The sequence below is a fragment of the Budorcas taxicolor genome, chromosome 17 (genome assembly GCF_023091745.1).
Source record: "Budorcas taxicolor isolate Tak-1 chromosome 17, Takin1.1, whole genome shotgun sequence".
In the NCBI taxonomy this organism is placed as follows: Eukaryota; Metazoa; Chordata; class Mammalia; order Artiodactyla; family Bovidae; genus Budorcas; species Budorcas taxicolor.
In genome coordinates this window covers 49,796,286-49,868,374 of record NC_068926.1, presented here as the reverse complement: position 1 = coordinate 49,868,374, position 72,089 = coordinate 49,796,286, and the positions used below count along the sequence as shown (strand labels likewise).

The 72,089-nt window shown below is 41.2% G+C and overlaps 1 pseudogene; it reads right to left on the bottom strand.

Annotated features, from left to right (window-relative positions):
* Nucleotides 1-19,174: 19,174 nt before the first annotated feature.
* On the bottom strand, nt 19,175-55,199 carry LOC128062095 (40S ribosomal protein S14-like; annotated as a pseudogene).
* Between the last annotated feature and the right edge of the window lie 16,890 nt (nt 55,200-72,089).

The window sequence follows — 72,089 nt, the reverse complement described above, 5'->3', positions numbered from 1 at the left end:
CAAGATAGTAAACCAAGGCTCTACGGCTCCCACTATCTGGTCAGTAGAGAACTCAAGTATCACCTATAGATTTGGGGGTTTCTCTTGGTTATCCTTGGTCCCTGTGTTTTCTCATAAATGTGACTGTGTACAGTCTACAGTGGGAGGGAAAGGGACAAGGCGTGTCTGCACGCTAAGACCCCGGCCCAGGGGCATCAAAATCATCCAACTGTACTTAAAATTGGTGCATGTTATTGTATATAAATTACACTCTCCAAAGATGACTTATTAAAAAGCAGAGACATTACTTGACCAACAAAGGTCCATCTACTCAAAGTTATGTTTTTTCCAGTGGTCATGTATGGTTGTGAGAGTTGGACCATAAAGAAAGCTGAGCACAGAAGAATTGATGCTTTTAAACTGCGGTGTTGGAGAAGACTATTGAGAGTCCCTTGGACTGCAAGGAGATCCAACCAGTCCATCCTAAAGGAAATCAACCCTGAATATGCATTGGAAGGACTGATGCTGAAGCTGAAACTTCAATACTTTGGCCACCTGGTGTGAAGAACTGACTCATTTGAAAAGACCCTGATGCTGGGAAAGATTGAAGGCAGGAGGAGAAGGGAACAACAGAGGATAAGATGGTTGGATGGCATCCTGGACTCGATGGACATGAGTTTGAGTAAGCTCTGGGAGTTAGTGATGGACAGGGAAGCCTGGCGTGCTGCAGTCCCTGGGATTGCAAATAGTTGGACGTGACCGAGTGACTGAACTGAACTAACTGAAAATGATTTAAAGCAGGTAATGAAGGGGGACTTCCCTGTTGGTCCAGGGGAGAAGAATCCACATGCCATAACTCAGACCCTACTTAGCCAAATAAATAAATAACTACTTTTTAAAAAACTTAAAAATAAAGCAGATAATGGAGAAAACACATAAAGATTTTTTCTTGGCAACTAAGACATGAAACAAGCTCCAAGTTACACAAAACATCTTTTCTACACTGGGTAGCATTCTTTCTAGCTTTTTATAAATGTGTAAGGAGTCTGTCCTGAGGATCATTTTGTTAGTTGAAAACTCCCAAGCTTCTCTCCCCAAACCTAGAGCTGTATGCAGTTGCCCAAATATATTTACTAATTTTGGAACTTCATGGTTCCTCCTCAGAGATGCACATTATTTACTTCATCTGAAGCCCAGAAGCATCCAAGGAAAACAAGATCATCTTTCCTCCAGTCTCTAGCAGCAAGAAGGGGGAAGGAAAATCAATACGTCTGATCATCTTTCTTCTCCACACAGAGCAAATAGGTTGGGGTGGGTCGTTACTCATCTCTGCTGGTGGAAATTGGGCTCTTAAGTATTGGAGAAGCAGAAAGCAAATTTGGAAAACAAAATGTGTCCTTAACTTCATGGCTGAACAGCATGCTGAGGGATCTTTAATTGCATACACCATGGTTCTAAGATCCGTGACACATTCCAAGATGATACTGGGTCTGCGGTTTCTAGGTTGTTACTCCTTCGAAAAATCAATTATGAAAATTACAGCCTATCAATTTCCCCACACATAAGTATCTTCAGGTGGACTCTTGAGAACAACTAGGAATAAAATATGGGAAGACCTAGTTCTCAGCGTAGCTGGACGCCAGTTAAACAATGCAGAGGGTCCAAAGGGAGGCATTATTTTCATATTGCTTTGTTTTGTTGTTTGCTTTTTCTAGATCAAGGGTTAACATGTCTTTTTTTCTGTAAAGGATCAAATAGTAAATCACTGTGCAGATCAAAAAGGCAAAATCAAGAACATTATATAAGGATTTCTATATCCATTTAAAATGAAAAAACATTTTTAGCAGGTGGACTTTGCAGGACAAGGGGCAGCCCACAGGCCATAGTTGCTGACCTGGTTTTAGATGGTCCCTAAAGTCCCAATCTACCCTGACCATGGACTCTGGTGGTTCAGTGGCAAGAATCTGCTTTGCAATGCAGGGAATGTGGGTTCAATTCCTGACTGGGGAGCTAAGATCCCCACATGCTGTTGCTGCTGCTGCTGCTAAGTCGCTTCAGTCATGTCCGACTCTGTGCGACCCCATAGATGGCAGCCCACCAGGCTCCCCCATCCCTGGGATTCTCAAGGCAAGAATACTGGAGTGGGTTGCCATTGCCTTCTCCAATGCATGAAAGTGAAAATTGAAGGTGAAGTCGCTCAGTCGTGTCCGACTCTTTGCAACCCCATGGACTGCAGCCCACCAGGCTCCTCCATCCATGGGATTTTCCAGGCAAGACTACTGGAGTGGGTGCCATTGCCCCACATGCTAAGGAGCAGCTAATCCCATGCACCATGACCAGAGCGTCTGCAGGCCACAACAAAGATCCTGCTCGGTACAAGGAAGACTCGATATGGCCAAAGACAGAAATGCCTTTAAAAAAAAAAGAAAATGTATGTGGCTTGCTCCAGGCTACCTACAGCTAATTAAAGCAGTTGAACTAACTCAAGTTCCCTGTGATTTTCCCCAATATGCAGAGTTCATTAGATGTCTCTTGGTGCTATAACAAAGTAACACACACTTAGCAGTTTAAAAAAACAAATTCATTCTCTTACAGTTCTGGAAATCAGAAATTGAAAGGGGGCATTTTGTGGGTGAAATCAAGGTGTTGGAAAGGCTAGTTTCTCTCCAAGGCTCCAGGGAAGATTCTGTTTCTTACGTTTTCCAGCTTTTAGAGCCCCCCGATTTCCTTGGCTGATGGTGCCTTCCTCTGTCTCAAGAATAAGTACTGCAGCATTTCGAATCCCTCTGTGACATTGACCCCTCTTCTGTTTCCTCTTTCACTGTTAAGTGTAACAGAGGAGAGCAGACCCGGCTCCATGTTGGATCTACTCCTTTAGCTCTGATCCTTGTGCCCTGTGGTTTGTGCTGAGTCACGTTGGCTCTGCAACTTTTGCCTGTTCTTGTTGTTCAGTTGCTAAGACATGTCGATTCTTTGTGATCCCATGGACTGCCAGGCTTCCCTGTCCTTCACTATCTCCTGGAGTTTGCTCCAACTCATGTCCATTGAGTCAATGATTCCCTCCAACCATCTCATCCTCTGTCATCCCCTTCTCCTGCCCTCAATCTTTCCCAGCATCAGGGTCTTTTCCACTGAGTCAGCTCTTCACATCAGGTGACCAAAGTATTGGAGCTTCAGCTTCAGCATCAGTCCTTCCAATGAATATTAAAGATTGATTTTCCTTAGGTTTGATCTCCTTGTAGTCCAAGGGACTCTCAAGGGTCTTCTCCAGCACCACAGTTCAAAGCATCAGTTCTTGGCACTGAGTCTTCTTTATGGTCCAACTCTCACATCCGTACATGACAACTGGAAAAACCTTGGCTTTGACTATACAGACCCTTGTTGGCAAAGTGATATCTCTGCTTTTTAATACCTTTTGCCTAGAGCCTGATATACACAGGAAAGCCCAGTGCATATTTGTGGATGACGTGGCAAAAATACATTAGAAGCAATTTTCAAAGCTAGCAAACACTGCTCACATTTTGCCTTCATGTTTTCCATCTTAAGATGAGAATGGTAAGCAAACCACTTTGCTACTGGAAGTTCAAATAATCTGCCAGTGTTATGATTCTGGAGCATTACTGAGCTTAAAGCTTTGTGTTTATTTATGTGATAGGGAATCCTCTCACAGCCCATTCAAAATTCCAGGTACAATAGAGCCTGGAAATGAACAGTTTGACACTAGTAAGACATTCTCACAGAATGAAATAAGATTCAGTTTTTAAGAAGACATATTAATACACTGTTTTACTTCTGTATGCAAATCCCCCTAGAAAAGTGATGAGAAGGCGTGTTCTCGTGATCAATGAGACAAGCTGATAGGCCAGGAGGGATGAGAGGCTTAAATCCAGGGAAAAACTAAGAGCCATTGTTTCAATATCAACCCAATTTCCCCATATCCTGGCTACCAGGACCCTTCTCTCTCCACCTGATGTTTACATGTGTGGTTGATGTTATATGAGGAATTCATTACATGTACCTCATGTCAGACTGTCTAGGGCAGAAACCATTAAAAATGAGCTCCTTTGTTTTAAAATTCGACACTCGGAAAGCTGATTTCCAAGTAAATAATGGTGTTTTTATGACCAGGGAGAATTTGTTTTCCTCTTGCCATCTTATTCAAGGCAAAATCCCTGTTCACTAATGTTCATTTTTCTGAATTTGACCCCAGTGTCTCAATTGCAAAACATTCCACTGGCAAATCAAGAAACCACAGCATGGTTTGCAGAACAAGAAAGAAAGATTCATGCTATTGTCAGAAAATAACCAAGTTAGGGACTTCCCTGGCAGTCCAGTGGTTAAGACTCCATGCTTCCAATGCAGGGGGAATAAGTTCGAACCCTAGCTGGGCCCTAGTTGGGGAACTATTAATAAGATTTCACATGCTGTGTGGCATGGCCCAAAAACAATTGACCCGTTAGCGGTCTGTGCTAACTTAGGTGCCACTGGACCCTGGATTCTTAACTCTGCTACAGCAACAAAACTCTTGTCTTTCCTAGAGCCCCTCCCCACTTTTAGATATAGTAACCAGTCAGTTATTGTTGCAATTACCAAAGATTCAGCTCAATTTCCTTCTCTAAGACATTGTTTATTTTTGTTGTCCAATCTCCTTTTCATAGATATCACCCTTTCTTTTTTTAATCCCTGCTCTATCCTGGGCACTTGTTTTTCCTAGAAATACATAACACTTTCCAGCTAACTTTTATTTACAGATCTGTCTCCTAACAAACCCATTAAATTCTAATCAGTGAGGTAATGAACCCTTTGCAAATTAAGTTGGTTAGTAAGGCAATGATTTGGAGGAGCTAACAGGATGAATGGGAGTTTGTCTGAGATGAATCCTTCTCGTGTTCTGGAACTTGCCCCCAAACAAGCTATCAAAACATAAACAGGAGGAAAGGCACAAATGCACAGAGAACTGGAGGATAGTTTGAAAGCCACTGATGAATTTTCATCTCTCTGTGCAGTATATAAAAATGTCACCTAAAAGTATAGTGAGAGAGACATCCTTGTCAAGATAAAGCCTTTCAGCACAGTTAAGACCAGGGGGAGCATATTGAAATGTCACCACTAGTAAAGATGGAGCTTGCCAGTTCTGCAAAAAAAAAAAGTTTCCTCTAATGCCATAGGAAGTGCTACATTTAATCTCCATTCTAGTCTACATTTTAAAATAAATATTTTTTTTTAGGATAGGCTTTGGTTTATAGGAAAATTGTGCAGAAAATACAGCAAGTTTCCATATACTCCTTCTCCCCTACATGCCTTCTGCTAATAAAGTTTATTTATTCCTTGTGTCACGTGGGCTCTGTCACTGTGGTGCATGGATTCTCTGGTTGTAGCGCACAGGTTTAGTTGCTTTGTGGCCTGTGGGATCTTAGTTACTTGACTAGGTATTAAACCCTCATCCCCTGCATTAGGAGGCTGATTCTTAACCACTGGACCACCAGGGAAGTCCTTTCCTCTACTCTTCGTGTGATGCATTTCTCACAATAGATGGACTCATATCAATGCAGTTTTGTTCACTATAGTCCATAGTTTACATTTGGGTTCACTGTTCGTGTTGTAGATTTCTGTGGTTTTGACAAGTGCATAATACCCTGTATCCACCATTAGCAGTTCAGTTCAGTTCAGTTCAGTTTAGTCGTTCAGTTGTGTCCGACTCTTTGCGACCCCATGAATCGCAGCACGCCAGGCCTCCCTGTCCATCACCAACTCCCGGAGTTCACTCAAACTCACCTCCATTGAGTCCGTGATGCCATCCAGCCATCTCATCCTGGGTTGTCCCCTTCTCCTCCTGCCCCCAATCTCTCCCAGCATCAGAGTCTTTTCCAATGAGTCAACTCTTCGCATGAGGTAGCCAAAGTATTGGAGTTTCAGCTTTAGCATCATTCCTTCCAAAGAAATCCCAGGGCTGATCTCCTTCAGAATGGACTGGTTGGATCTCCTTGCAGTCCAAGGGACCCTCAAGAGTCTTCTCCAACATCACAGTTCAAACGCATCAATTCTTCGGCGCTCAGCCTTCTTCACAGTCCAACTCTCACATCCATACATGAACACAGGGAAAACCATGGCCTTGACTAGACGGACCTTAGTCGGCAAAGTAATGTTCCTGGTTTTGTAGATGCTATCTAGGTTGGTCATAACTTTTCTTCCAATGAGGAAGTGTCTTTTAATTTCATGGCTGCAATCACCATCTGCAGTGATTTTGGAGCCCCAAAAAATAAAGTCTGACACTGTTTCCACTGTTTCCCCATCTATTTCCCATGAAGTGATGGGACCAGATGCCATGATCTTCATTTTCTGAATGTTGAGCTTTAAGCCAACTTTTTCGCTCTCCTCTTTCACTTTCATCAAGAGGCTTTTTAGCTCCTCTTCACTTTCTGCCATAAGGGTGGTGTCATCTGCACATCTGAGGTGATTGATATTTCTCCCGGCAATCTTGATTCCAGCTTGTGTTTCTTCCAGTCCAGCATTTCTCATGATGTACTCTGCATATAAGTTAAATAAGCAGGGTGACAATATACAGCCTTGACATACTTCTTTTCTTATTTGGAACCAGTCTGTTTTTCCATGTCCAGTTCTAACTTGCTTCCTGACCTGCTTACAGATTTCTCAAGAGGCAGGTCAGGTGGTCTGGTATTCCCATCTCTTTCAGAATTTTCCACAGTTTATTGTGATCCATGTAGTCAAAGGCTTTGGCATAGTCAATAGAGCAGAATAGTGTCAAGCATATAGGCTGCACTGCCCACAGATTCCTCTTGCTCTCCTGTTTATCATCCTCCCCTCAACTCCTGGCCACCACTGAACTACTTCTTGTCTCCATTGCGTCGCTTTCCCCAGAATGACATAGATTGGGACTCATACTGTATGCAGCCTTTCAGACTGTCTTCTTTCATATATTATACATAACAACCTAAGGTCCCTCTATGTCTCACCGTATCTCTGGAACACTTTTCTTTTTAAATCCCTATTCCAGTCTATGGGCTTTTCCCCCAGTTTTATTGAGAAATAGTTGACATCTGTCACTGTATGAGTTTAAGGCATATGATGTGATGACTTGACTCACATATACTGTGAAATGATTGGGTTTCCCTTGTGGTTTAGCTGGTAAAGAATCCTCCTGCAATGCGGGAGCCCTGGGTTCAGTCCCTGGGTTGGGAAAATCCCCTGGAGAGGGGAAAAGTTACCCACTGTGGTATTCTGGCCTGGAGAATTCCACAAACTGTATAGTGCATGAGGTTGCAATTATTGCAATAGTTTTTTAATGAAAAATGTATTTTTATGTAATAAATACATGATTATTGAAATAGTATATCTATTTTTAAATGAAAAATGTATTTTTTTTTTTTAATGAAAATGATGTTATCTTGTCATTTATTTGTTGGGGAGCACTCTTCCATGAGTCTCTAAGTGGTCACAATGGATTGTTGGCATTCAGTAAGAGTTGAAACCAACATTTTATGTATGCATGTGAATGGATATTTATTTATTGAAACCAACATCTTTAATGAAGTAGAATAGAACAGAACAAAATAGAATAGAACAGAAAGAAGAAAATATTGAAGGTCATTGCATTTGACAAAGAAATTACAGATTTGTAAAATTTTATTTGTGTTGTACATGTGTGTGTGTGGGCATGGGTAGTGAGATGTGAAATATATTTCTCACTACAGTTGTCAGTGTATCTGCGGAGAGCTGGTTCCAGGAATCCACTCTGTGGATCACAAACACCATGGATGCTGGAGTCCATATATAAAATAGCACAGTGTTTGCACATAACCTGTCCATATTCTCCCTAAATCATCTTCAGGTTACTTATAACACCTGAAAGGGAAAGTGAAAATGTTAGCCACTAAGTCATGTCCAACTCTTTGCGACCTCATGGACTGTAGTCCACCAGGCTCCTCTGTCCATAGAATTCTCCAGGCAAGAACACTGGAGAGGCTTTCTATTCCCTTCTCCAGGGGATCTTCCCGACCCAGGGATGGAACCCGGGGATCTCCCACAATGCAAGCAGATTCTTTACCCTCTGAGCCACCAGGGAAGCCCTTATAATACCTGATACAATGTAAATGGAATGGCAACCTCAAGTTTTGCTTTCTGGAACTTGCTGGGGTTTTTTCTCAGATCTTTTTGATCCGCGGTTGGTTGAATCCACAGATTCGTAAGCTGCAGATATGAATATGGAGGGATGACTGTATGTATTTTTCACTGAGTTGTATGTAGTGAAAAATCAGATCACTGGGACTTCCCTAGCAGTTCAGTATTAGGATTCTGCGCTTCCACTGCAGGGGTCCTGAGTTCCATCCTTGGTCAGGGTACTAGGATCCCGCATGCTGCAATGCAGCAAAAAAAAAAAAAAAAAAAGAAAAGAAGAAGTAATAAAAAGTAGCAATATAAATAATAGTAATAAATAGTCATAAAAGTACTAAACAAAATAATCTTGAACTCATCAGAAACAACTCAAAAACAATCAGATTACTAAGTTTTGGTGGACTCTATTATACAGTGCAGTAAAGTAGAATAGGTGATGATATTATGACTTTCATAATTTTCTTATATAGTAGCCATTTATCTACATGGCCATTAAAAAAACCTTTTTTTTATGGGATAGTGAGAAAATACTTATAATTGTTAAACATGTCATATGTAAATATGTATATTATGGGTAGTTCTGATGTAAAGGATGTGTAACACACCATTTACAATGAATAATAGAAATAGGATGTTATTTATTGTAAATTCCATAGAGCTAATTGATATCCAGACGATGTTTGGTTGATTTTTGTGATCTTGTGTCTCAGTAGATAGAACACAGTTGCACTTCAATCATGATTTGACTGATGGCACCGCCTCTCGCTCTGTTCTTCCCATTAAGCTTGTTGTCACTGTATCTGATATGTAATCCACTTGAAATGATTTTTCACCCTCACTAGATCTAGACTCATTAGCTTGAAACCTCTTTCAGCTTCAGCACTGCTCATTGCAATAGTGGTAACTATCTCTTTCACAGGGGATTAGAACATTGCTTAGTTTTAAATTCTTTGATAATGGTTATATTTACAACAAGCTCACAAAATGCTTGGCAATCAGCTCTTGCAAGGCGGTGTGATCTGGCTTTCAGCACATCACTCTTACCAACCTTTTCAGTTGCCTTTATTTTGAAATATGGGAAGGCTTAGGTGTAAAAATGGCTGTGAGTTTTTTTTATTACCCCCATTAATTTGTGAAGGAGCTTGCATAATCCTCTTTGTTTATATATAAATCATCCCTGTTTCCTGCCTGGCTTTGCATTGTCTGGGTAAGAGAGAGTTAGATGCTGCACACTAATTATTCATAAATAAGCACAGATTAGTTGGTGCCCAGAAAATGCTTTTTCTATTAGATTCATTGAAAGTATCACTGGGTGATTGGAGAACTCAGCAAATGACTTTGAACAAGCACTTCTCACAGTGAATGGTGATTACTGAAAAGCAAATCACGCAATAAATTCCATCACTGACATTGTGATTGGAAAAGTCGCTAACCTGAGAGGTTCCCACTTCAGATTTTAGAAATAGAAAACTGCAATTTCCTGAAGCCAGATTGTCCCAGGTCCAATCCCAGACATGTTACTTACTTATTTATTTGCTAGACTTCAGGCAAATTACTATCTATTTTAGTTTTCTCTTCTGTATAATGGGTATAGTAAGAATAATTCCCAAGTATTTATAACAATGACATGAAGTAACCAATATATGTGTAAGTTCCAGCTGTAATTGTCATCGTGTTACTGAGTTCAAGCTCTGACCTTGTTTCATATTTTCTCTTGAAAACATCTGCCAGTTAACCCAGAGCACAAAATGCCTCATGCTGATCTTCGCCCTGAATTCTTTTCACAGTTTGTTGTAGGTTGATGACTGAAAGTGGCTAATGACTTGAAACTTGTCCAACTGAATGAAGGCCAACATCCTTTATTTTACAATCCCTTCTCTTTTGGTCTTAATTTCAAACAAGGCTTGAGAGGCATTTCAGGACCCACTTGTCCTATGGTGCTAGAAAAAATGCTCATTTCCAGGTCAGATGAGAATTTTGTGGGTGGGCCACTCAATAGCTGTGCTCAACTCTTTGTGACCCTATGGACTTTAGCTCACCAGATTTCTTCTGTCCATGGAATTTCCCAGGCAACAATATTGGAGCAGGTTGACATTTTCTCCTCCAGGGGACCTTCCCAATCCAGGGTTTGAACCCATATCTCCTGCATTGGCAGGCAGACTCTTAACCACTGAGCAATGGGGGAAGAGACATTACTGGACTAGGCCTCTGTTAACAGTAAGCAAATGCCTCCAGACCATCTATCTTACTGGTCTTTTATGATATTGGAAACTGTTGCCTCTTATTGCTTCTTCCCACTGTAATTGTACAACTGTAAATTATATATTTACAGTTACAGTATTGCAGTCATTGATCTCATAGAACTATATTATTGGTCAACCATTCCATGTTGCAAAGTCATTATTATTTTTATCAGAGGCTCAGTGAAACATTTGGTAATACTAGAAGCAATAATCTCATAAAATAGGCAGAATACAAGTAATATAGCTGGTTACATTAATAAGGTCATAAGTAAGTATAGGTGTGGCCCAGTATGTTCCCAGGTCGTAGGACCAGTCTGTTCTGCACCAATCTTTATCTTTAAGGGAAATGATATATTGGTATTGTGCATAAATCTCACCAAAGTACAAGGCGAGTGATGGGTCATTATGAACCTTTACAGGATTGAGAAAGGAATCTTATCCTCCAATCAGTTACATGGCTGATACCAGAAGGAGAAAAATTGACCTTTATTGTTGGGCAGGTATTTCTGCCATTAGGAAGGTCTGGTTAATGCAGAAGTCAGGTGTGCACTGGAGGAGAGGGAAGAGGCCAAATTAGGCAAAGAGAACTTTTTGTTTAATTTCTTTTTCTTGCCTCTGATGAATTTTATTTTCATCAAAACAAAACAGTGAATTGCCTACATGACTGACTAATGAAAATTGGCACTCGGCTCAAAGATTATTCTTTTTTAAATGTTTTATTATTTTTATTGAAGTATAATTGAGTTACAATGCTGGTAACTGCTGTTGTACAACAAAGTGATTAGGTTATACATATATACACATTATTTTTTAAACATGCTTTTCCGTAATGGTTCCTTATAGGATTGTTTTTAATTGGAGGATAATTGCTTTACAATTTGTGTTAGTTTCCGTTGTACAACATGAGTCAGCTATAAGTGTACATTTATCACCACCCTCTAGAGCCTCTTCTCACCATCCCACCCCTCTAGGTGTCCACAGAGCACCAAAGTCACCTCCTGTGCTACACAGCAGCTTTCCACTAGCTACTTATTTTATATCAAAGATTATTCTTTCATGTGTCTCTTGCAGTTTGTAATCTTTTGACTGAGATGCACATATGTGTATTTCAATGACCATAACATAGAACTATGTGGATCAAAGGTAGGATAAACAAGGTATACTTTCACTTGGGTATACATTTCATCTGCTATCCTACTGGGGTTTCATACCACTGACCACTGATTCTTATGATGTTTACATCATATACTCTTTAAAAACATGCTACATAAAATCAGCTCCAATGTCGTAGAAAGTTTTCAAGTGAAGATACCAGTGGCACAGTTAGACTTGCCAATTTCAGACAATTTCATTCAATATCAGAATTTTGTAACACATGACAGCATTTATGGCCCTTGCTTGCCTGTCTTCTCATTTTAAAATAAGGATAAAGAATCTATCTCTCAGGATTCTCTTCACAATTTAATGAAATAATTCCACGTTTGTGTGTACACATACATGTAAGCATTCAACACATTTTATTCACTTGTTGACATTACCTCCATTATTCCTAAAATTAGGGAGAGTAGGGTGCCAGCTGCTGCTTGGCAACTGCTACTCAGATTGATCACCTTTGAAACACTTTTAAAAACAAGTTGGATAAAAAGGAACAAGATTGAGTCATTTTTGAGATGTGAATGGACCTAGAGTCTGTCATACAGAGTGAGGTAAGTCAGAAAGAGAAAAACAAATATCGTATATTAATGGATGTATGTGGAATCTAGGAAAGTGGTATAGACGAACTTATTTGCAGGGCAGGAATAGAGATACAGATGAAGAGAACGGACGAGTGGACACAGGGGAGGGAGAGGAGGTGGGGTGAACTGGGAGATTAGGACTGACACATATACACTACCATGTGCAAAGTAGACAGCTAGTGGGAAGCTGCTGTATAGCACAGAGAGCTCAGCTCCAGGCTCTGTGGTGACCTAACAGGTGGGAAGGGTGGGAGGGGAAGGTGAGGATGGGAAGGCGTTCCAACAGGGAGGAGATATATGAAAACATATGGCCGATTCACTTCTTTGTACAGCAGAAACTAACACGACATTGTAAAGCAATTATCCTCCAGTTAGAAAAAAAACACACTGGTTTTTATATATATATATATATATAAAATGAAGCAATCAACCATCGAGTTTAACTTTGGGCAGATTTACAGTATGTTTTTAAATCTTGAAACTGCATATTTATGAAAAAGCTGTGGCTCTTTTTCCTCTTTTACCATTTACCATAGTAATTCTTTTGAAAAGTCAAGCAGTAGGTGAGGCTCCCATTGTGCCTCAGTTCTGTTGAGGGAGATAAATGAGATCAGGAGGATATTGAGAATGGATGTTCTTTAAAGTGCCTTCAGCCAGTGCCAATCATGGCTAAATGAGGAAAGAAAAATCAGTGTGATCATGCTTAAACCCTGCTACTCTGCCTTTCTGCTTCTCCACACTTCTGTACATGTGCACATATGTATATACATATATGGATGTATTTGCATACATACTTGTGTACATATCTATGTATACACACAAACACGGATATTGTCACTTGAAATGTAGAGAATAATCAAGTTCAGCAGAAACACAATGGAAGTGAATAGCTATAAAATGGTATCTTTTCTAACATGTTCAAAGGCTGAAAATGTAGTCATGAGTTTAAATGAAAAAAAGACACCTCCGTTTTGGAGACTTTACAAGAAGCACATAGCACATGTAAATCAGAGTATATCTGAATAAAGGATCAAAGAGAATGCTGGACTCAGGAAGGAGGGGATATATGTATACTTATGGCTTATGGCTGATTCACATTGTCTGGGAGAAACTGATACAATACTGTAAAGCTATTATCCTCCAATTAAAAAAAAATTTTTTAAGAGAACACTGGAAAGTAGCAGAAGGACCATTGCACAGGGTGATGTTGTAGGCTGGTGGGAGGAAGAGCTCTTGAACTGGCTGTGTTAAATCATATTTAAACTGAGATGACTGATTTTCCAATCAGTCTGTCCAAGCCCTGGTAGTAATATGGGGGCCTTTGCAGAGCCCAGGACACAAGCCAATGGGATTTGCATGGGTATTTTAGTAAAATATATGGAGATAACCATAATGGTTGACTGATGTGAGTCTTTTTTGGCAAATCCTACTACAAATGGACTATCTTCCTTTTTTGATCTCTTGGGGAGAGATCTGGAGATTCAGTCCCTGAAATAATATATTTTCACTCTTAGCTAAAGTGACTTTTGTGTTCTTTAACTCTATGAAAATTCACATAGAGTTTCTATGTTCTGGAAAGTTGCTTTTGTTATTTAGTCGCTAAGTTGTATCCAACTCTTTTGTGACCCCAGTCAAGAATACCAGAGTGGGTTGTAAAACAGAGAAATCTGAGCCTTTGGGAATTCACCACTTGTAAGTAGAGGCAGAATGGTATAATGTGTGTGTGTGTTAGTTGTTCAGTCATGTTCCACTCTTTGGGACCCCATGGACTGAAGTAGAACAGGCTCCTCTGTCCATGGGATTCTCTAGGCAAGAATACTGAAGTGGGTAGCCATTCCCTTCTCCAGGGGATCTTCCCAACCCAGGGATCGAACCTGGGTCTCCTACATTGCAGGCAGATTCTTTACCATCTGAACCACTAGGAAAGCCCAGTATGATGTTTGTTATGCATTTTACCTCTGAAGCTACTTGTAAAATTTCTTCTCTGTCCCCCTTGGCACAGCTCAGGTGTAACAGGAAGCAGCCACCAGCAGAGACACTGAATTTCAAGTACATTTTATGTGGAATGTCAAATACTGCTGAATCAAGAAGGGCTAAATCCATTGCATCTGAATTACTCTCTCGGGATAGTTCAAGAGTACCTTGAGGTACCAGAAATAATATTGGGCTGCAAGTTAGGGGACCAGTGGAGTGAGTTTCTAGTCTGGTCAGTTCAGCTTGCTGGACCTCAGTTTCCCTGTATATGATGTGAGAGGTCTCCTATTTAGTACTGAAACTATATTATTAAGTTCTAAAATCGAAAAAGGCAAGTCCAGGTGTGATACAGACTTCACACAAAGTTAGAGTCAGAGCAGTGGGGGAAAAAACATCATTGAATTTGCTTACTTTTGTGTGATGGCATCAAGCCTAGGCAGTTCTTTCAAACCAGTAGCAATGATGTCTTCAGAGAATTCCAAGCTTCATCTTTATAGCCTCTTATCCAAAAAAGGGAGAAAAATATATTTTAAAAAGTCATCTTTGTCAGTCCCAAATATACACTGTTGATGCTATGAATAAAATAGATAAGTAATGAGAATCTACTGTATAGCGCAGGGAACTCAACTCAGTCCTCTGCATGCATGCTAAGTCGCTTCAGTCATATCTAACTCATTGGAACCCTCTGGACTATAACCTGCCAGGCTCCTTTGTTCATGGGATCTTCCAGGCAAGAACACTGGAGTGGATTGCCATGCCCTCCTCCAGGGGATCTTCCTGACCCAGGAATCCAAGCTGCGTCTCTTATATCTCCCGCATTGGCAGGTGATTTCTTTACCACTAGTACCACTGAGTGCGAGTCCCACTCAGCACTCTGCAGTGACCTAATGCATATAGCTGATTCACTTTGCTGTACAGCAGAAACTAATACAACATTGTTAAGCAACTATACTCCAATAAAATTAATTTTAAAAAGAAACAAAAAAAATTTTTCAAATCATCTTAAGTTCAAAGAGTCCTGTGCAGATCACCATAACTGATATCTTTAGAGCTTATGATCCAACAGGAAAGCTACAATAATCCTTAAAAGAAATAATAAATATAGTACTATAGGTATCAAAAGACCCCATATTGTTAAGATGACAATTTTCCTCAAATTGTTCTATACATTCAGGGAGATGCAGTCACAGTCCTGGAAGGCTTTTGCAGGCTGAGTGTGGTGGCAGGATTCAAGACACCCCTATGATTGTGTCCTCCAGGTATCCATGCCACTGTGTGTCTTCTCTTGAGTGTGGACTAGAGTCTGTGATAGAGAAACATCATATTGCTTATATGTGTGTGTGCACGCACGTGTGCTCAGTTGCGTCCAACTCTTTTTCAAACCCATGGACTATAGCCCGCCAGGCTCCTCTGTCCATGGGATTCTCCAGGCAAGAATACTGGAGGGACCTGCAGCTCAATTCCAGAAAAATAAACGACCCAATCAAAAAAATGGGCCAAAGAACTAAATAGACATTTCTCCAAAGAAGACACACAGATGGCTAATAAACACATGAAAAGATGCTCAGCATCACTCATTATCAGAGAAATGCAAATCAAAACCACAATGAGGTACCATTTCACACCAGTCAAAGTGGCCGTGATCCAAAAGTCTACAAGCAATAAATGCTGGAGAGGGTGTGGAGAAAAGGGAACCCTCTTACACTGTTGGTGGGAATGCAAACTAGTACAGCCACTATGGAGAACAAAAAACTGGAAATAGAACTGCCTTATGACCCAGCAATCTCACTGCTGGGCATGCACATGGAGGAAACCAGAATTGAAAGAAACATGTGTACCCCAATGTTCATCGCAGCACTGTTTATAATAGCCAGAACATGGAAGCAACCTAGATGTCCATCAGCTGATGAATGGATAAGAAAGCTGTGGTACATATACACAATGGAGTATTACTCACCCATTAAAAAGAATACATTTGAATCAGTCCTAATGAGGTGGATGAAACTGGAGCCTATTATACAGAGTGAAGTAAGCCAGAAAGAAAAACACCAATACAGTATACTAACACATATATATGGAATTTAGAAAGATGGTAACGATAACCCTGTATACCAGACAGCAAAAGAGGCACAGATGTATAGAACAGTCTTTTGGACTCTGTGGGAGAGGGAGAGGGTGGGATAATTTGGGAGAACGGCATTGAAACATGTATAATATATAAGAAACGAATCACCAGTCTAGGTTCGAGGCAGGATATAGGATGCTTGGGGCTGGTGCACTGGGATGACCCAGAGAGATGGTATGGGGAGGGAGGTGGGAGGGGGGTTCAGGATTGGGAACATGTGTACACCCGTGGCGGATTCATATTGATGTATGCCAAAACCAATACAGTATTGTAAAGTAAAATAAAGTATTAAAAAAAAAGAAAAGAATCCTGGAGTGAGTTACAGTTTCCTTCTCCAGGGGATCTTCTAGAGCCAGGGAATCTTCCAGAGCCAGGGATTGTACCTGCATCTGTCCCTCTCCTGCACTGGTAGGCGGATTCTTTACCACTGCACCACCTGGGAAGCCCATATTGCTTACAAGTAAAATCTAAAAAGAAATGATACAAATGAACTTATTTACAAAGCAGAAAAAGACTCCTGGACTTAGAGAATGAATTTATAGTTACCCTGGGGAAGGGCAGGGAGAAGGGATAGTTATGGAGTTTGGGATCTCCATGTACCCACCGCTATATTTTAAATGGATGTGAAGTCCCAGAGTTACCAGATAAAACCATTTCTCCAAGAGACGTGGAGTTGAACGTGAAATCTCTCAAATTCAACCTGATCCAACTCTATTTTGCTTTTTAACAAGGCTCGGATTAACACTGAAGGGGCGCAGCCGATGAGAAAGAGGCCCTTCGAGAAAGGACTGCCTGCAGAGATCAGTTTAGAACCTCCAGATTCAGACGTCTGGTTTGGGATTTACGCTCCCAGGGGATAGTTTCGGACGAGTTGTCTGGAGGCTGTGAGCATAGCGGGGTGGGCCCAGGGGCTGTGTGTTCTCAGTGGTTACCTCCTACCTTAAGGTCATAGGGATCGGCTCTTGCTACTTATGGGCTTCCTTCATGTCTGAGCCCAGAGGCGTGGAAGAATGAACTTCTATAACTGATCATAAGGCACAGAGCACAAAGCCTCCCCGCATACTAAAGGCATTATCGGTTGAAGGCAGATGGATGTCTTTCCACCCTCTCCGAACGTCTGAGCTTTGCGGGGAATTTAAACCTCAGTTTTGAATTACAAATTTAATAATCCCAGTGATGGGAAAAGTAAGTTTAAGTACCTAAGTTTCTCCTGGGCTAGATGCAGGGAAAGCTTCCTTGCCTATGGGTGGACATAGTTCTTATTGACCGAATATTTGGCAAGTGCAACTGAGGTCCATACTCAGATGAGGCCCGTATGCAAATAAGGTCCATATGCAAATAAGCTCCAAGCGTCTGATGCCGCCCCTGTAAGAGGCCTCTGATCTTCAGCTTGTCTGACATTTAACCTTTTAACTCCTCTCTTGTAATACTACACAGAACCATGGGCATGTATTTTAGCATTACAATGAAAATAAAATCAAGTATGACTTGAAAATCTATTGATTTTTTTCCCCCTATGGACAGAAATAAAATAATGTAGTGTTCTTTTTTTTTTTTTTTAGTTCAAGGAACTATGGTTCTGTGCCAGTTCTAATTGAATGTCTAAAGAAGAAAAATGGAAAAAAAAAATAAGAAAAATGATTCTGTGAATCTCAGTGGAAGACTGAGTCCAGTTGAAAGTCAGAGTCTCTTTTCAGGGGCCAAAACCCATTAACAAATACTCACAAAAAGAAGAAAAGGTCAGTGAATTGTTTTTTTAACTTGAAATAAACTACATGTTTTTGATGTGGAATGAGAATGTGTTGTATTGTTGCTATGTTATTATTAATCTTGTTTCATTTTACTTTTTAAATAAATCAAGCATTCGGCTTTAGTCCATGAAGGCAGGTACCAAAACCATTTGATAAGCCCAAGCCTTCATGGGAAACAGATGGGGAGACAGTGGAAACAGTGGCAGACTTTATTTCTTTGGGGGGGCTCCAAAATCACTGCAGATGGTGACTGCAGCCATGAAATTAAAAGATGCTTACTCCTTGGAAGAAAAGTTATGACCAACCTAAATAGCATATTGAAAAGCAGAGACATTGCTTTGCCAACAAAGGTCCATCTAGTCAAGGCTATGGTTTTTCCTGTGGTCATGTATGGATGTGAGAGTTGGACTGTGAAGAAGGCTGAGCACCGAAGAATTGATGCATTTGAACTGTGGTGTTGGAAAAGACTCTTGAGAGTCCCTTGGACTGCAAGGAGATCCAACTAGTACATTCTGAAGGAGATCAGCCCTGGGATTTCTTTGGAAGGAATGATGCTGAAGCTGAAACTCCAGTACTTTGGCCACCTCATGCGAAGAGTTGATTCATTGGAAAAGACTCTGACGCTGGGAGGGATTGGGGGCAGGAGGAGAAGAGGACAACCGAGGATGAGCTGGCTGGATGGCATCACTGACTCGATGGATGTGAGTCTGAGTGAACTCTGGGAGTTGGTGATGGACAGGGAAGCCTGGCGTGCTGAGATTCATGGGGTCGCAAAGAGTCGGACATGACTAAGTGACTGAACTGAACTGAAATAATGCACATTGCCCTGAAGAATGCTGGGGATGTAGCTGGTTACCAAACTCACTTAATGTCACACTGTGGTGCATGGCACCTCTTAGCTTATGTTCTACGGCAGCAGTGCCCAACCTTTTTGGCACCAGGGACAAGTTTTACAGAAGATAATTTTTCCATGGAAGACAGTGGGATAGGGGATGAGGGAGGGCATGGGGGGATGGTTTCAGGATGGTTCAAGTGCATTACATTTATTGTGCACTTTATTTCTATTATTATTACATCAGCTCCATCTCAGATCACCAGGCCTTAGACCCCAGAGGTTGGGGGCCCCTGTTCTAGGATCCAAGAGTCATGGATACCTGAATGTCCTAACATTCTTAAACCCACAGTGGGATGCTCACAAATTTGAAGATGCCCAAGATTTAGAAAATACAGGAATTACGGAAGTATATTACTCCTCCGCCCAAGTCTTGGATACATCTCCTTCAGTTCCTGGGTTTCCTCTCCATTAGTTAGATCAGACCAATGCCAGCACAGATCAGCCAGCACAGATGAGTGTGGCTTCGTGTTTGGTGGTGCTAGGCAAGGCACAAAATTACATTAACTCACTTAGAGACAAATTATTTCCATTTCAGTTCTCTTTAGGTTTTGGTCCCATTATGAGGAGAGACTATTGGGTACTAGCCGGGTGTTATGCTTTTTAATCTCCGTATTTGGCAGAGACCCAACTTCAGGCTTGGAATCTTTTCTATGTGAAAATCCCACAAGTACTTTATATTATTAATTTTTTTGTATTTTACTCTTATCTTCTGTATCCATCAGAATTCCATCAGAGAAGCATAACTAAAATGAGTATTGTAGAAAAGAATTTATTATAGGAATGAGAGGTTATACCATTGTTTCCATCAGGGAAACATTGGCTGTCCTTGTCCCCAAGGAGGCTTTTTTTTTTTTTTTTTTTGCTGTGCTGAATCTTTTTGTGGCATTCAGGCTGTTAGTTGCAGCATGTGGGATCTAGTTCCCTGAACAAGAATGGAACCTGGGCCTCCTGCACTGAAAGTGTGCAGTCTTAACCCCTGGACCATCAGGCAAGTCCCCCTCCAGAAGACATTTTTGTTTGTAGTACCGACATTTAACATCTCATGGGTAGAGGCCTGGGATGCTACTGAACATCCTACCTTGTCTAGGACAGAGAGATCACTACAACAAAGATTATCTGGTCTCAAATGTCAATAGTACCAATGTCAGATGAACAACGCCTAGAAGAATTGTGGGAGAAGCTGACAGAGTATGGAAACTCTATAGAGGGTTGTGACTCCAGACTAGGGGAAAAGCAGTTTTCACTTATAGTGTACTATAAAGTTCTTTTTGCAAACAAATAAAAATCAAATTAAACAAATGGGTACATCCAAAGGCCAAGACTAAGAGAAGGAAGATGTGGTACTCAAACAATGGCAAAAATTGGAAAATCATGCATAATTAACATGCTTGTGAAACATTAAAAGTAATTCTAATATTTCTCCGTTTTACTTTAACATTGTCTTTCTGAGGCTGACAGGCCAACATTGCCTGAGCAATATCCATTCATCTTGTGTGTCATAGTAACAATGCTATGATAAGTCCAGGTAGCTATAAGCAAAGGTTAAAGTAGACTAGTTTTCACAATCTGACTATTTTTGGACAGTGAGATTTAAGTGGAAACTACTGAGTAGATTTTCCATGAAAACTCCTTAAAAGAATGCTGACTCAGTTTGGCATTTAGCCTTTTATAGTCTTCCCATTTCCTGGAATGCTGACGCAATGACTGGTGCAACAGAAGCCTGTAATCACCATGAAACAAATTTGAGGATGAAATCAAATGACAAAGATGGCAAAGTGGAAAGATAGAATGAGCCTAAAAGATATTGGCAATGAGAATTCCCCTGCACTAGCCCTGGACTACCCACTATGGAATCTTCTGTTAGAAAAGAGGAAAAAAAAGTCTGTCTTGTTTAAGCCTAAGTTTATTTATGCATAAACTGTTTACCATTATTGAATCTCCACCTTTTAGCTTCACCTTCAAACTCCATTTCCAGTAAATAATATTAACTTTAGTTTTCCCTTTTTCTCTCACAGTTTAGTGAGAAGAACTATTTATTTATATTTTATTTTTTTTTACATCAAAGCAATTTATTAACAAAAAGCAATAATTTGAAGAGTCCTGTTCACAGACGGTGACCACGACAGCCCCCTTCCTGTGGGTGCTGTCGGAGAGGATGGGGGTGACATCCTCAATCTGCCCAATCTTCATCCCTGAGCGGGCGAGGGCTCTGAGCGCTGACTGGGCCCCTGGTCCAGGAGTCTTGGTCCTATTTCCTCCTGTGGCCTGGAGTTTATGCAGAGGGCAGTAATGCCCAGCTCCTTGCCTCTCTGGTCTACATCCTGGGCAGCCAGCATGGCAGCGTGTGGAGAGGACTCATCTCGGTCAGCCTTCACCTTCATCCCACCAGTTACGTGGCAGATGGTTTCCTTGCCAGAGAGACCAGTGACATGCATGAAAGTGTCATTGAAGGCTGCAAAGATGTGGCACACACCAAATACATTTTCTCCTTCAGCCACCTGAGGGCTGAGGCTGATGACCTGTTCCTTTTTTTCTTTCCCCTTGCGAGGTGCCTTCTCTGCACGTCTTTTCCAGACTCCGCCACCAGAAAGAGAGGCAGAACTATTTATTGCAGAAAACCCCTGACAACTTCCTTTTGCTCTTCCAATTGCTCAACAAAAAGGACTTGTCACCTTAAAAAAATGGTAGAACTTATTCATTGTCTGTCTCTAAACTTTATGACAATCTGAACCTCAACTCTGTATCTGCTCTTGTAACAAAGCTGGTTCCTCCTTCCCCGGGTGCAGACTCTTTCCCCATATCCTCGGCTTTAGCTCCTCTCTGAAGTACCTAGATAATAGTATCTGATGCATGTTTCTGGAGTTTTTCTACAGATGCTAGAACCCTCATCCAAGGAAGATGTTAACTACTTGAGGACCATAGCCCCTAGGCCTACTGGAGCCTAAGGTTTAATAATATTAACCCGTGTGACATCGTTTCCTTACCTCAACATCAATTTATCAGAGAATGGTGCACAAACTGATCACATAGCTTGTGAACCCTGTTCTTCACCTGGCCGTTAAAAGTGCTTTGCTGAAACCCACTGGGGAGTTCAGCCTTTTTGAGAACTAGCTGCCCAGGGCTCTGCTTGGCACCTGTAATGAATGCTGTACTTTCCTTCACGACAACCCCATGTCAGTAGATCAGCTTCATTGTATGTGGGCAAGTGGACTCAAGTTTGGTTCAGCAACACTGTCATTTAATGGGGAAAAGAATCGGTGGTTTTGCATACCACTAAGCATCTAAATCAGTGGTTCTCAGCTAGGGGCTGACAAGCTGGTCTCCTTGGGAAAAGCTGGTAACTCAAAGACATTTTTGGTGACCATGCAGGGCTTGGAGTAGAGGGTGGACTCCAGGGATTCTGACAGCATCTTACAATGTAGAGGACAGCCCCCAGGAAAGAACCATCTGGCCCAGAATCAAGCACTTATGTTGGGGAACTCTTATTTAAGCAAGTCGTTTAGTTAAAGAGATTTTCACTTGAGGGAGGCATGATCATGTGAAAATAAGGAAGCCACTCTTTCTCTAAGAGATGTAAACTATTTTTAAAACATGTTCTTGTCAGTGGTTGTTGCTGCTCCAAATCCCAGCATTGCTGTCTTGGAGATAGCAAGAGACAAATTCCCAAGACCACATCTCTGTTTATTTCCAGCGAGAAACGTGGAATATTCCTCTCTGCAGATAGTTTAAACTCCCAGCACCTTCTTGGCAGCAAGAATTAACAGTGGGTGAATGACTTGTACAAGGACTTGTAATCAAAAGCTCCGAATTACTGGGTAGACAGTGTTGAGATTGGATTTTAAAGATTAGTCTGGGTAATAAGGAGGGTTCAATAATTGACAGCTTTCACTAATGGCTCTAAATTGCAAATCAATGTTCTTTGTTCTCTGCTTCCATAAATGTACGTATGAAGGAGAAAAAAAAAATCCATTCATAGTCCTTGAAAAATTCTGCAAAAACCTAACTCAACTCTTAAGAAACCAAACCTTGGTATGACGAATACCAGATAATTTCAGAAAATGTATATATGCCTGCCAAATATTAATAGTTCTTCCACCATAGTTGGTGAAACAATGCCAATTCGCCAAAGTGAAAGGCAACTATCAGTTTTAGTTCCCTAAATTTTCTACTAGAGTGAAAAAATGAAAGAATGATTCTGAGTCTTTTCATTATAATAGCTTAATACGACACTCATGAATTTTTAAGAACTTTTTACTTTATTGAAATATAGCTGATTAACAATGTTGTGATAGTTTCAAGTGAACCATGAAGGAACTCAGCCATACATATACATGTCTCTGTTCTACCCCCAACTCCCCTCCTATCCAGGCTACCACATAATGTTGAACAGAGTTCCCTGTGCTATAGAGTAGGTCCTTACTGGTTATTTAAATACAGCAGTGTGTATATGTCCATCCCAAACCAACCATCCCTTCCCCCACCCTTCCCCCAACGCTCACGGATTATTTAACCATATTCTCAGAGACCTACTGTGGGGGGACAGACCCACCATTGTGAATATCCATGAACTTAACCCACAGAGGCCGTATAAGGAAAAGCTTGACCACAACTACCCTGAGTTTAGAAGGACTCCCGATGATTCCCCTAGAGCATGAGCAGGTGGGAGGCCCGTAGGATCTAGTCTGAGACCACCCTTCATGGCATTTTGTTCTACCTCCCTCAAAATGGAGCAGTCTACAGCCAAATCCTCAGGAACAGGGTGGCAGTCACCTGGCCCTTTTAGGTAAAGCTTGTCGGGAGCTACCTCCTGTGTCTGTTGGTCCTTTCTCCATCTATGAGAGTGATACACCATCTGAACCTAAACACAGCTTGTTGTCTTTTAAAAATATTTCCTTATTTCTTTGGCTCCACCGGGTCTTAGTTGTAGCTCACCGGATCTTTAGCTGCAGCTTCAGGGATCTAGTTCCTGGGCCAGGGATTGAACACTGGCCCCTCTGCATTGGGAGCACAGAGCCTTAGCCACGGGACCAGCAGGGAAGTCCCCGTTGTGTCTATCACTGCACTCTGTCTGGCCTTCACTTTGACTTTGCCTTGCATGGTGCGCTGACATCCCAGGCCCACAGTGAGGAAGAGCCCATCTAGGACAATGGGGATTTAGTTATCCAACGAAGCAGGAAAAGAGATTAGGATGCTGACCTGAAATAGCTCCTTCTCGTAGTAAATCAAATGCCAGTACTACCCAGGGAAGACAATGCAAGGAAATGGGATTATTATCTGTAAGTAGGAACAGTGGACACCATGTTGAACTAAAGATATATGCTCCTTCTGAAAGGGGGCTGTACCAAGCTCCAGGGAATTGTTGCCGTGCAGAAATGGGAGCCTGAAATTACTGCATGTTCTGATCATTCTGCATGCATGTTAAGTCGCTTCAGATGGCTTAAGTTTGGAAAAGTTTGGGACTCTTTGCAGCCCTATGAACTGTTGCCCACCAGACTGCTCTGTCCATGGGATTCTCCAGGCAAGAATACTGGAGTGGGTTGCCATGCCCTCCTCCAGGGGATCTTCCCAACCCAGGGATCAAACCAGCATCTCTTATGTCTCCTGCATTGGCAGGCAGTTCTTTACCACTAGCACCCCCTCTACCCACATATAATGCACACCTGACTCTATATGGCCAACCATTTTATACAAGAATATTCTTTCTGATCTGGTTTCACCTGCAGAACTAAGTTCAGTTGCTAGGTCTATTTTGTTGTTGTTGTTCAGTCACTCAGTCGTGTCCAACTCTTTGCGACCCCATGCAGCACGCCAGACTTCCCTGTCCATCACCGTCTCCTGGAGTTTGCTCAAAATCATGCCCATTGAGTCAGTGATGTGACCCTATCATCTCATTCTCATTCTGTTGGACTAGGCATATAGCTTTCCTATATATGTGAAAGAAGGCTGGCTTTTATACATTTAGGTGATTACAAATGTAAAAACAGTGAAGTAACAGAAATTTGAATTAAGACTGCCGTAAGCAAGATGGAAATTGGTCTCTTCACATAATAGAGTAAAAGGAATGAAATAATGCCTTTTGTAGCAACTTGGATGGACCTACAGATTGACATCTGAGTAAAGTAAGTCAGAAGGAAAAAGAGAAGTAGTGTATGACCTTCCTTATATATAGAATCTAAAAAGAAATGAAACAAATGAACTTAGTTACAAAACAGAAACAGACTCACAGACTTAGAGAATGAACTTACGGTTAACCAGGGGTAGGGTGGGGAAGGAAAGAGGGAAGGGATAGTTAGGGAGTTCGGGATCGACATGGACACATGCTATATTTTAAATGGATAACCAAGAAGGACCTACTGTATGGCACAGAGAACTCTGCTTATTGTTACGTGGCAGCCTAGATGGGAGGGGAATTTGGGGGAGAATGGATACATGTATATATGTGGCTCAGTCCCTTTGCTGTTCACCCGCAACTCTCACAACACTGTTAATCGGCTATACTCCAATATAAGATAAAAAGCTTTAAATAGGGGGAAAAAGGAAACTGATCTTTTCACATCATAGTGAGTCTGGTGTACAATAGTCAAAGGTCTCGGAGGCCAGTTGGTTCAGGGACAAAAGGCTTCAGCCAAGGTAATTAAGCAAGAAAATAAAAATGTCAGGTGTCCAGGTTAAAAAGGAAAATGGTGTCATTCAAGCATACACAGTCAGAGGTAAAGAACCTTAGAACCATCTCCTTCTTACTCTGCACTGGGAAAAGGCAATGGATGAGCCCAGGACACAGAGCTTGAAAAGAGAAGGCAAATCAAGAGAGAGCAAAGATTGTGCAGCTGGAATTATATATTTAAAACCTTCTCAGGGACTTCCCTGGTGGCTCAGATGGTAAAGCATCTGCCTACAATGTGGGAGACCCAGGTTCAATCCCTGGGTTGGGAAGATCCTCTGGAGAAGAAAATGGCACCCCACTCCAGTACTCTTGCCTGGAAAATCCCACGGACAGAGGAGCCTGGTAGGCTGCAGTCCATAGGGTCACAAAGAGTCGGACACGACTGAGTGACTTCACTTTCACTTTCAGGACTTCCTTTATGGCCCAGCGGTTAAGAATCTGCTTTACAATGCAGAGGACGTGGGTTCCATCCGTGGTTGAAGAACTAAGATCCCATGTGCCATGGGGCAACTAAGTCTGCATGCCACAACTAGAGAAAATTTGCACACCGCAACTAAGACCCAGTGCAGACAGATAAATAAACAAGAAAACCTGCTCAGAAAGTAAAGCCCAGGCCCAGACACAGAGCTTCACTGGTGAATTCCAAATATTTCAGAAGGATTAATACTAACTCTCCACAAAGTCTTTCCCAAAATTTAAAGAGAAGGCAACATTTCTCTGTTTATTTTGAGGCCCAGTATTACCCGATACCACAGTCCTACAAACACCACACCAGGAAAGAAAACTACAGACCAACATCTCATCAGTATAGATGCAAAAATCCTCAACGAAGTACTAGTGAGCTAATCCAGTGACATATGGAAAAAAAATATGTACCATGGCCAACTGGGATTTATCTCAGCCATAGAAGTCATTTTAACATCTGGAAACTAATTAATGTAGTACACTCTACCAACAGAATAAAGGTCAGTGACCACATGATTATCTCAATAGACTCAGAAAATACTTTGTGAAATTTAATACTCTATCATGATAAAAAGCTTAACAAAATAAAGATGTAAGAGAGTTTCCTCGAAACGGAAAATATCATCTACAAACATTCCACAGTTCACATCAAACTCAACAGTACTGAATGTTTCTTCTTAATCATGAAAGACACAGATGTTCCCTCCTACAACTCCCTTTCAACACTGTTCTGGAGGTTTTAGCCAAGGCAATTAGGCAAGAAAATAAAAATGTAAGGTATCCAGATTTAAAAGGAAGGCATTAAACTGTGCTATTTGCAGATGGCATGATTTTCTATTGATAAACTGCTTAGAAACTCATTTTAAAAAACCTTTTAGAACTAATGAAAGAGTTCAGTAACGCAGCAGGCTTGCAGGAGATAAGATGAATATATAAAAAATTGGTTGTATTCCTATACACTAGGAATGAATAATACAAATTAAATCAAGCAAACAATTCAATCTGCACAAGCTTCATAAGGAAAAAAAATACTTAAGAAAAATGTAACAAAAGAAGTACAAAACTTGTACTCTGAAAGCTATATAACAGTGTTGAAAGAAATTAATTTTCTAGCTTGGGCATATAGTCAAGAAAATAAAACACAAGACATCAACATTGGAAGGGAAAAAGTAAAACTATACCTAATGTATACCTATAAGGTAGGTGTTGTAATATTATACACAGAAAATCCTAGGAAATTCACATTAAAGCTATTAGAAATAGTAAATTAATTCAGCAAGTTTCCAAATTAGCTGTATTTCTAGACAGTAGCAATGAGTAAACTGAGAATAAAATTACCAAATAAAAAAACTAAAATGGCAGTAAAAAAATGAAGTAAAAATATATTTTAACAAAAGGTACAAACTTAAACACAAAACTAAAAATGGTTGAAAGAAACGAAGGATGATTTAAATGAATAGAAAGATATCCCACATTTCTGGATCAAAAGACTTATACTATTAAGATGATAATACTCCCAATTTGATCTAAATTTAAACAGAACCCTTGTAAAAAATTAAGCTGACTTCTTGGTGGAAAATGACAAACTGATTATAAGATTCAGATGGAAACACAAGGAACCCAAAATAGCCAATCTCGAAAACAGGAAAACAATTGGAGGGAGGACTCACATCTCTCAATTTCAAGACTTAATACAAAACAGCAGAATAAAAACAAGGGATCAGCTTACAGAAAAATGGAATAGAAGACTGATAATAGCACATATTGATGAGCAATTGGTAAAATTTCAACGCCAGTTCACCACTGACAGGAATGCAAAGTGGTACAGCTGCTTCGGAAAACAGCTTGGCAATTCTGCAAAATAGTAAGTATCGTGTTATAACTAGCGTTTTGCTGTAGGTTTTCACTTTCGTCTCAGGTTCAAAGGATTTGTTAACAATTAAGCCACTCACTCTATACAAATAAATGATACCGATATTTATTAGAGAATTATCTAGCTTATTTTCAATATACTAATTTTAAAAGAAAGGAGAAATAGAAACAGCAGAGAACACGTCACCAAACTAGGTTTTGACCAACATCCAGACTCAGATAGTGCTGGGAAGTCCCACGTCTGAGCACATCTGGAGTCCCAGCTGGGAAAAGGTCCCAGGCAGGGCATCCGATCTGTAGGTGAGACTTCAAAGATTGCAGTTCAGGTTCTGCTTGTAATCCCAGGACTCAAACTGATATCATCATCAGTCTGTGAGCAAATTGCAGCCCTGGTTTCATGTTAATGCTGCTTGTTTTGTCATGTAAAATTTGGACTGCTGTTAAGCCTGGGACTTGGTTGGCCAGTGCCCCTTCAGGGGCTCAACAATTTCAAGATTTGTCCCTTAACTTATCTATGGTGCCACAAATCTTGCCCTCACAGCAGGCGCTCGGTATTCTCACAGTCAGGGCAGTGTCCAGGCAGCTTACAAGCAAGGTCAGAGGCCTGCTCTGCTTTGCCTCTGAAGCCTAAACAAGACTATTTATTTAATTTCCCTAACACCTAGCATGTACCCAGAAGGGCAATGAAGACATGCATCCACACAAAGACTTGGGCATTAATGCTTATAACAGTATTATTCAGTTCAGTTCAGTCACTCAGTTGTGTCTGACTCTTTGCAACCCCATGGATGGCAGCATGCCAGGTTTCCCCGTCCATCATCAACTCCAACAGTATTATTAATAATAGCCAAAAAATGGAAACAACTCTAATATCCACCAGTGATGAGAAGATCATGAAAACACCATGGAATAATATTCAGCCATTAAAAGGAATGAAGTATGTGCTACGTCATGAATGAAACAAAAATATTATGTCAAGTGAAATAAGCTATTCACAGATATTCACATATTGTATGATTTCCTTCGTGTAAGCTGTCTAGAATAGGAAAATCTATAGTCAAAATGTAGCTTAAAGATCGCCTAGAAGCTTGTGGAGTTGAGGGTGATGGGGCTTGACTTTTTTAAAATTAATTTATTTTTTTATTGAAGAATAATTGCTTTGCAGAATTTTGTTGTTTTCTGTCAAACCTCAACATAAATCAGCTATAGACATACATACATTTATCCTCTCCCTTTTGAACCTCCTTTTCATCTCCCTCCCCATCCCACCCCTCTAGGTTGATACAGAGCTCCTGTTTGAGTTTCCTGAGTCATACATAATAGGAATGGCTTTCTTTCTGACTTAATGAAAATATGGTTGTGAAACTCCGTGAATATCTTTAAAAAATGAATGAATTTTACACTTGAAATGGGTGAATTGCATGACATGGGTACAGTATTTCATGGCAAATAAAAGCTACCATTGTATCTGGCTAAGCAGTTGCAATGTTAAAAAATGATCAAATAATGATTCAGGAGGCATTTTATTAAACCCGATTTATTCTGTGCATGTTAATGCTTTTGTCTTACATTTACAGTGTAAATTATGTTATCAAAGATGACACAAAAATCTTCTGTGGTTTTGATCCTAGGGTATTTTTTGAGTTCACCATCATCCTGACCTTCCTTACTATCAATGAGGAAATGCTGATATTTTTCAGAGAAAAAAATGATATGCAAGGACACTTTTTGAAACAGGTGATGAGGAGGTGGCCTATTTATTGTTTTTGTGGGTTCAATTCACTGGGTGAAAGCTGGAGCAAAGGCATTTGAATGAAATGCTTTGCAAACCAAAATTGGAAAAAAAAAATCAGCATCGCTGTTCAACATTGTTGAACTGACTAAACCATGATTACTTTTCTGAAAATAAAAATCTTTGCGTGAATACAAAAAATAATGGTAATTAGGATTGAGAAGAGCAAGAACTGAATTAAAAATGCTCATCTTTTATTAATCACATACATTTTTCATCAGGAGACTATTTTTACTAGCTCAGGCTAATATGGAAAGCATTATTTTACGAAATTGTGAGAACAATTGGCCCATGACAATTTAATGCTGTTTTCCAAAACTCTTGTTCTGCAGGAGCTCAGATAAGCCAAGTTCACATGGGTGTTTTCTCTTTAGTATTTTTTAAAATCAATTAATTTATTCATTTATTTGTGTCTTTGCTGAGTCTTGGTTGCTGCGTGTGGACTTTTCTCTGGTTGTGGCCAGTAGGGGCTACTCTTCATTGTGGTGCATGGGAGCGGCTTCTCTTCATTGCAGCGGCTTCTCTTGTTGTGGAGCATGGTCTTAAGGTGTATGGGCTTCAACAGCTGTGGCCCACAGGCTTAGCTGCCTCGCATCCTGTGGAATCTTCCCAGGGATCAAACCCATGTCTTCTGCATTGGCAGGTGGATTCTTAACCACTGGACCACTAGCGAAGTCCCTGGGTGTTTTCTTAATTTCTTAAGCATAGACTATTTGTTGAAGCACCTGCCACAAGCCAGTAATTGCTGTGTCGTCATGGTGTGTTACTATTAAATAGCTCCCATGTAAGAATCCCTAATTCCCACTAGGATGCTCTGAGTAGAAAGAGAACAAAAAGCCATGACATGGGGCTTGACCATAGGACTTCCTGAAGTGTATCCCTTCAACATGTAAGCTCATCTTCTGAGCTAAATTACGTTAAAAAAATGCTTCTCCTTCTCCAGTGCCTGCAGATTAGAGGGGCAATAGTAAATGCTTGGGCTTCCCTGGTGGCTCAGAGGTTAAAGCATCTGCCTGGAATGTGGGAGACCTGGGTTCAATCCCTGGGTTGGGAAGATCTCCTGGAGAAGGAAATGGCAACTCACTCCAGTATTCTTGCCTGGAGAATCCCATGGAGGGAGGAGCCTGGTAGGCTGAAGTCCATGGGGTCGCAAAGAGTCAGACACAACTGAGCAACTTCACTACTACTACTAGTAAATGCTTAGTGGACTGGAATATTTTAATTATTCTTGATCTGTACACTGCATGAGACTTCACAGACACAGAACAACCAAGAAATAAAGCAATTTGCACAAGCTTGGCGATACTGCAAGGGAGCCACAGGTGAGAAACTTCAGCTTTCACTTATCAGATCCTAATGTTCATCCTCTTTCCACTGTACCCCATGCACTTGTGTTGATAGACGGAACGTGGAGTTTCTAGTAGCCACAGAGAAGGATACTAAGGAAAGGCATGCTTTGGGGAGAGTTTTTATTGAGAAAACATAGAGAATTAAGTTATGGTGCTTAGTGAAAGAGAGGTATAGGCTTCCCTGGCAGCTCAGATGGTAAAGAATCTACTTGCAATGGAGGAGACCTTGGTTTGATCCGTGGGTTGGGAAGATCCCCTGGAGAAAGAAATAGCTACCCACTCCAGTATTCTTGCCTGGAGAATTCCATGGACAGAGGAGCTAGGCAGACTGCTGTTCATGAGGTTGCAGAGTCAGACACTACTGAACAACTAACACTTTCATTTTTATGGTAAGATTATGTTTTCAGCTCTGGGTAACATAAATCCCTATTACAGTGTATAAACATATAAGGAACTTAGGTTTCTGTGTAATAAGAAGCCTGAAAACGGGCAGTTTATAGATGATGTGGCTGGTCATGTTACCATCAAGACTCCAGATCCATCCTTCATTTTTTCCCCGAATTCAGCAGGTGACTCCTGCCACGTGGTCACAAAATGACTGCTGTATGTTCATCCTTTACATCTATATTCCAGGGAGAGAAATAGGGATGGTGCCAACAGACATCGTCTCACAAGTCTTTGCTTTTTATTTGAATAGGTTTGCTTTCTCTAAAAAATTTCAAGTATGTGACCTTTGTTCAAACTGGGTCACATGACACCTACTTACAAGAGAGCACAGAAAGTATTTTTGCTTTCCAGTCTCTAGTAAAGAAAGACACAGAAGGTGCAGGATGGCTGTAAGGTGGTCAACTCAGAGTGTTTATCACTGAACTGAGTCCTCCCAGGACCCTGAAAAAGTGAACAAAAATTTTAATCTCTGCTTTCAGTGAATTTGATTTAATCTTATCTTAGACATGAGCATGAATACTGATGAAACTCAATTTTGACAATTTCTTTATAAACGTTCCATTAATAAGAAGCAATGTGATTGTTTGGGGAGATACACATCCATTAAAATGAGCGTGTGGAGGAGATGACAGTCAGAAGACAGAGCTGAAGAATCATTGTAAAATGTGAATTTGCTGCCCAAAAAGAAAAAGCAAAATGAACTGTCGGCATTAATTACTAGGTATGAAGCACTTCAGCTCCACTCGATAATAAATTAATAACATCTAGAGAGCTAGTACAGATAATAGTGGGATGATGGTGATTTGCCTTCCAAGGGAGACCTGGGTGTGTTACAGCATTTAAAAGAAATCTGTCTTCCAAGAGACACCATCATTCACTTGGACTTGATGGAGTGCTTCTTCCAAGTGAACTCTTTATTTTACAATCAGATGGTAACATCTACACTTTTGTTTTTGAAGGTCAACAATCTATCTTTGTTTTCTGGAGGTATTTTTGTGCTCTGCAGAATGGCGTAAAGGGATGATCTTTAAGAGAGGGTGAGGACCAACAGCAAATGAATAGTGAAGTTCTGGAAAAGCAACAGATGTACGCTTAAAGAAGATTTTGACTCAAAGTGACAGCAAATCAAGGTCTTCTGAAGCTTGAAGTGGCACGTTTCCCATGCTCACATGTTCCTTTGAATTTTCTGTTACTGTTGCCTTCATCTTTCCTGGTCAGTGAGAGAAGGGCATTTGTATTGAAAGAAAAATGGAACTCTAGAACATGTTAAGATCATAAGAATGTGTGGTACTGATGGCAACTGAAAAACAATTGAATAAGCTCTTTCTTAGGCTTGGAACATTCTTCTTGGGCTTCAGTTAGTGTCTCCCTCTTGCCATTCAGGTCTCCATTCAAATGTCACTTCCTCAGGGAAGTCTTCCCACCCAGCACACCACCACTCCCAAGTGACCATATTTATGTCTTTCCTAAACTTTTCACAGTTTGTTCTTAGTTTGTTAACATCCTTGTTCATCTGTTTAGTTTGTCTCTTCCACTAGTTTCCCAATGATTTGGAAGCACAAACCATGCTCATGTATTATTTTAAAATATGCTTTTACTTGTTTTCAATTTCTTTCATTGGTGTTTTATAGTGTTCGGAGTACAGGTCTTTTGCCTTCTTAGGTTTCTTCCTAGGTATCTTATTCTTTTTTAAAAAACTTTGTAAATAAACTGATCATCAGATGTTAAATATATAAACAAGCAGATGTGATTTGTGAACTGAACAAAGGCTTTTGACACTTGGAATAAACACTTGATGGGTAGGCTGGATTCTCTGCCCTTAAAGAAAAGAGCCATAGCTGGTTTGAATATAATGTTTAATGTGAGATACAGTGGATTAGGAGAGTTGGTACAAAGCTAAGAGATTCAATTCTAGCCAGTGAGTTAACAGCCTAGACACTTGGACAAAAAAAATGGCCAATTGCCCTGAGTCCTCTAAAGCCCTTTGCACAGCACCAGCTAGAGGCTCCACACCAAGACTGACATTGACTACCTAAAGGCTTTAATAGCATCTACTGTTCCCCAGAGGGCTTCCCTGGTGGCTCAGACAGTGAAGTACTCGCCTGCAATGCAGGAGACCCAGCGTTCAATCCCTGGGTGGGAGGATCCCCTGGAGAAAGGAATGGCAACCCGCTCCAGTATATTTTTGCCTGAAGAATCCCATGGACAGAGGAGCCTGGTGGGCTGCAGTCCATGCGGTCACAAAGAGTCGGACACAACTGAGCGACTAATACACGCATACTGTTCCCAGAGTGAAATCAAGACACTAACTGGCCTTAGGCCACATAGCAGGTATAGTTTTCAGGACAGGCTTGAGGAAAGTGGGCATAGAACTGGACTCAGGGTTTGGTTGCTGCACATTTGCTGGATGCAGCGTTCTGTTCCTTTGGATGTGATGGTAAATAGGACTGTTTCCTTAATTTCTCTTTCGGATACTCTCTAGGACTTCGATAGGCATCAGCTTACAGGCAAATCCTGTATTGGGTTTTGTTCTAAGTGTGTCTAACTCCTAGACTGGCACAATCTAAAATCTTACTGGGGCTGTGAATGCCTATTCCTGAGTGAGAAGCAAGGGGTGGTAGGCATAGGAAAGCATTCGAACTGGGGTGAACTTGAGGTCCTTGTTCTCAGAGCCAGCTGATTTTTACCACCTAGGAATTCAGGCCAGGAGTAAGCAAATCTAATATAGGCAGAGAGGACTGAAATACATTGTTTACCTAATAACCCACTCTTTAAAAAAAAAAGGGAGGTAATTAAGATCAAATTTAAGAGAGCACCTGAAGTTTATCTGAAAATTGCTAGTTCTCAATCTCTGACCTCCATATTTTTACTCTTTCAAAAGCCAGTTTCTTTTTTTAAAGATTTTTGGTGTAAACCATTTTAAAAGTCTTAAGTGAATTTGTTACAATATTGTTTCCGTTGTATGTTTTGTTTTTTTGCCTCCAAATCATGCGGGGTTTTACTTCCCCGACCAGGGATCGAATCCACACTCCCTGCATTGGAAGGTGAAGTCTTAACCATTGGATCACCAGGGGAGTACCCTAAAGGTGCTTTTAGAAACTGTGCTATCATTAGATTAAAGTTCCCCTTCCATCACACAAAGTTGATATATAATGGTCCCAACATACTTTGTACTCAACTTTTAAAAATATTTATATGGCTAGACTTAGTTATATGGGGAAATTCAATTTCTATCAGAAAGCACATTTTGTGTTAGAAAATTAAGTAAATCCAGTGCGAGAAATCAGAGCTACAATATGTACCATGTAAAAGAATTATGCATGTGTTTAAATCTGTCCTGCTCATTCAGCCAATAACATTGTAAAATGCTATTTTGCATTCATGGTTACAATCAGATGGGGTGTGAAGGGTTTTCTGGAAAGTTTTGTATAAAATTACTTATTTGGCATATTTAATTTTAATATTGCAAATAGTGTGCTGCTTTTAAAGAGCCTGTACCTAAATGAAGCTGGCTTAAAGAAAAAGAATTTGAAAACTAGGCTTGCCTGCTTCCTTGAGACAGATGTTATTGCAACACGTATCTGAACTTAATTATACATAGACATCTTCTTTGATGGTTAAGTCGCCGGCATTTTTATTATGTTAATGAGAATTAAGGATGGCTGAATAATCTTCACTATCACAAACAGATTTGTAAATCATGGTCTTAGAATTTTTTTTTTTTTTCCCCACAGTGGAAACTCTTGCATTTCTTGTATAATTCCTAATTTTTTTAAAAGTTGCTTCATGGGTCAAAGTAAACAAGCAGGGATGTAGTTTAGAGAGTGAAATCCTTTCTGCTATAGAATGCAGTGGAATAAATTGCTTGGTAATTACACCTTCTTTTATTATTTTTTGTTTGTTTCTTTATTTTTTGGCCATGCAGTTTGGCATGTGGGTCCTTAGTTCCCCCACCAAGGATGGAACCTGCCCCCATGCATTGGAAGCCTGGCGCCTCAACCATGGACCACCAGGGAAGTCTGGTCATTATATTTTCAGCTAATTATTTTCTATTTAAAAATCTTAATCTCTTCAGGTTGAGCTTTTCTTCCTTTTTAAAACTTTTTAATTAGAGGATAATTCCCTAACAATATTGTGATGGTTTTTGTCATACATCCACTTGAATCGCCATAGGTATACATATATCCCCTCCCTCTTGAATCCCCCTCCCACCTCCCTTCCCAGTTGACTGTTGCCACCTACGAATTCAGGCCAGGAGTAAGCAAATCTAATGGAAGCAGAGAGGACTGAAATACATTATTTACCTGAAATCCCATTCTCAAAAAAATTTAAAAAAAAATAAGGGAAGTAATTAAGATCGAATTTAAGAGAGCACCTAAAGTTTATCTGAAAATTGCCAGTTTTCAGTCTCTGACCTCCATATTTTTACTTTTTCAAAAGCCAGTTTCTTTTTTAAAGAAACCCCTCCAGGCTGTCACAGAGCGCTGGCTTTGGGTTCCCTCTGTCATACATCAAACTCCCACGGGCTATCTATTTTCCATATGGTAATGTATGCTTCTATGCTCTTCTCTCAAATCATCCCACCCTCTCCTTCTCTCTCTGTGTCGACAAGTCCGTTCTTCATGTCTACGTCTCCTTTGCCACCCTGCAAATGGGATCATTAGACCCATCTTTCTAGATTCCATATATGTGTTAATATATGATATTTGTCTTTCTCTTTCTAACTTCACTCTGTATAATAGGCTCTAGGTTCATCCACCTCATTAGAACTGACTCAAATGCATTTCTTTTCATAGTTGACTAATAAACCATTGTGTGTATGTTCCACAAGTTCCTTATCCATTTATCTGTTGATGGACATCTAGGTTGCTTCCATGTCCTAGCTATGGTGTGTGTGAAGTCGCTTCAGTCATATCCAACTCTTTGTGACCCTAGGGACCGTAGCCCACCAGGCTCCTCTGTCCGTGGGATTCTCCAGGCAAGAATACTGGAGAGGGTTGCCACGCCCTTCTCCAGGGGAGATTCCCAACGCAGGGATCAAACCCCTGTCTCTTAGTCTCCTGCACTGGCATTTGTAAATCTTGGTGTGTCAAAAAGCCTATAGGCACAGAAATATGAGAGACAGTAATTCTGACTGTGTGTGTATGTCCACAAGGAGACAGGAAAGACTCCATAGGGAAGATGCTGTTTGAGAAAGTCTTATAGGATGGCCAACCATTTGCAGTGGAAGGAAGATCTGGGGCTCCTAGGAGGTCTAATCACTGTCTAAGAAGACTGGAGATGCTTCCATTACCTTTTCCTTATCAGTTCACACCAGAATAATGAAAAGAAAGAGAAGGCTTGTCAGGAATGATTTGGAGAAGTGATTGAGAAGTGCTTTAATACAAAAGTTTACCTGGAAAAAGCAATCAAATACATGCATTTCAAGGGTGAAAAAGATAGCTTTTTCTAATGTTTTCCCTTCTCCTTGTAATGAAGGTGAATTATTTAACACAGTCAATAATTTTCCCGTTTTCAATGTAATGAGGCTTACCAGCCCTACATTTGGCACATTCTTTTCTACTAAGCTTTCAACTAAACCCCAGAGATAAAAGGTGTTTTACTTCAAAGAAATCTGATTATTTTTCATCTAGGAAATTCCACTGGCAGAAATTCAAGCATACCGCATCAGACCTCAGTGAAATCCATGTTAGAAGTTCCCCTGTTTGTTTTCAAAGTGCTGATAAGCAGTTCTCTTCCAGGCTATAATTGACCTTTGTGAATGAAATTGGTAAATTTGAGTGTGTAGATAAATACCTTTGTGAAAGTCTATAGATTGAGGGCCTGGACTATTAAGGCAGATGGGGCAAATACAAGAAAATCTCGGAGAGAATTAACAAAATATTGGAGAATATAATAGAATATTAAACAAGAGAGAAAGTCAAGTTTATGTAGACTGTAACCATGAAAAGTCTAATTGTGGTCACTGGATTGGAAGGTCACTGTGTGTTCTGGGGGCTCTGTTTCCAGGATTCCCCCAGTGCTGCCTACAGCAGACATAGCTGGAGGACAGGGGGCAGAGGGAGGGAGGGACCACTTTTGTCACTGATCCACTAGCCTTCCACTCATGCCAACAGAGTGGGAACCTACAAGCTTGAACCGTCTATGCTGGGAGTTTCTTTCCGCTGATCTTTGCAGAAATGGGATGTGTGTCCTGTCCCTTCAGGTGCTACAGTCAAAGTTTGGTTTGCAAGTAGACAGTGGAGCTGCCCACTGCCCTTGGTCCCTTGTGCAGAGGCATACACAAGCACAATATTTGGCTTGGAGTAGACTTGAGTCAAACTTGGTCTTGGCCAGAACCATAAATGTCTTTGATTACAGCGCTTCTCCCATCTGATCCCAACTCTCTCCTTGATAAATGCAGGTGGAAAAAGAAAAAAGTGGGGTGGCGTGAGGGGCATTGCTTGCGAAAATTGAAAAACCAAGGTGAAAAAGAAATGTTACAATGGGCAGGATACCAAGACTGTCTCACACTAAGGGACATTGAATAATATAATGACTGTATTTACATTATACTCTTGTGGGAGAATAGTTGCCCAAAGTGCAGGTTTTAAAAATCCATACTTTTGATTCATAAAGACTGACCTGTAAGAAAGAAGGAGAGACATGCCCACCACTCACAGGCCAAGTCCGTCATAATCTACATCCCAAAGCATCAAAACTACAGACTTTCTTTTCCACCTGAATTTGCCCCAAATGTCTCCCATTCCTTGAGTCATTGCAAACTGTCTTTGTGATCTTCAGGGGAGAAAGAGTCTTTTATTCATCCAGGAAGCTGACTTTGAAATAAAATTTAATATGCATTTGAAAAAAGGTCAATATATTTTTCAAAAAGAGATCAAATATACCTTTGAAAACAAGAGGAGTCCCAGTATTTGTGCAGAAGAACAAAAAGGAGTGAATTTGAAGATTTATAAAGGAAGCATGATGGCTGTTTGATGGAGAGAAACAGTGATGATTTTTTTTATTAATTGAGTTTTTAAGCAAATTAGTGATAGTAAGTTCTTTTGATTTATGGAACCTGTTGTCCAGATCAGTATTCCCAGTACCTGGTGCTTAATAGGCAATCACTAAGTGTTTGATAAAGAAATACTGGCGAGAACCATCCAAGCCAAGAATTCAATATTCACATCAACATTATGACCTGTGATACCACTTATTATCAACTGTTTCCAGGATGAGATGACTGTGGCATTGAGACAATGAATAGCTTGCCCAAAGTCACCGGAGGAGAAAATAGTAGAGCTTGGGTTGGAATCCAGGAAGTCTGATCTCAGAATCTGAGCCCTCAACTTCTCTAAAGAAGTATCTGGAGGGGAGAAAGAAAGGAATCAAAATAAAGCAGGAGCAAGACAAGTGGGAAGGGAGAAAGGAAGGGCATATTGCTTTGGCCATTAGAAGGTCATCAGAGATCTTCTAGGAGCAATTTCAGAAGGCAGCACAACAGGCCGCACACACTGCCTGTTTGGATAGAAAGTATGAGAATGAGAACGGGAAGAATGAAGGAGTGAGAAGATGGGATGTTGCGGAGGGACCTGGTCCACTGAAGCAAACAAGGATAAAACTTCCAGAGTGTGACAACAGATAAGCACAATGAGTAAAGCCATCCCACCCAATGATCTGTTTCTTTTAGGAACTGAGAGGCAGGAGCTTTTGAGAGCAGGGCATGTGGGAAGTGACTGGTAGACTGGGAAAGGGACTTGGTGAGGAAGATGTCAGGATACACCTCCTAGGAAAGCTGAGTGGCCTTGAGAGTCAGCTCAGGGCTGGAGACCATGAACTAGCCAAGAAATCAAGGATATCTTTGGGACTTCCCTGGTGGTCCAGTGGCTAGGAATCTGCCGGCCAATGCAGGGGATATGGGTTTGACCCCTGGTCCAAGAACCAAGATCCTACGTGCCAAGGGGCAACTAAGCTCGTGACTACTGAAACCCATGTGCTCGGGAGCCCATGTTCTGCAACAGAAGAAGCCAGCAGGATGAGAAGCTCATACACTGCAATGGCAGAGTAGCCCCCACTTGACACAACTAGAGAAAACCTGTGCACAGCAATGAACAGCCCGTGTGCCACAAAGAAGACCCAGCCCAGCCAAAAAATAATTAATTAATTTAAAAAGTATTTTGAGGTATTCTCTAGGCCAATAGCCTGTGCACAGGAATATTCTAGATGGGTGTTTGAAGTTCTCAGGGGTTTTTAATTGGCTGGGTATATGTAGTGGAAAGATGAGAGGACCAGGATGTGGCTTGTCTTTGTACAAAGACAATTAAGAGGCTTGCTTGTGAGAGCCTCATGGGACAGAAAGCTTCTTAAGAAGCAGTATAACAGACAGGAAGAACAGGGAGGGATTGAAAAAGAATGGGGCTAAGTGAACTTTAAGGGTAGACACAATGAAGTGGGGCACAGGAGTTGTGCTGCCTATAGAGGTGTGACTCGGGATGGGGGTTTGCTACTATAGCATCTCAGTGAGTCAGTACAGGTGGGACAGAGTTTAAATCTGATGTGCAATCCATAGGATTCTGTAGGCTTCCCAGGGACACACCAGGCTGAAATGTGGTTCTGAGTTCACCACAGCATCTTGTCTAAGGGTTTCAATGTATTCCTCCTCTGGGCTTCAGAGGGTTGACTAAATGTGCCAGGGAGGTGCCCATTTAGCCACTAAAAAGAAAAAAAATGGGGACTTCCCTGGGTCCAGGAAGACTCCATGCTCCCAACGCAGAGGGCCAGGGTTCACTCCCTCGTCAGGAAACTAGATTCCGCATGCCAGAACTAAAAATCTCACATGTTACAACCAAGATCCAGTGCAGCCAAATAAATAAAGAAAAGCAAATATTATAAAAAGGAAAAAGTGCCAGTCATTCCCAGATGACTTTGGTTTTACTCATGTTCTGGATTGTTGTTGTTTTTTTTTCTTCCAGGAATGATTCTCTCCTGTGCAATGTTCTCTTTTTACATGCTTAGATATTTTTAAATATGCAATTTTATATGATGAGATTATATGAACTGATTTAGAAATTGATTTTACTACCCTGAATTTGGGTTAAATGGTCTGTAAAATAAAGATTATCATAATGCCCACATCATTGCGTGGCATAAAGATAAACTGAGATCATCGTTGTTTGAAAGGTTCATATATAATGTCTTCCTATTTCGGTTCAGATCCCAAGCCCTGATGTCAGAGAGAATGAGTTGAAAATTACTGGTGTTTTTATTTTCCTGGCTAAATTCGTACCATAATGGAGCAGTATCATTAGCTAAACTGACAATCTATTCAGCCAACTGGCTGTGATATAACTTGATTCTTGACGATTTATTACTAATTTGGGTGATAGCCATTATTTCCAATTATTCAAATACAGTCCTATTGAATTAGCATTTTTTATCACACATTGGTTAAACTGACATCTTTTAACTTTGAATAAAATGTGACTTTTATATGTATCTGCAAAGCTGAAAGCTTTCTGCCCCCTTATTGGTTTACACGAGGCCTTTTCCAGGGAGATGTCTTGGTAGGTCCCGCTGGGCTGGGGACATCTCTGTGGGACTGGTTGCTAAGCGACCAGCTGTAAGGATTCAGAAAGGGAGAGGTGACACTCAGTGAGGAGGTCTGGCAAAGAACCATCTATCCTGAGGTCAAAGGGAATGCAGAGTTTTAAGGGCAGAGGGAGATGAGGGCCTAGAGAGGTGGCATAGGAACCAGGAGGGTGACAGGAGGCAGAGTGATGGGTGCCTTTCCCACCACCCTGGATGCTCTCAGTAAAGGGACTGAATGAGGGTTTGTCAACTGTGGTGCTCTTGACATCTGGAGTCAGATGTAACTCTTCCTTGTGAGAAGGCTGTCTTGTGTATTGCAGGCTGTTTAACAGCATCCCTGATCTCTACCTACTAGAAGAATCCCCTTTCCAGAGCTGACAACCAGAAATGTCTCCAGACAGTGCCAAACACCCCCTGTAAAATTTCCTTTGTTTGGGAACCATTGAACTAAACCTGTGAAATCCTTGTTGGGATGGAACATTATACGGCCAGAAAAAGAGGCTCAGTTCAGTGTCTGGATATTTTTTTTTAATATTTATATGTCTGGCTGCACCAGGTCTTTGTTGTGAGATGCAGGGTCTTTAGTTGCAGCATATGAGCTCTTAGCTGTGGCACATGGAATCAGGTTTCCTGATCAGGGATTGAACCCAGGCCCCTGCGTTGGGAGCTTGGAGTCTTAGCCACTGGACCACCAGGGAAGTCCCTGGTAACTGGATTGACATAAAAGAGAAAGAAAACAGACAGAAGAATTGCATAGAAGTGACTATGCGGAGGTGAGGCCTCCAGATATCTGCACACACTATATGTGTGTGTGTTACAGGCAGGACGAGGGGAGCAGCATGTGTATGTTCTGACTGAGGGTCGCCATATACAGTTGTGCAGGTTGCAAGCAACTCAGGGTGGGGAAGTCATAGTTATAGTCACAGAGATCTTAGATTTTTACAGAACTCAGGACAATATTCTGGCATACAATGGCAAACCTTTTAGAGAAAGGTGTTCTTAAAATTTGTCTTTTGTTTCCTAATCCTCACTTTATAAGTACCACCTGGGCAAGCTATGAAGTTGTACATGAGAAATCAAATTACATTTATGTAAATATTTAGGAAAAAGAGATTTATGAGAAAAGGCCAAGTGGGCTGAAGTGTGAATGTAAGAGATTTGGAAGACCATATAAGAGATTATTTTTTAATTAATTTTTATTGGAATATAGTTGCTTTACAATGTTGTGTTAGTTTCTATTGCACAGCAAAGTGAATCAACTGTATGTTTACATATATCCCCTCTTTTTTGGATTTCCTTCCCATTTAGGTCGCCACAGAGCACTGAGTAGAGTTCCCTGAGCTATACAGTAGGTTCTTGTTAATTATCTATTTCACACATAGTATTCTTAACAGTGCTTCCAACTGGAATATGAGCTCTGGGCATGAAGAACTTTGGCGGACTTTTTCATTATACCTACATCTCATTGGAAAAGACTCTGATGCTGGGAGGGATTGGGGGCAGGAGAAGAAGGGGACGACAGAGGATGAGATGGTTGGATGGCATCACTGACTCGATGGACGTGAATCTGAGTGAACTCCGGGAGTTGGTGATGGACAGGGAGGCCTGGCGTGCTGCGATTCATGGGGTCGCAAAGAGTCAGACACAACTGACCAACTGAACTGAACTGAACTGAACACGAATCAACCGGGTATGACTTCTGCTATTAAAAACAAGAAAACTCAGATAAAAGTGCAATACATTTGAAAGGCAGCTTTCTAATTGAAATCACACAAAATATGTATGTGTTTCCAAGAAGTGACAAGCGGGCTGGGGGCTTTAAGTGGTATCAATGACTTCATAGAATCAGGATTTTCCCCCAAGGGACAATTTTGAACATTTCCAGACCCTGTCACAGGCTTGTTACGACTTCCCCTCTGTGGAGCTCAGAGGAAGCTCCTTTACGTTGTAATTGACTGAGGGTTTTCTTCTGGTCCATGTGCTCCAAGGAGATATTGTCCTTCCCTACCTCCTCCCAATTTCCAGGTGACGGATGTGCTAGGTTGAATTCCATTTGTTTGCAATTGTATTTGGGGAATGCAATCGATTAAATGGAAAGGTGTTTGGTGATGAAGATAAAACACTTTCACAGGCTTTATGAAATTGGATTTTATTAGGTGTCGAAAGTTAGCCCATCGTAGATCAAATTCACGCTCAGATTTCACAGTAGTTCCCAACAAGTTAAGATCCAACTCAGGGGTTTCCCAGGTGACTCAGTGATGAAGAACCCACCTGCCAGTGCAGGAGACAAGGGTTTGATCTTTAGGTTGGGAGGATCCTCCGGAGAAGGAAATGGCAACCTGCTCTGGTATTCCTGCCTGGGAAATCCCATGGACAGAGGAGCCTGGTGGGCTACAGTCCATGGGGTCGCAGAGTCAGACACAGCTGGGTGACTAAATAACAGCAAGGCATCCAAGGTTCTTGAAGGAAAGGGATTGCCAAATGTTGCAATTTTATCCTCAGGCCCATCAAGAACCCTCTTACAAGAGAAAAAGAATGGAGATTATTTCTTAGACTTCCAGCTCAATGGTACAACAGGGGTAGCCTGGCACCCTTCTACTTCCATATGTACAGCTCAGAAGCACAGTTCTCAAGGGTTTTAAACTGATTCCTGGGTTTGTGCATTTCTTTCCGAAGAACCACTGTTTAGGTTCTTTGCCTTTAAAATTTGACTCCAACGTTAACCTGGCAACCCAGCAGGATGGCTGGAATGTTCCTTATTCCACAGAACTTCATAAGCTTTGAAAACTTGTTTGTTCTTTTTTTCTTACTTCTTTTTGATATCTATGCTTTGAGCTCCTGCCCACAGATTTCTCACATAAACAGAAGCCACTACAGAAACTTTCCGCTGTTAATACAGGTGTTTCAGAAAAGTTCTTCCAAATAGGAGGAGGAGATTTTTTTTTTCTTTTAATTTAAATTAAAAAAAAATTAAATCCATTCTTTAAAAAAAAAATTATTGGAGTACAGTTGATTTCCAATGTTGTGTTTAGGTATACAGCAAAGTGAATCAGTTATACATATGCATGTGTCCACTCATTTTAGATTTTTTTATGGATATAAAGCACATGAAAAGATGCTCAGCATAACTAAGTATCAGAGAAATGCAAGTCAAAACTATAATAAGGTATCACTTCACACCGGTCAGAATGGCCATCATCAAAAAAAAGCTACAAACAATCAATTCTGGAGAGGGTATGGAGAAAAGGGAAACTTCCTACATTATTGGTGGGAATGCACAGTGGGTGGGAATGTACATTGGTGCAGCCGCTATGGAAGACAGTATGGAGGTATTTTTAAAACTTGAGCTGCCACTCATTCAACCTAAAAGTTGAAAATTATGTTTTATTTGGTGAAACTTTTTAGGACTTAAGCATGGGAGGCAGCATCTCAAGTACCCTGAGAGAACAGCTCCAAGGAGGCAGGAAGAGGAGCCAGGTTATATAGAAGTTTGCAACAAGAGCAAGTAGTCTGATCGTCAAAAGCTTTTTTGTAACTTTAAAAAAAAAAAACAAAAAACAGATACACCAAGTTAAGAAATGTAGTGTTTCTGTGACTGGGAAAAAGCAAGAGTCTGGGTTCACTGAAATCATGCCTTTGATGTGTGTACCTCAGCTGTCTGGGGCCAGTATCCTGTGTTTTCACATCCTGAGTTTCCTCAGGGCTCACTAGCTCACCTTCCATAGTGGCCGCAATTGCTGGAGACATCCTTGTTTAGTGATATAGCAGGAAACATTTCATTTCTCAGGTGTCTAATATTAGGCCCCCCGCAATGGGTTTCCTCATTCATAATCTCCTGGTGACAAAGACTAGTAAGAAGATTGTTCTATTATACAATGAGTACTTTATCAGGACCCTGTACTTGGTACCTTATGTAATTTGGAGGCTTCTCAGAAAAACTCCAGTTCCAAAACTGGACTCCCATCTGGCTTATATTTATCTATTTTTATCCCTCCAAGGGATGATAGGGTAATAGATGGTGTCAAATTCATCATACTTATTCCTATAAATTGTCTATACTGCAACACTCAGCGGTCATGGATAAGATGCAATGCATTTCTTAAATCTCCTTTGGTGTATTCAAGCTCTTTGGATAGAAAAGTGGCCCTGAATAAATCAGAGAGGGAATATCCCTTTTTGTCTCAAATGATGCATAAGAAAGCTATAACTGGATTTTTTCTTTTTTTAAAAAAATCATTTTATATTGGAGTAAAATTGATGAACAATGTGGTGTTAGTTTTAGGTGTACAGCAAAGTGTTTCAGTTATATATATACATGCATCCTTTTAAAAATTCTTTTCCCATTTGGGTTATTACAGAGTACTGAGCAGATTTCCTTGTGCTATACAGCAGGTCTTTGTTGGTTATCTATTTTTAACTATAGTAGTGTGTACATGTAACTGGATTTTATGGCTTCAGAAATTAATGGAGTTGGACTTGGATGGAGGATGTTAGCAAATATCAGTGATATACAGCTTCTTTCCTGGAGGAAGTTATTAAGGGTTAGAAGTTCCTTTTTTTTTTTCAACAGGGCAGAGGGCACCCTACAGCACTTGGGTAATGGGCTTCAATGTCTCCTCTGTCTACCACCCACAGCTGTACGAAAATCCAGGTCAGAGACTCAGGACTCTCTGACTCCTGGAACAGAGGTCTTCTCTTTCCATGGAGAAGTTAGCAGTCGGGATCCAGTGTGTGATAACAAAAAAGTGGAGGATAACCTCATTAGACCAAATCCGCCTCCATCTCACTAGGATCAAGCAAATGAAGTATTCAGCCCAGATGCATTTTTAACTTTGACATCTGTTTTAGAAGCTTTTTAGGAAGGTCAGGAGAGCATCTCTATGGGAGGATGACTCTAGGTTGAATATTGGAAAATTAAGGTTGGAGGAGGAGCAGATGGGGACGTGTTTGGATAGTAAAGAGTGGACGAGGCAAAAGGAAAAGGAAACTGTCTTTCCTTGAAGATGGATGCTTCTTAGCTGAGGACCTGCAGATATTTCAATGTCCCTGGAGGCTGGACCTCAAAGGAAATAGCCACAAATCATGAGACATGACAAATAAGAGGGGCCAGACCTTTCAGGGGCCTAAAACAATTAAGGAATTCGGACCCTATCTGAGAGCAATGAGGAGCTTTCCAAGATTTCTTAGGAAATAGATGGTCAAGGTCAGAATTCAGCTTTGAAACATGACTCTGGTGTCTGTGAAAAGAATGAATTAGATAAATCCATAGAAGCCAGGAGCAGTGCTAGTCTGTCCTGGGTCTCATCAACTGCATGTCTGTTTCCTCCCAACTTCTGCCTCTGCTGATTTCTGGTCAAACTCTAGAAGCAGGGGCTGAATCCTTATGATACTTAGTTAGGCACATCCCAGGATCCATCCATGTTCTCATCTCTACAATCCATCTTATATGTTGTATCATTTGCTTTATCTCTTCTTCTCTGACAAAACCTTGACTTCTACAGACATGCATAAATTCGAAAGAATATTAAACCCAGTGTGACATGTATACCATTGGGTGTGAGAGATATTAGGGTCATACACATTGTTTATTAGGATAAACATTCAATTTCATTATTATAGTGGCATTTATTCTTTTTCAATATTTTATTTATTTATATTTTGGCTGTTCTGCATCTTCTTAGCTGCATAGGCCTTCTCTAGTCTGGGTGAGTAGGGGCTACTCTCGACTTGTGGTGTGTGGGCTTTTCATTGCAGCGGCTTTTCTCGTTGGAGGATGGACTGTAGGCATAAGTAGTTGTGGCTCCTGGGCTCTAGAGCACAAGCTCAATAGTTGCGGCTCACAGGCTTAGCTGCCCTGTGGCATGTGGGATCTTCCCGGATCAGGGACTGAACCTGTGTCTCCTGCATTGGCAGGAGGATTCTTTACCACTGAGCTACCAGGGAAGCCCAGTGACATTTATTCTTATTCTATATAAAAATAAGCATGATTGGGACATCAAATGCAAAAGAGTATAGATGTTTTGGCCTATTACAAAGGGCAAATGAATATTAAAGTTTAAAAAACTCAATTTATAGTAAAAAAAAAAAAAAGAACAAAGTAAGAAGTAGGACATGTGGTCCTTATACAAAGCAGAATGTGATACATGAATGACTCCAGTGTGGGAAACGAATCTCAGAAATCTATGAACCTCAAATGGAGGGTATTTTGTCAAAGATTGAAGTTTCTCAAATTTTCCATGGGGTGCAGGGGACTTCCCTAGTGGTCCAGTGGTTAAGAATCCGCCTTCCAAAGCAGGGGACACATTGGATCCCTGGTCAGGGAACTAAGATTCCGCATGCCGTAGGGCAGCTAAGCCTGAGTACCACAACCAGAGAGAAGCCTTTGAGTTGCAACTAAGACTGGACAAAGCCAAAAAAAATTTTTTTCCAAGTGATACATAATGCTATAAACAAAAGCTCTTCAAAATTAAAATGAATGCTCTATGCACTTGCAGTACACTTCAGAAAATGTTAAAATTATTTTTTAGATTCAGGAGTGTTTTCTTGACTAGTGTCCTTTCTGTAGCAGGTGAATTTCAGAAGTATCCAGCATTGGACAGCACACAGGAAGTGCTCATTTCAAAGCAAGAGCACCCACAAATCTGACCATGTGGCCCCTTTGTCACTGTTGAGGGAACCAGGTCCGTATTCTGAGGGAGGGGCAGGGACTGCGGTCAACGTTCTCAGGGATTTTGAGAACCTGGGTATAATCAAGGTCCTGACTCAAGCCAGGCAGGCGGACAGGGGCTCCCACTCAGCTCCTGCGGGGCTCTGTTCCTGAGGATTAAAAGTGGTGTCACTTCATAAACCATGTCACAGCACAGCTGTCCTGGTGACGACACGGCACCCAAATCCCAGGCAACAAATGTGAAAATAGAGAAGTGGGTCTCCATAAAACTAAAAGGCTTCTGCACAACCAAGGAAATCATCAACAGAATGAAAAGGCAACCTATAGGCTGGGAAAATATATTTGCAAACCATTGATCTGATAAAGGAGCTTATATCCAAAATAGATGAGAAACCAACTGGGCTTTGTAAAGATAATTCCACAAATATTCACGGAACTGCTATTACATTCCCATCACACCCCAGGTACTTAGAAGGGTTCAGTACAACGTTTTCAGATTCTTGATGCCCTGGGAGCTGGGAGTGGGGAGATGTCTGGGGGCTTGGTGTGATTGGGAGGTATAGGATGCCTACGGTGGAGACTGTTTAGGATGGAGACGGAAGGCAGCTCCTTTCTCTGCAAAGCCTTGGAACAAGCATTTCCACCCTAATCCCAAGGCTGTGGGGAGGAATTTATAAGCCCTCAGAAGCATCTCACCGTGAAAAGCGTCTGCAGATCTAAAGCAAGGGAAAGGCAGGAGGCATGAGCTTTCGGGACAAGGGCCCTTCCTCTTTCATTTTGCCTGGAGTAGGGTCCTGGGGAGTGAAGCTGGCTTGTATCAAAAGACAGTTTTAATTTCTGGATGCCCATATACTGTCGTGGGGATGCTGCGGTTAAGAGCAGGCTTGAGAAGGCTCATTGCAATTTTATTAGCCTGTGCTAATTTAACTTCCCTAGGAGTACTTATAGGAATGACTGTAAGTACCATTACAAGGGGGAAAAGCCAGAAAATAAATGTGCTTGAACGTACTTGAGAAAACGGCAGTGTAAAAATCACATATTACTTGTCTTGGTAGTTTTAGCTTTCATTTCTGCAAACCGAATATCACATATCTTCTCAATAACCTCAGAGTCCTAGGACTTTCTGGTCATTCTCATCCAAATTCTGAGTAGGGTTTTTTTAAATCATCTGATGCAGATCATTATATTAACATTTATTTGCCCGAGCTTCTGGACCTTGTTACATGGAAGAGTGAGTAAACTTTCCAATTTGAATGAAGAGGTATTTATGGAAAATGAAGAACCTAAGGAAATAATCTGTTATAATTACTCAGTATCTTCTGTGTGTGGTCAGATTGCGTGATTATTTTTGGACCCACACAATCAGGCTTGAGTAGGCTAGATATGTATTATTAATGCTGTACCTGCTAACAAATGCCATACACACAAAAAAAATGAAGGAAGTTTTTTCTGGTTTCTGTTTAATTTATTTGGTTGTGCTGGGCCTTAGTTGTGGCATATGGGATCTAGTTCCCTGACCAGGGATCGATCCTGGGCACCATGCATTGGGAACATGGAGTCTTACCCACTGGGCCACAAGGAAAGTCCCCTGAACAGGTGTTGAAAGCATATTTAGCAACTGCTCGGGAACCATAACCCAGACCTACCCTGATGGAATGCGGTGGTTATTTCATCCACGATCCCTTACAGATTACAGATTTCATCTAAAATACACTGTTGTCAAAGGGACATGGCTTTACACGAACTCTGGGGAGACAGTGAACTGTAAGAGTCGTAGCATGTTAGGGATGCGTATTGTGTAAACTATAGACACCTGGATTCAAATCATCATGTCAGGGACTTCCCTGGTGGCCAAGTGGCTAGGAACCCACCTTGCAATGCAGGGGATGTAGGTTCAATTCCTGGTCAGGAAGTAAGATCCCAGATGCCTCAAGGAGCAACTAGAAGCCCACATTCTGCAGCTGGAGAATGTGTGTGCACAACAAGACTGTCTGACTCAGTGAAGATCCTGTGTGCCACAACTCACACCGGATGCAGCCAAATTCGTGAATTAATTAGCTTAAAAAATCTTCACATTAACTCACTAGCTGAAACACTGAGTAATTTGACATCATGGAGTGGCCTCTTGTTGTTCATTGTTCAGTTGCTAAGTCGAATCCCACACTCTTTACAACCCCATGAACTTTAGCATCCCAGGCTTCCCCTTCCCTCACCATCTCCCAGTGTTTGCTCAAACTTATGTCCATTGAGTCGGTGATGCCATCCAACCATCTCATCCCTTTCTCCTGCCTTCAATCTATCCCAGCATCAGGGTCTTTTCCAGTGAGTCAGCTTTTTGCATCAGGTGGCCAGACTATTGAAGCCTCTTACTACTAAAATCCAGGTAATCCTTATCTCCGTCACCTCGGGTTGAGCAAATTAAACGAGATCAAGAAAATTAATAGAAATGGGCTATGCCTGTGCTATTCAAGTAATCTTGGCTACTGTTACTATTTTTGTCCATATTATACCCATTTGTTCTAGAGTATAAAACCCTCATGGATTCTAACACAAAGGCACATTTGCATTGTAGACAGAAATCCTTTCTCTGAAATTGTTTTGTAACATTTAGTGTTTCCTGTGCGGATATTCACTGGCTTCATTCATTCCATTTCTTATCAACAGCAGCAAGTTTGCTATCTTCCAACAGGCTTACCCCTCATTGGAGCCTCCCAGGAGACCTCTATGAATGGTTTACTTCCCTAAAGTTTCCGGAGGTTAATTTGCCTCATAAGGCTTTTTAATTGACGTAATTTTTTCATGTTCTCTTAGGTACCAAGAAACTGAGGTCTGGGAATCTTGCCATCCATTGATGATGCTTTAAGTGAGCCTGTTTCAGGGTGGGGGAGAAAAGGCAGCAATTATTTCTAACACCGCCCAACCAGCTTTTCCCTTAATTAAGAGTGAGCTCCCTGGCAAGTGAGGGTAGCCGGAGATAAAAATCCATTAGCAAAATAAACAAGCTGATAAACGTCTACTAGACCCTGTGGAGAACTTTTTTCTATGAGTCCAAAATTGAAAGCTGATTGCCACATCATCTGTAATTACTAGACTCTCTTACACAGCCAGGCACTTAAAGGACTTGTGCAATTGCTGAAATTGAGAGGGATTATCTTTATAGCCCTGGTCAAAGCTTAGTGGAAAATGCACTTTCTTAAATGCACTATTCTTAAAATAGATGAAACAGACTCTCCTTGACCCAGAAGGTGAAGTGGCAGTGTATACAAGTGGAAGGTGGCAGGTGGCAGAGAGGAAATTTTTTTTTGCTTTTTCATAACTTTCAGGTCATCATTGCCTTGATTCTCCTGGGCTACATGAACTAAAGCTGCAGACTGCATTACCCAACAAAGGATGGTAACTTCTATACATTATCCTTGGGAAGTGTTTATAGAAACTCATTTTATGTGTTTTTTCAAAGCTAAACATGAAACGGAGCAGGACCCTATGGTCCTTGCCCTCCATGTCCTCAGCTGGTCTTTTGTCTGTGGAAAAACCTTAGCCAAAGAACAAGCTTAATCAGAGAAGTGAGAAAATGCAGAAACAAATAAAAACAGTTAAAGGAGACCAAATAATGTAGTCATTAAGTATAGTCAAGGGCCATATACAGTTCCTCCTCATAGGCCCTCCTCAAGGGCCATAGATAATATTCTGAGCCATCTCTTGGGAGCTGTCTTGTAGATACTGACATGCTCATGGAGTAGAAGAAGTTAACTACATGATGACCAGACTATAGCTATGACATAAGCTGCCACAATTCTGAGAATAGGTCTCAAGAAAGGAAGTAGAATAACCCTGGAACTGATGATTAATTTTACTTAAAACAATCAAGGGAGCTTCCCTGGTGGCTCAGATGGTAAAGAAACTTCCTGCGATGCAGGAGACCTGGGTTTGACCCCTGGGTGGGGAAGACACCCTGGAGAAAGGAATGGCAACCCACTCCAGTATTCTTGCCTGGAGAATTTCATGGACAGAGGAGAATGGAGGGCTACAGCCCATGGGATAGCAGAGAGTTGGACAAGACTGAGCCATTAACACTTCCACTTTCTTTCACAACAATCAAGATAATGCTGGTCAGATCACCAATGACCAATGTGAAGATGACTGTCAGAGCTGACTGTTTGTTTCTGCATGTAGCCTTCTCCCTTTGCCTGGAAAAGCTCTTGCCCGCTGATTATCAGTGGGGAGAGTTGGCCTTTGGACAGGTGTTTCCGCCCTCCCCTTTTGAATGGTTGCTGTCATTCAAAATAAAGCAAACTTTCCTTTCCACCAACCTGGTCTCTTTAGTGACTTTTGAGTTGCAAGCAGCCAGCCCTCACTTTTGGTAACAGTGGTTTTTCAAAGCTGAATGGAATCCAGTTATTTTGGGAGGCTTAAGCAAATATCTGGGTTTCCCACATGGCTCAGTGGTAAAGAATCCTCCTGCTCATGCAGGAGACGTGAGTTCCATCCCTGTGTCAGGAAGATCCCCTGGAGAAGGAAATGGCAACCCACTCCAGTATTCTTGCCTGAGAAATGCCATGGACAGAAGACCCTGGTGGGCTAGAGTCCATGGCGCTACAACAAAGTTTGACAGGACTTACTGACTGAACAATAAGCACATATCAGTCATGTTTCTCAGCTAGATGGGTATCCCAGTGGTCTGCCAAGGACAGATGTCTGTCCTCTCTCCCAGAGACATCCAAGGAAATACAGAAACTGGGCAGCTGACCCAAGGTCACACTCCATGGGAACACGGGACAGCAGTTAGAAGACAGGATTGCCTCAGGGAGCCAGGAGGGCAACCGAGAGCCTTTGTCTGCCCGTGGAATAGAATCATAGATAATCTGGGGCAAAAAAAAAAAAATCCTGATACTCGTCAGCTGGGCCAAAAAGCAGAGCCATCTACAATGGGGTGAATTAGGGTGAATGAGGATACCCTCAACATCCTTGTGAAACTGCAAGCACAGCTTTTTGTTCTCAACTCTTACGAAAAATGTCTTCTGCCGTAAGGTGATGGAGAGTGGTTACCCATGGTCTGGATCCAAGGTGCAGACTAAAATATTTTTTAATTAGTTACCAAAAATAAAGTTGAGAGGTTTCACATAAAGATCTATGTTTCTAGATTCTGTTGAAATCACAGGATCTGGCACCCCAAATCCACCTTCTCAGCCAACATGGGCCAGGACTGTGCTCTCCACCCTCCTTCCCCTTTAAATGATGTGTGATCCCTACTTGATGTACTTGTAAATGGATGAGGCCATGGTCAAACCCAAATTCAGCTGCTTGCTGCTCAAAAGGCCAATCCTTGAGAGACAAGCGTTGGTGGAAAGGGGAAAGCTGCTTTGTCTTGGAGGCCAGTGACCAGGGAAGATGATGGAATGATGTCCTAAGAACATCTCCAAGCTATCAGTTGGGAGACAAAGGTTTTAAAGGCAGTGGGAGGGAGGGGGCTGCCAGGGGTGTGTTCAGCACATGCTCAGTTCTCAGATTGGTTGACATCAAGGTGAAGTTTTGAGCATCATCAATCTTCTGGTTTCAACTGGTCTGGGGTCTACGTGCTTGCGGTCACAAGTTTCTACCTGGTGGGGGTTTAATTCCTATAAAAACAACTTATCAATGGTTAGAGCTTTATCTGTATTTTTTTAGAATTTATTCTTATGTTATTGACAATGTGGCTTACAGTTTTTCCAACTAAAAAAGGTTTTTTAATAATTTAGAATAAAAATTAAAATATAACTCTGATATAGATTTTCATTTATTTACCTGAATTTTTTTATGGAGCTGGGAGCTCAGTGACTCTGCTATTGGGCTGGTTTAGTATCTAATTTGTTATCAGTTTCTTGGTCCAACAGGTATTCTTTGTTTCTCTATATTCACATTTCCTAATCACTCTCTTTTTGTTAAAAAAAAAAATCACTATCTATCTATTTATTTTTGACTGCTGGTTCTTCATTGCTGTGTGAGGACTTTCTCTAGTTGTAGCCAGTGGGGGCTTCTCTTGTTGCAGCGCACAGACTCGGTGCACGGGCTTCAGCAGCTGCAGCATACTGGCTCGTAATTGTGGCTCTCAGGCTTAGTTACTCTGTGTCATGTGGTATCTTAGTTCCCCGACCAGAGATCGAACCCGTGTCACTTGCCCTAGCAGATGGATCATAATCACTGGACCACCAGCAAAGTCCCTAATCACTCACTCTTGAGCCAGTGCTTTGAGATTCAGAGGCCTGGGAGACCAAAGCAAAAGCCTTTTACTTTAAACATAAGGGCTTGAATGCAGTTTCAATCCCCTCTTTTCTCTGATACCCCTCAATCTTGAGGGGGGCAGTATTGGATGAGAAAAGGAATAACGTTATTTTTCTGGTTTCTGTAGTCAAGGAGCGAGTATTACAAAGGAAGTATGCACAGCGTGCTATGGGTGCAAAGACACGTGTGTGTGCATGCAAGTACCACTGTAAGCAGTTTGGAGGTGCCAGTGTGAAACTAACACTGCAGAGAGGGGTGCACTCAACATCATTCCTCTGCCCAGCCCTGGGGGCACCCCAGCAGGCAGTCCTGACCCTCCTATGGAGTTCTACTGAAGTTATATACAAGCCTTCTGTCCATATCTTATGAAGTAAAAAGCTGACTCGGGAGTTTATGATTGTAGACTTAGGGAATGAACTTAAGATTGCCAAGGAGGAAGGATGGGGAAGGGATACTTAAGGAGTTTGGGGTGGACCTGTGTGCTTGTGTTAAGTCACTTCAGTCATGTCTGACTCTTTGCAATCCCAAGAACCGCAGCCCACCACGCTGTGCACAGGATTTTTTAGGCAAGAATCCTGGAATGGGTTGTCATGCCCTCCTCCATGGAATCTTCCCCATTCAGGGATCAAACCTTCGTTCCCTGCATCTTCAGCATTGCATGTGGAGTCTTTACTGTGCTGAGCCACCAGGGAAGCCCAGGAATATCCATACCTACCATTTATTGAGTACCTACTATGCACAGCTATAGATAAGGAAGGTGAAGTTCAGAAAAGTTAGGACATTTGCCTAAAGCCACCATAAAGGAGTGTTAAAGCCAGAATTCTGTCCTGGAGTGAACCCTTAAACACTACCCTTGACCTTGGCTCAAAGGACACCAGGCAGGTCGGGAAACACGTGAAGGAGAGTGATTGAGGGCTGGTGGGGGGAGAAAAACTAGAGGTTCCAATGGCTGATGCCGTGGACAATGAGGGCCCATGTTACCATTTTTTTAAAAGAAACTTAAAATCTGTATTTTCATGTGGATGTCATTAAAAAAATAACTACTTTTTTTTTTTTTGCAAACCAAACAAAATACACTGCAAGCTGAAGCTGGTGCCCAGATGGCAGTCTGAACCCACAGCCGTGCACTCCTCCAGCCCAGGTCTGTCTCCAGCCCAAAAGGTTCCCCCTGCCCCAGACACACCTCCCAGCCTTTGATGTGTGACTGCGGCTGCTCCAGGGCCTCTAGCTTCTCCATCTGCTGCTTGGTCTCATTGATGTTGGAGCAGATGGTCTTCATGGCCTGCAGGGCGCTCTGGACCACAGGGTAGTCAGGCTACTCGCCAGGGGTCCTCTTGCTACATTTAAAATGGATAACAAGGACCTACTGTATAGCGCAGGGAACTCTGCTCAGTGTGATGTGGCAAGCCAGGTGGAAGGGCAATCTGGGGGAGAATAGATACATGTACATGGATGACTGAGTCCATTTACTGTTCACCTGAAACTATCACAACATTGTTAATCAGCTATACCCCAAAACAAGCCTGGTAACTCAGTGGTAAAGAATCTGCCTGGCAATGCAGGAGACACGGGTTCAGTCACTGACCTGGGAAGATCCCACATGCTGCCGAACAGCAAAGCCCGTGCTCCACAATTACTGAGCCTGAGCTCTAGAGCCTGGTTGTTGCTTAGTCGCTCAGTTGTGTCCGACTCTTTGTGACCCCACAGACTGCAGCACACCAGGCTTCCCTGTCCTTCACCATTTCCCAGAGCTTGCCCAAACTCATGTTCTTTGAGTCAGTGATGCCATCCAATCATCTCGTCCTCTGTCATCCCCTTCTCCTGCCTTCAATCTTTCCCAGCATCAGGGTCTTTTCCAATGAGTCAGCTCTTTGCATCAGGTGGCCAAAGTATTGGAGCCTCAGCCTCAACATCAATCCCTCCAATGAATGTTCAGGACTGATCTCCTTTAGGATGGACCGGTTTGATCTTGTGCAGTCCAAGGAACTCTCAAGAGTCTTCTCCAACACCACAGTTCAAAAGCATCAATTCTTTGGCACTCAGCCTGCTTTATGTTCCAACTTTCACATCCATACATGACTAGTGGAAAAACCATAGCTTTGACTGTATGGACCTTTGTAGGCAATGTCTCTGATTTTTAATACACTGTCTAGGTTTGTCATAACTTTTCTTCCAGGGAGCAAGCACCTTTTAATTTCAAGGCTGCAGTCATCCCAGGGTTGGAGGGGAGGGTCACAAATACTGAGACCATGTGCCACAACTACTGAAGTCCATGCACACTGGAGCCTGTGCTTCGAAACAAGAGAATCCAGTGCAGTGAGAAGCCCACGCACCCCCAACTAGAGAGTAGCCTCCATTTGCCGCAACTAGACAAAGTCTGTGCAGCAATGAAGACCCAAGGCGGCCAAAAATAATACATAAAAAATATGTATTTTTAAAGAGTTAGCGATTGGGAAATGTGAAGACATAGAAGCAAAGAATAGCTGTTGAGTTGGGGAATTGGTAGCAATTTAGACTATAATTCTGCCACAACTCAGAATACCAAACTCCTAGTTCCCTGAAAAATATAAAGGCCTGACCCACACCTTGGAATGCGGAATGAAGCAGGGCAAAGACTAATAGAGTTTTGCCAAGAGAAAGCACTGGTCATAGCAAACACCCTCTTCCAACAACACAAGAGAAGACTCTACACATGGACATCACCAGATGGTCAACACCGAAATCAGATTGATTATATTCTCTGCAGCCAAAGATGGAGAAGCTGTATACAGTCAACAAAAACAAGACCAGGAGCTGACTGTGGCTCAGATCATGAACACCTTATTACCAAATTTAGACTTAAATTGAAGAAAGTAGGGAAAACCGCTAGACCATTCAGGTATGACCTAAATCAAATCCCTTATGATTATACAGTGGAAGTGAGAAATAGATTTAAGAGCCTAGATCTGATAGACAGAGTGCCTGATGAACTATGGAATGAGGTTCGTGACATTATACAGGAGACAGGGATCAAGACCATCCCCATGGAAAAGAAATGCAAAAGAGCAAAATGGCTGTCTGGGGAGGCCTTACAAATAGCTGTGAAAAGAAGAGAGGCAAAAAGCAAAGGAGAAAAGGAAAGCTATAAGCATCTCAATGCAGAGTTCCAAAGAATAGCAAGAAGAGATAAGAAAGCCTTCTTCAGCGATCAGTGCAAAGAAATAGAGGAAAACAACAGAATGGGAAAGACTGGAGATCTCTTCAAGAAAATGAGAGATACCAAGGAAACATTTCATGCAAAGATGGGCTCAATAAAGGACAGAAATGGTATGGACCTAACAGAAGCAGAAGATATTAAGAAGAGGTGGCAAGAATACATGGAAAAACTGTACAAAAAAGATCTTCACGACCCAGATAATCATGATGATGTGATCACTCACCTAGAGCCAGACATCCTGGAATGTGAAGTCAAGTGGGCCTTAGAAAGCATCACTATGAAAAAAGCTAGTGGAGGTGATGGAATTCCAATTGAGCTATTTCAAATCCTGAAAGATGATGCTGTGAAAGTGCTGCACTCAATATGCCAGCAAGTTTGGAAAACTCATCAGTGGCCACAGGACTGGAAAAGGTCAGTTTTCATTCCAATCCCAAAGAAAGGCAACGCCAAAGAATGCTCAAACTACTGCACAATTGCACTCATCTCACACACTAGTAAAGTAATGCTCAAAATTCTCCAAGCCAGGCTTCAGCAATATGTGAACCGTGAACTCCTGATGTTCAAGCTGGTTTTAGAAAAGGCAGAGGAACCAGAGATCAAATTGCCAACATCCACTGGATCGTGGAAAAAGCAAGAGAGTTCCAGAAAAACATCTATTTCTGCTTTATTGACTATCCCAAAGCCTTTGACTGTGTGGATCACAATAAACTGTGGAAAATTCTGAAAGAGATGGGAATACCAGAGCACCTGACCTGCCTCTTGAGAAATCTGTACCCAGGTCAGGAAGCAACAGTTAGAACTGGACATGGAACAACAGACTGGTTCCAAATAGGGAAAGGTGTACGTCAAGGCTGTATATTGTCACCCTGCTTATTTAACTTATATGCAGAGTACATCATGAGAAACGCTGGACTGGAAGAAACACAAGCTGGAATCAAGATTGCTGGGAGAAATATCAATAACCTCAGATATGCAGATGACACCACCCTATGGCAGAAAGTGAAGAGGAGCTAAAAAGCCTCTTGATGAAAGTGAAGGAGGAGAGTGAAAAAGTTGGCTTAAAGCTCAACATTCAGAAAACGAAGATCATGGCATCCGGTCCCATCACTTCATGGGAAATAGATGGGGAAACAGTGGAAACAGTGTCAGACTTTATTTTGGGGGGGCTCCAAAATCACCGCAGATGGTGACTGCAGCCATGAAATTAAAAGATGCTTACTCCTTGGAAGAAAAGTTATGACCAACCTAGATAGCATCTTCAAAACCAGGAACATTACTTTGTGGATTAAGGTCCGTCTAGTCAAGGCTATGGTTTTTCCATGGTCATGTATGGATGTGAGAGTTGGACTGTGAAGAAGGCTGAGTGCTGAAGAATTGATGCTTTTGAACTGTGGTGTTGGAGAAGACTCTTGAGAGTCCCTTGGACTGCAAGGAGATCCAACCAGTCCATTCTAAAAGAGATCGAGCCTGGGATTTCTTTGGAGGGAATGATGCTGAAGCTGAAACTCCCGTACTTTGGCCACCTCATGCGAAGAGTTGACTCATTGGAAAAGACTCTGATGCTGGGAGGGATTGGGGGCAGGAGGAGAAGGGGACGACAGAGGATGAGATGGCTGGATGGCATCACGGACTCCATGGACATGAGTCTGAGGAACTCCAGGAGATGGTGATGAACAGGGAGGCCTGGCATTATGCGATTCATGGGGTCGCAAAGAGTCGGACATGACTGAGCGACTGAACTGAACTGAACTGACCCACATTCCTAAATTGTTTTCATAGGAAGCAGATCCCTCCAGATGAACAGTGCTGACCACAAGAACACAGACCCTAGACTGGCTGAAACCAGAAGTTTGATGACGCTGGAAACTTCACTTCAATGCCGACCAATCCTAGAACTGTGCATGAGCTGACCACACCCTGCTCACTGAGCACTATAAAACTCCTCCCTACCCGCTTGCAGGTATTTCACACATGTTGAGGGCATAAGCCCACTGTGGCCCCCTTTGCCTGGCAAGGCAATAAAAGCAGCTCTTTTCTACTTCATTCTGCATTTGTATCTGGCGCCAATGAACAGAGGCAGAGTCTCAGCAACACTGCTAAGGGCCACTTTCTGAAGATGCAAAGGAATAACATCCTCGGTAGAGAGGTGAATCACAAACTAGGCAGAGGAACTCAGTTTTAGGGAGACTCATATTCGCACTCATCCCTGAGGGGGGATCCTTTATATTTTGGGTCTGATGGATGCGCCAGACATTTGGGTACCCAAAAGGAAAAGGGATGTATAAAACAGTCCACTTACGGATACTCGGTCCTTCAGTTTCTGGTGGCTCTTGTGTTTTTTGGCCCACGTGGTTTTTCCCAAACCCCAGCAGGACAGGGGCGTCAGGAGGGTAAAAAGGCAGCTTCATTTGGAGGTGCTGTTTTATGACTGTGCTCTGCATGCTTGCTGGTGATATTCTGTCAAATGAATGCTTTTTGAGGGAAACACCGCTGCATAAAATTTTATCACTTTTCTTAATAACCATCTTTATGCTTACCTGGGGATGCCTAACGCAATTTCCTTACGCATCTGTCAAGTTAATCCGTTGGCTGTCACCTTGTGTTTGGAGTCAAAACAAGTACATACGTGGATCCTTAATTTATAGCAGGAATTTCTTTAAATCATGTGAGGCTAAAGGAAAGGCTTTGATTTTTTGATCCCATGATGTATTCTGTGAATACCCCTTAAGATCACATTTGTTCAGTAGGTTGAATAAATCTGACTTGCTGCCAAGGTTATTAAATAGACTCTGTCTTTTACTCTGCTAATTCTCCCCAAATCTTTTGCTAAGGAAAAAATATTCTCCTCTGTCAAAAAGAAATATTTAGGTCACTTACAGAAGTTATCTTTGCCCTGAGAACTTAATTATGGAAAGATTTGAAATTTCTCATATGTTATTAAATAATGCCACAACTTTTTTTGACTTAACACATCTGTTCCAATTTAAGTGAAGGCCTGATAATAGGAATAATGGTTATTGCTGCTATGAAGCTGGAGTTACCACATCTTGGGGCTTCCCAGGTGGCACTAGTGGTAAAGAACCCACCTGCCAATGCAGAAGACATAAGAGATGCAGGTTCGATCCCTGGATTGGGAAGATCTCCTGGAGAAGGAAATGGCAACGCATTCCGATATTCTTGCCCAGAAAATCCCATGGACAGAGGAGCCTGGCAGGCCACGGTCCATAGCATTGCAAAGAGTCAGACATGGCTGAAGAAACTTAGCACACCCACACGCACCACATCATGAGACAACTATTCTCCCGACTGTGATCCATTTCGTGAACAAATAGCTCTTTTTATTTAAAAAAAAAACAAACACTTTTTTCTTTTTGCATCTGAACTGCAGAGGGATCTAAAATCTGTGAATTTCCCTAGTTTGAAGATATTCATCATGGCGCTCAGTCACTAAGTTGTGTCTGACTCTTTATGATGCCATGGACTGTAGCCTGCCAGGCTCCTCTGTCTATGGGGTTATCCAGGCAGGAATACTGGAGTGGATTGCCATATCCTTCTCCAGAGGATCTTCCCAACCCGGGATCGAACCCTCATTTCCTGCATTGGCAGGTGGATTCATATAATGTCTAACCAATCAGTACACATGCAGACAGCATTCAATGCCAGAATGATGAGTCCCCACGTTTCTGCCTACACCCACTTTCCTTGAACCATGCATTTCTGCAGATCTGTCCTCAGAAAGTCAACAGAGGAGGGATCACAAAAGGAGGCACTTTTTGCACCGAATGCATTCTGGATGTTTAAAAGACCTGCATTTTTTTTTTAATATGACCCGATCCCTTAGCAACAGTGATCTTTTACACTCTAGCAGGAACCTTGGCTCTTCTGGGCTTAGGGAGTTATTTTGACTAGACTTGGTTTTTACTTTCTTTTTCTTTTTACAACACAGAGCTATCACATGATGCAGCTTTATCTACCCCCTCACTGTATGGAGAATGTTCTTTCTCCTCATTTCTTCCACAAGAAATCAAACCTCTTTCATCCTCTCCCATGAAATATGTTAGGGTATTCCTGTGAGCTGACTCATTGGAAAAGACCCCAAGGATGGGAAAGATTGAAGGCAAAATGAGAAGGGGGTGGCAGAGGATGAGGTGGTTAGATAGCAACACCAACTCAGTGGACGTGAATTTGAGCAAATTTTGGGAGACAGTGGAAGACAGAGGAGACTAGTGTGATACAGTCCATGGGGTGGCAAAGAGCTGGACATGACTTACTGACTGAACAACAACATGGGATTTATTCTTCCAGATCCCAGTAAAAGTGCTTTTGCTTTCAAAAGAGAATACTTGGAAAGGGGATATATGTATATTTATGGCTGATTTATGTTGTAGCACAGAAACTAATACAACATTGTAAAGCAATTATACTCTAATTAAAAATAAATTAAATTTAAAAAATATTTTTAATTAATTAATTTTAATTGAAGGCTAATTGCTTTATAATATTGTGGTGGTTTTTGCCATGCACTGACATGAATCAGCCATGAGTGTACATGTATCCCCCCATCCTGAACCCACTCCCACCTCTCTCCCCATCCCATCCCTCTGGGTTGTCCTACTGCACCGGCGCTGAGTGCCCTGCTTCATGCATTGAACTTGCTCTGGTCATCTGTTTCACATGTGGTAATATACATGTTTCAGTGCTATTCTCTCATATCATCCCACCCTTGCCTTCTCTCACAGAGTCCAAAAGTCTGTTCTTTACATCTGTGTCTGTTTTGCTGCCTTGCATATAGGATCATCATTACTGTCTTTCTAAATTCCGTATATATGTGCTAGTATACTGTGTTGGTGTTTTTCTTTCTGGCTTACTTCAGTGTGTATAATAGGCTCCAGTTTCATCCACTTCATTAGAACTGGCTCAAATGTGTCCATGTCCTGGCTATTATAGACAGTGCTGTGATGAACATTGGGGTACATGTGTCTCTTTCAATTCTGGTTTCCTTGGTGTGTATGTCCAGCAGTGGGATTGTTGGGTCGTATGGCAGTTCTATTTCCAGTTTTTTAAGGAACCTCCACACTGTTCTCCATAGTGGCTGTACTAGTTTGCATTCCCACCAACAGTGTAGGAGTGTTCCCTTTTCTCCACACCCTCTCCAGCATTTATTGCTTGTAGATTTTGTGATGGTGGCCATTCTGACTGGACCTAGACAGATCACAAAGCACCAGAAGTGCTTTTGCTTTCAAAAGAGAATACTTGGAAAGGGGATATATGTATACTTTTGGCTGATTCATGTTGTACCACAGAAACTAATACAACATTGTAAAACAATTATACTCCAATTAAAAACTAAATTAAATTTTTAAATTTTTTTTTAAAATAAAAAATATAATAATATCCCTTTTTCCATGGTACCCTTCTGCATAGGGCTGTTTGTTCTCTAGTAGTTTCTGGCACAGAAAATGCACCCAGGAACTGTTTTCTGGATGAATAAGGACAATATTGGATTTCCCATCTTGGTCAGAAGCCGACCATTGGTAACTGACACAAAAAGTCACTCCTTTCAAGCTCAAGATTAGCATGCTTAGATGATCTCATTTTAACAGTGAGATAATCTTGTATAATGACAGGCAGATCTTCAGAAAGGCAAAAATCACCAGCCCTGAAGTTTTGGTTCTGAATAACCACTGAGCGACTTCCCTTTCACTTTTCACTTTCATGCCTTGGAGAAGGAAATGGCAACCCACTCCAGAGTTCTTGCCTGGAGCATCCCAGGGACGGGGGAGCCTGGTGGGCTGCCGTCTATGGGGTCACACAGAGTCGGACATGACTGAAGCGACTTAGCAGCAGTAGCAGCAGCAGCGAATGATAAACAAGGAGCAGCGCCTTAAGGAGCCCTCGATGGCCACACAAAGGAAACAGTCTTGGTGCCGATAAGGGAGAACTCACAAATCAATGAGGGCAATAATTAAGTGGGCTTTTCAGAAAGTTTATATGTTCACTGATGCAGTTTTGAATATTTGAGTTTAAAAAGAAAAATCATCTAGAGTGCAAAAATACATATGTTAACTCTTAAGACCACTTTCAATGTCAACCACTTGGAAACCCAAGGCTGAAATAAGCTACGCAAATGTTTAATTTAAAGCACTATTATAAGAGTGTGCCTGGGCTTGACAAAAGCTTGAACAGTACTTTTGTTGAGTTTTGTGATGTTTATGTATGTGCTTTGTTGAATTTTTAGGTATGAAAATCTGTTCTTCATAAGGATGGAGGCGATTTATTTTTTTAAATGCCCTGACAGGCATTTTAGAAAATAGAACTAGAGTGGAGAGAAGCACAGCTGGTCAGGACACACCCATGTCAGAGGTGGAAATTGCTTCATCTCTAGACTATACTGGGGCAGTGACTACATTAAAAATAATCCTTCATCAAAACAATTGAGACCTCCAAACTCTGCAATTAGTTCTTTACAAGATTATATGCAACATGACTCTATTAATAACATTTATTTTTGCACATTCTTATTATTTAGCAGCAAACTTACTATTCTATATAATAGCTGAATAATTGATTGAGTCTAAATAGTTGCAAAGATTACTTTATGAGGTTAAGTGAGCTTAGGGAGTGTAGCAGTCAGTAAATGCAAACATATACAAATAAACCTCAAATCACATACACACCAGAAAAGGCTGATTTCTCACATATGTCTTGCTAATCTCAACTCTATGACTCTGGTTACCAGGAAGTAAAAAGTAAACTGATTCATATATAGCAGCCAGACTTTGTAGAATATAGTCTTTTTTGAAGGGCTCTCCAAATTCTTTACATGAAACTGCAAGATTCTTAATATGGAGAGGACCCCACTGAGAAAGGAGGTTATAAATATGAATCTACAGACCAAACTGTATAGGAAATGGAATCTTAAATTATTTTTAATATTTTAAAAAAGAAGTGGAATTACTTTATTTTCTAAAACCCCATTGACTTTGTCATTAAAGTCTTGAGAATGTACAATTTTAGGGATCATCTTTAAGAAAAATAACTAAAATTACAAATAGGAATGGATGTGCATATTTACTTAGGAGGATAACATAAATCACAAAAGGTTAAATCTTTTTAAAAGCTAACCAAGGCCACAAAATTTTAGGGAACAAATGCAATATCGTTGATAAGTAATGACTTGATGCAGCTCTATAATTCTTACACATATTTTGTTGAGTATGCCTTAAGAGCTTCTTTTTTAAAAGACTTTTTTTTTTTTTTTTTAATGTGGACTATTTTTAAAGTGTTTATTGAATTTGTTACAACATTGTTTCTGTTTTGGTGTTTTGGCTGAGAGCTACGTGGGATCTTAACTCTCCAACCAGGGATTGATCATGCACCTATTTGGGAGATGGAGAAGGAAATGGGAACCCACTCCAGTACTCTTGCCTGGAAAATTCCCTGGACAGAGGAGCCTGGTAGGCTACAGTCCATGGAGTCGCAAAGAGTTGGACACAACTGAGAGATTTCACTTTTCACTTTTTGGGAGATGAATCACCTAACCCCCATGAGTTTAGAATACCTCCTAATCTTGTTTGCTTTTCTCTTACTCTCTCTCACCTTCCCCCATGCATGTGGATTGTTTATCCCAGGTGAACAAGAGAACGCATTGTGACAAATCACAATTTCCTCTTCACCTATGGCTTATATCAGAATCTAAAATGTGAAACTTAAGAGAACAAGATTCTTCCAACTCAACACCCACCCCTTCCCCATCCTCTGACTTTCTGCTGTCTGAAAAGCATTGTCTCTGTCCTGAGTTTAAAATTTCTACGATGAGTCTCAAAAGTTAGCCATGGGCTTGTTTGCTTTTTATTTTCATCTATTCTGGGAGTATTGTCATTTGGGCAATAAGCCAGAAATGCCGCAGCTGTCTGGTTGTAAACAAAAGTACAAACAGATGTGGGGAGACTGCATACCTGGCTTAATATTTCGTATCATCCCGACACAGATGTAGCTGTGCAACTGCAGAAGGCCCACAAGCGCTTGGAAGGCAGCCAGTTCTAACAATGTTCTGTATCCCAAACCCAGACACTCTCGATGTGGGTGGTGGTATTGTTTAGTCGCTAAGTTCTGTCTGGCTTTTTCAACCCCATTGACTGTAGTTTGCCAAGCTCCTCTGTCCATGGGATTTCTCAGGCAAGAATACTGGAGTGGGTTGCTATTTCCAGCTCAGTCTGGGTGGGACTTGGTTAATTTCATCATGGCTCCCTCAAGGCAGGAGATGCTGTAATTAACAGAAAAACCAGCCTATAGGGGAAAAACCAGCCTACAGGGGGAAAACCAAAATTACTCCCAGAAAGAGAAGACAGACAGAATTAAACAAGCCTCTTTTCCCCCTAGTATGTGTTATATTTATTTGAATATTTACTTAGAGCAAGCACATTTGAATGAATTTTCAGTTAAAATTAAATTTACTCATTAAACCATATTTAAGAGATGAGAAATGTACAATCAACACAGGGAGCTAATTTCTGAGTCTGGTTGACTTGAACCCAAGGGAAAACAGAATGTGTGAGGGTGATGGTCTTCTTAGAACGGACAGAGCTTTACAGTATAGAAGGCATCCATAACTGAGCAAAGCTGGGGTGAACATCCCCATGATTCAGGAGCATGAAGAAGTTGAATAACAGTGGGGTACTCAGCTGGCAAAGAGCAAAAAGCAAACAGAAGTGACTCAGAAGCTTTTCAGCACCAGCCTCCCTGTCCCTAGGTATGAAACTCACCAGTGGAAAATTTCATCTCCATTTCCCAAACATTCTCAACAGGATCTATGTACTGGCCTTTCTGAACTTTTAAAAGTTGACCTTAACCTTCTGTCTTCCAATAGGGTCTGTCCAATGGGAGGCACCAACCGGATCCCAGAGAGCAAGAGAAAAGACATATCAGAATATTTCTGTCCTGCCTTTTTTCTGACTTGGTGCCAAGACTCTGACAATAATCCCACCTCTCTAAGAATACCACGCCTAGAAGATCGTCCCACCTCCAAGCCTCCAGCCCTGAGTTTTGGTGACACTGGCTTCTCCTCTTGTCCTTTCAAAAATAAATGAAATAAATGAAAAACGCCAACAATAAACATGCTTATAGTAAAAAACTATAGTAATTTAAAAAATGTAGCCTGTGTTTCACCAGATCCAAACAGATCTGCACAGTTGTTTAAAGAAATCACTTCACTATATATTGAGTTTCAGAGATATGGCCAATGTATAAAGATAAAAATAATTTCCTGGCTCTAGACTCAGGAAAACGTAGTTCTGTCTCAAAGAAGGTTTTGCAGAAGCCAGACTGATAAAGCAGGTCAACTCAAAGCTCAGGGTAGGAGCAGACGTGTAATGGAGGCAGCTTTCTTCAGGTCTGCATTTTAGGACATTCAGAGTTATTTGCCTAATAATTTAGAGTTATTTGCCTAATAATGTCATATGCGTCAACACATGAGAGAAAACCCATTTGGTTGCCTTATTTCTCCAACAAGAGAACACATTCACCCCATTTGTGCTTTCTGCTTGTATTTGAATAATCCCTGGATAAAAGGCCCTGTAAAAGTGAAGAGCAAGCAGTACGTGGGCAGACCCAGTACTGGGAGTGAGTGTTGGTGTGTCACTTTCCACCTGGGGGACTTGAGTTGAGTTTAATGTCTCCATACCTTGATTTTCTTGTTTGTAAAATAAGGATTAAAAATACTACCTTTATAGAACCCTCCTACACTTTTGGAGGGAATTAAATTGGTGCAGCCACTATGGAGAACAATATGGAGAGTCCTTAAAAAATTAAAAATGGAGGTACCATGTGATCCACCAATTCTTCTTCTGGGTATATATCTGGAAAAGATGGAAACTCTAAATAAAAAAGATATACGCACCCCAATGTTCATAGCAGCATTATTTACAATGGCCGAGACACGGAAGCAAATGTGCCCATCGAGAGATGATTGGTTTAAGAACATGTGGTACACATATATACAATGGAATATTACTCATCCATAAAAAGAATGAAAAAGGCTATTTGCAGCAACATGAATGGACCTCAAGTTTATCACACTAAGTGAAGTCAGTCAAAGACGAATACCATATGATATCACTTATATGTGGAATCTAAAAAATAATACAGGTGAATCTATATTCAAAGCAGAAGCAGACATAGAGAACAAATTTATGGTTACCAAAGGGGAAAGGGGATGGGGGAAGGATAAGTTAGGAGCTTGGGATTAGCAGATACAAACTACTATACATAAAAAAAAAAAAAAAAAGTAACAAAAGGATTTACTGTATAGCCCAGGAAACTATATTCTATATCTTGTAATAACCATAAAGAAAATGAATCTGGAAAAGAATATATATATACTATTATATAATATATGTTATTGTATATATATTAGTATTTTCTTCCCAGTGTATTGAAACACACACATACACACACACAAAAACTGAATCATTTTGTTGTACACCTGAAACATTGTAAATCAACTATACCTCAATTTTTAAAAGTAAATTGAGCTTAATTGGGCTTCCCTGGTGGCTCAGACAGTAAAGCGTCTGCCTGCAATGCGGGAGACCCGGGTTCGATTCCTGGGTTGGGCAGATCCCCTGGAAAAGGAAATGGCAATCCACTCCAGCACTCTTGCCTGGAAACTCCCATGGACGGAGGAGCCTGATAGGCTACAGTCCATGGGGTCACAAAGAGTTGGACACGGCTGAGCAAGCTTAATTACAAAAGCTCTTTTTTTTCCCCGTTGGAAAATTGTGTCAGATTTAGGGTGTGGGTTCAATCCCTGGTCAGGAAACTAAGATTCTACATGCCATATAGAGCAGTCAAAATTGTTTAAACATAATAATATATGTCCTTGTGTTTTGCACAGGTAGCATTTGTTTGTTGTTGTATGTGTTGTATTGGATACTTGATACGCTAATTCAGCTAGGATTTAAAAAGGCAGAAGTCAGGCTGTTCCTCTTTTGGTCTTCTCATTTTCTCACGCATTGCTTAGAACTTAAATTACTCTGATATTTTGCATTTACAACAGAAATAAATGAAATGTGGCAGATAAAATTTAAGTTATATCAAATTTTTATGGCCCATAAAAAGCACACACCATGTGAAAAAGCTTTCCAGGTAATTATAAAGATGTGAGGATAACTGGGAGGCATTTGAGATGGAGACCCGATAATCACGTTAAAGCGGTTGTGAATGCATTAATTTATGATTAAGTGTACCATCCTGTGTGTTGCCTGGAGCTGATGAAGTCAGATCCAATTCTGAAAACCCCTTAGAGAAGAAAAGCATTGTTTGAGAAGCAAGGGTTTGGGGAAATCAGTGAATTTTAAAATAAATACGTCTTGATAATTAAATCTAAATGAGTTCTGGGGAAAGATGGCTGGGGGCGGGGTCCCCTTCCAATCAGTAATCCTGAGATTAGAGGATCTGTCAGTCTGGATTATGTAGCACATATTTAATATTATTAGTATCTCCTTCCCAGTTTATGGGAGCACAATTTCATCAACATCTCCAGGCAAAACTAGTAAGATCATGGAATAATATTTTCAGGTCTTAAAAAACATACAATGCACATCTTCTAAAATGGATGTATTTACTGTTCCACTCTTCTTAGCACAAAAATTGCCAAAACCTCTATGCATAAATATGGGGTTAATTTGCTTATGTCTGAGATCTACTGATGATCCATCATGGACACAATAAACTCATTTCCCTATTCTACAGAAAATGAGTACAAGGGCTTGTAATTTGTCAAACCTTTTCTGCAAGTGAGGAATAACAAGGCCAAATAGACTGTATTTTCTAAGACATTAACCAAGGTTAACCTTTATGAATAAATCATGACTTACCAGTAGACTGGCAGAAAGAGAGAAGAAGAAAAAGAAGGAGGGAGAAGAGGGAGAAGCAGGTGGGGGAAGGTTTTACCTTCTTGGCCTAAAAGATAGTCACATTGTTTATCTTCATTCTGTGCTTCCCATTGGAGTATTCATTCATTCATTTTATTTTTAGATTCAGGTGGTTGTGTAGGTAGTGCATATTGTGGAACACAAGTCATCAGCTCAGGGGAAGAAAACATTAATTCATTCTCTCCCAGCATGGCTCCCAATACACGGATGCTCATGCAGCTGGAGGCTTGGGAAGCAGGTGTGAGACGTCAGGGCACTCCTGCTCCATCATGTATTTCATTTTGGTGGTATTGTCTGTTTCCAAACATGCCTTTCTCTCCTTGTACTGAGGTGCCTAGTTTGATGGCTTTGCACCGTGTTGCTTGGTCAAGCTCAGTACCTGATATTGACATTTCCACGAGAGGAGGAGCCGGGCTTATTCCACGTGTGCTGTGGTGTCTATATAACTTACTCATGGCACAAAGCGTTTAGTGATGATGCCAGTTTCTGTGCCTGCTGAGCATCTCTTGTACCTGAGCATCAGGAGCTCAAGCCTCTGACAGACAGGAAATTTGATCCTCAGAGCCACTTGAGTCATATTTCTGCAGGAGCCTGGCCCTGTCTTCATCACAGCCCCAGCCAGGCCACCATCCAGAATCAGACTCATAAACATTAAACATGACTCCAAGTGGAAAACTTCATGCCACCCTTGGGGAAACATGAAGTCTCTGATGGAAAGTCAAGGCTGCCACATGCGCAGATCTCCGCAGCCCCTCGTATCACACTTGAAATACCCAGATGTTGCATTGAATATGTTTTCTCTTGAGGAACAAGTACCAGGCATCATTTAATAGAATCTCAGTAGAATGTCAAGAACAGGGAACACTGAAAGAGAACAAAACAAGGAGCCAACAGTGTATATTCAGGTACATACCATTTGTCAGCAGGATCAAAGGTCACAAGTCTAGTTCCGGCACCAGGGGCTCCTTAAATATCTGTGTGATAAATGATACCAGTGATGCCCTCTTTTTATAGTTAAATATGTCCAATCCTGAGAAAGTGTAAATACCCATTGTCAAAAACTGTTGCCTCTTAAGTTAAATGTAAAATTTGTTGTTACAAATGAACCTATCTATAAAACAGAAGCAGAGTCACAGACAAAGAGAACAGACCAGTGGTTACCAATGGGGAGAGGGCCAGGGGGAGGATGGGGTGGGAGGCTGGGGTCAGCAATGTAAGCTTTTACATTGTTGTTTAGTCGCCAAGTCATATCTGACTCTTTGCAACCCCATGGACTATAGCTCACCAGGCTCCTCTGGACTTCGGGCTTTACCAGGCAAGAATACCAGAGTGGGTTGCCATTTCCTTCTGCAGGGGATCTTCCCAGACCAGGGATCAAACCCAAGTCTCCTGCATTGGCAGGTGGATTCTTTACCACTGAGCCACTAGGGAAGCCCTAAGCTTTTATATAGAGAATAGATTAAAAACACAATTTCCTACTATAGAACATAGAGACCCATATTTGATATCCTATGATAAACCATAACGGAAATAATATTTTAAAAAGAATACATATATATGTATAACTGAATCACTTTGCCGTACAGCAGTAATTAACACAAAACATTATAAATCAACCATACATCAATAAGAAATAAAATAAAATTGTCGTTACAAATAAAGAAGAAAATATAACTGCTGGTAGTCCCACATTCACAGGTAAACAGTATTTACTTCCAGTGTTATTTTTTTATGCATATTCATAAGGAGAGACCATAAACATAATTTGCATCTTTTTCCCACTTAGCAAAGCATCAGAAGCATTTGTGTGAGCATGAAGATGTCTTTGGAAACAGAATTTTTGTTTCTCAAGTTTTTACATAGGTAATACAAAACCAAGTTAAAAAAAAAAAATGTAAAAAAAATGCTGGTAAACCTGAAGGACACCTCTCTCTCTCTCTCTCTTCTCCCAAGATGCTTTTATCTTGGTGATATATCCCATCATCATCCATTAATCCCAATGCTTTTCCATTAACACAAACATGTAAGAGGTGGGTAATACTTTTCTGACACTTGGAAAAAAAGCCATGGCAAACCTAGACAGCATATTAAAAAGCAGAGACATTACTTTGTCAACAAAGGTACCTATAGTCAAAGCTATAGTTTTCCAATAGTCATGTATGGATGTAAGAGTTTGACCATAAAGAAGACTGAGCACCAAATAATTATGCTTTTGAGTTGTGCTGCTGGAGAAGACTCTTGAGAGTCCCTTGGACAGCAAGGAGATCCAACCAGTCTATCCTAAAGGCAATCAGTCCTGAATATTCATTGGAAGGACTGATGCTGAAGCTGAAGCTCCAATACATTCACCACCTGATGTGAAGAGCCGACTCACTGGAAAAGACCCTGATGCTGGGAAAGATTGAGGGCAGGAGGAGAAGGGGGTGACAGAGAATGAGATGGTCAGATGGCATCATTGACTCAATGGACATGCGTTTGGTAAGCTGTTGAAGACTGTGAAGGACAGGGAAGCCTGGTGTGCTATAGTCCATGGGGTCACAAAGAATCAGACATAACTAAGTGACTGAACAAGAACAAATGTCAGAAACCCGGAGAAGAGCATTAGGACCCATCCTGATGGTGGATCCATCAAGGTCCACCCAACGCAGCATCTTGCAAAAATTCTGAAATTCCACACTGGCTGGAAACACCTGTGGAAATCCAGAAAGCTGACAAATTCTCCAGGGCTCAGATAGAGTTTCATTCTCAGAACAACCAATGCATTATTTTTTCCTGATGAAATTTCAATGAGAAAAGTAACTTCAATATTCGTAAACCCTAAATATTTATTGAACCAAATCAGCTTTTGATCACAATTAGATTAAAGGTCATTTTTAAAGAATAAAATTGACCCTACTTCTTACCATCCATAGCACTTTTATAAATGATAAATCATATAATCCTCATGGTAACAAACCACCACCATTAATTTTACAACTGAGGCCACAAAGGCACAGAGAGGTTAAGTAACCTGGCCAAGCTCACACAGTTTGGGAGCAGG